Raw genomic sequence first — 59025 nt, 5'->3', positions numbered from 1 at the left:
CTGCAAAAAGGAAACTTACTCCTTCCATTGAAGTTTTGCACTGAAAGTGTCACAGTTTGACCTACCTGTTTTATACTGTTTCCTACAAAGAGTCATCCTGCATTGGTCCAGCTTATGCCCAAACATCATCTGGATTTAAATGCTTTATTCTTTAACATAAGTTTTTTGTGTCTCTTCTTAAATTTAAAGCATCCCCTAATACCCAATTCAAATTCGTTATTCAGTATGAATGTTATATACAAACCAAACAATTGTATTGTGATATGTAAACAAAAATTTAGACATACAAGTATCATGGTTAACTTTTACTCTTTTTTTTTTTTAACAGAGAATACTTCCCTAATGAAATACACGGTGGCTTCAAAATTGGCTATAAGTCAGTATTTGCATCTAATGTTTTACCAATTCACTTTCACTAAAATGTTTGTCATTCAAAACCTTTCTTCTTCCCAGTTAACCACTGACTCCAGCAGTGCTCACGTTAAAGCTAAAATTTTGGTGCTATAAATGCAGCTGTTTATGGAAATTTAGTCTGTGCATACTTTGAAGTGTACCTAACATTTTAACTGATACTCCTTTAAAAAAAAAAAAGTTATATACCAGCTAACATTATGTTGGTATTGGTTAATGTAAATTGGTTTGTGATTATTACAAAAAAACAATTCAGACCAAGATTCATCCCTCAGAAATAGTTTAAAATATTAAGGTTTAAAACATGCCTTTTTGGCAGGTTGGTAGTTGTGGTTTAGGGACCTGAGATTCCTAACAGCTTGGTTTTCTTGATGCCTTTTTTTTTTTTTTTTAAACAAGGGACAGTAGATTGTGGGGTAGGAGGACAATGGAATTTACACAAATACTTCTATCTCCCTGAACAATAGAGTGGTGATATCTGGAGATATTTGGCTTTGGTGCAAGAAGAATTTTCTAGGTTATGAAATATTTGAAAACTATGACTGTGCAAGAGATCTCTTGTTCTTAAGGTGCTGGAGAGAAAAAGGAAAAAAATGTGTATTTGCATTTCTGTTGTCTTTATGTCACTACTTTTTGTGAACAAAGCACATTTATTAAAAAAGAACCTGAAAACCTTTTTAAAAATTGTGGGGTTTTGTGGTGGAGATGTTCTTTTTTTTATTCTTGTGCAGTTGGTTTGTGCTGAAAATCCAGTGAAATCAATGCATAGTTATTTTCCCTTACTGTCAAAAAAAGTTGGATTTGGTTTATTTTACAAACAGCTGAATTGTAGCAAAGATATGAAATTTGGTACTTGAATTCCAGCTTCTACATATCAGCTGGGGTCTTTGCTTTAAAATGGAAGGGGTTTTGGAGTTCCTCCAGTTGGTCCTGTATTGTGTTTCTTTGATTGCCCACTTAGGATGCAGCCACTTTCTAATGCAGTTTCTCTCTTCTCTCTCTAGATGTTCTTAATTATTTCTCCTATATCTCCCTGAAATAGCTTTGCAGCACCCATTGTATGTCGGCCCTCTGAGGTCATTGCTGTATTTTTTTACATAGTGATTTTGATTACTGGAGGTGTTGAGAAAGAATGACAATGCGAAAAGCAACCTAAAGAACTGAAAATGCAAGGCATCTACTTGGATCCAGATTCTAAGACAACTAGATTTCAGCAGAACTGAAGTGTGACCCTAGCACTGCAGAGCCTAGTTGATATATTCTGGTCTCTTACTGTTGTTCTTGCTGTGGAGACCAGAAAACACGATTTCACAGCTGTTCTCAGTATTGCTTCCCGCTTCAGGGAGACTTGCTGACTTGCTATCAGTCTAAGTCATCTTAATTGTATTCCTGTGAATCAGCAGCAGGTTTATTGCTCTTCCTCCTTTCCTCAGTTTTCCTCAATTCATTGAACAGGAGGAAGATTTTTTTTTTACAATTTTCACAAATTTGCACGGAAACTTATTTCTGGGGTGTTATTTTTACTTTGTAAGTAAAAATATTCTCCAAGAAGTCCAAAAAATAGTTGCTTAAAGAGCAACTAAAATCACAGTTGGACAGATATAGAACCAAGTGTTGTCCATGTTGCTGGTAAAGCGTCTGAAGCAGGTGCCATTTACTAAGCAACTGTGCTTTCTATTGTGCATGTTAAAGGAAAGCCTCAATTTTTTTTTTTTTAATCCATGTAATTTTTAGGCCTGTTGGCCAGTTTTATTTAAAATTTGAAGAGGGGTCAGGATTTTGGAGATGGCTGAGGTTCTTGTGAGTTAGTTGTCTGAAGAATTGAGAGAGGAAGGACTGTCAAAATGTAGATGTTTGAGTATCCAGCTACCCCCCCATCAGTACTAGTGCTTCTTGACTAGGGGGAGGAAGGGGCTGGTTGTGATGAAGGGACTACAGGAGCAAAGGACATAAATCTGCAGCAGCCTAGCCCTCCTGCAGTTCAAAGAGTCCCCCATGCAGCAGCTGTCTAAACTTAATGCAAAGTCGAACTACCCTCGTTTTGCCTGTCTAAGTGATGGAGCTGTTGAGATCCAGAAACCCTGCTCTTGCCCGCCTGCCTGCAAAGGCCACTTCAGAACATGCATTTCCAACACAAAGTGTTGTCAAACACCGACGGCCAAGAAGTGTGCCTTCTGTATAATGCCAGAGTGGTGAAAGCTGCTCTGGGGAAAGCACAGATCCATCCAGGACCAGAATCCTCCCCCCTGAAGGCTCCTGCTAGCAAACGATGGGAAAGGAGAGAGAGGATTCAGTCGGGCATGCAATCCTGATGCAAACACAGCTTTCCCTCTTCTGTACGCTAAGCACCAGCTGACACTTATAGGTTTGGGGGGTTTGTTGTTTTGTTTGGGTTTGTTGGTTGTTTTTTTTTTTCATTCTTCCAGCCTATTAACCTTAGGTTTATTTTACACTTGCCCATCACCTGGATGCTATTGCCTTCCCTGGGAGCGAGGTAGTGGTGGGGCTGGAGGGTGCCGATAGGGAGAAGACTGTTACAGCCCCACTCTGCCCCATCGAAGCAGGCACCGTCCCACCGTGCGCCTCGTCGCCCGGGGCAGGCGCGGGCCCCGCGTAGCTGCCGCAGCGAGTTGAGCTCCGGCGGCGCCCAGGCGTCCGCGGCCGCGTTTGAGCCTCGGCGCGGCCCGTAGGCGGGACGCCTCGCACTCGGCCTCAACATGGCGGCGGCGCTGCGCGGGGGGCGGGAAGTTTCCGGGACGCCTGTTGAGGTGAGCGCGGGCCGGGGCCGGGCCGCCTCTCGCGCGTGGGGGGCATGGCGGGGACCCGCGGCCCCGTGGGGCTTGGGCCGGGCTGGCCCCGGCGCCGTGTGCGTGGAGCAGGGCCCCGTCACCGCGGCGAGGCGGGGGCGCGGGGAGCCGGGCGGCCCGGCGGACAGCCCCGGGGGGACGCGGCCTCCCCGGGCGGGCCTGGGCCGTGGCGGGCCGCAGGCCTCCTGCACAGAGCCGCTTCCCGCGGCGGCAGCCTGTGGGAAGCGGCGTTGCCCCGGCAGCCCCGCGGCTGGCAGCGCCCGCTCCGCGGAGCCAAATGCCGTCATTAAACTTCCCTGGTCGGGCCAGCCCAGAGCTGGTGCTTCGGCCGGGTGCCCTCCGGTTGGCTGACGGCAGTAATCCGTAATAAGGGCTCCGTGCTAACATCTGAAAGCTAACGGAGTCGTTCATCTGAGGTTTAAGCCTACTGTATTGATGCATTAGCTAAGTACTTTGTGTTTTTTAAAAAAAAGTCTTACAGAGTTGCTTTTTTTTAAAAAAAAAAAAAAAATCGCTAAACCGGTAGAATAAAGCTGAAAGAAATCAGGTTCTGTAGTTTAGATAGGCCTCACTTGGACTTTAAATCAGCTACAGTTAAACTACTGACCCATTTGAGTTTTGGTTCTTTTCTACTTTCTGATACAAATTACGGTAAAAACTACTCTGGGAATGCTGTTCCTTTACATAGAGGAAAGCTCTTGGAGAGATTATTGTCCAAATCTATAGCTAAACTTGAGGGTTTGCTTAAAATTGTGTTTGCAAAAGTTCTCAAATATTTATGGGCGTACATGCACTTTGTGTTGGATCTAAATGTGATTTGCTCAGATATGTAACTCGGATGTTGCAACCTGAAACTTTAAGGCCATTGGTTTAAAAAACAAACTAATACAACACCCGCCCCCAACTTTGAACATTCTTTGTCTAAACAGTCAGAGTTCTTAACAGAAATGAGTAACAAATAGCTGTGTTTTGAAGAATAAATCAGATATTGAAATTTCTCATTAAAATTATCTGAATTGCTGTGTTACGTTTGTTTGGTAATATCTGTGTGAGGGGATACACTAATCATGGAAGTGCTGCCTTTTCCCCTTTTCACCAAAAAGCTGACCATTTGCTTTGGTTAGAGAAAGACTAACTATTAATAGTGTGGTTGCATAGTACACCTTTTTGCTAATTGGCTAGAAGATAGGCAGGAGAAGGTTGTATTCACAGTCCAAGATGTTATTTTGCAAATATTTGGTGCCGGAGCAGCCTTTGTGTCATTCCACTGGGAAGAAGCATGTTCCCCTGCCCCAGCACCTGGTGTGGCATGCTGGGCCGCAGCAGAGGAGCTGCTCTTTCCTGCTTCCAACAGTGCAATAGCGGCAAAACTCTGCTCTGCACGAGCTGAACCAGTCAGAGTAGTTTTCTGTCAGAGTGGCTGCTTGCCTGCCAAGGAAGTTTGCTAGGGTAACGAGCCCACCAGAAAATAATTTTGCAGCCGTAGCAAAATTTTAAGCCCAGCATTAGGCGGGAGCTTCCGCCTTTTGCGTATGAGCTAGCCTGCTGACTTCCGTGAGGCTGTTGTCCAAATGACTGTTCATAGTGTTATTAGCCCCTTGACTTGGAGGCATTCCAGAAATGCTCAGGAATGCTCAGGAATCAAAGGAACAGGACTCACAGCAGTTGCGCTTCAGGGTAGTAGTCACGCACCAGTGCTGTGGGTTGGAAGGAATTGTTCCTCTGTGTTCCTGGTTTGAATGAGAGATAACTGGGGGCAGGGGGAGGGCTTGTGTAGGAATTAAGATAAATGGCTCATGTTATCCATAAAGTGAATGTTGATTGTAGCAGAAAAAAACAATTAGACTGCGGACAGTGCTGTGATACCAGATACGCTGCAACCTGGAACACGATAGCTAACTTAGGGCTGTGTTATCTATGTAAAGTAGAAACAAATGAAAGGTAGAGAACAGTCAGTGTGTTACCAAATGAGGGGAGAAATATTACGAGATCTTAAGCATCCAGGCAACTCAGAATTAAGTTTATATATATAAAACATTGAAAATGAGTACTATGAAAATGCACAGTTGAAATCCAAAGAACTTTAACTTGCAACGGCATCATATAATAACTATTTGCTTTAAGTATATGGTATATATTCTGTTTCAATTAAACAGATCTTTAGTGTGTAGTTCTTCCAAGTAATATCTGCAGTGTTGTTAGGTGTTGAACAGAATTTGAAAATATAAAGTAATTTAAACAATAGAATTTCTTAAGCCTGGTCTGTCTCCACACCAGTTACTCAAGCTGCTTTTACACTGGGTGTCTGCCTTCAGATCAGCCAAAGCTGATCAGTCAATTCCCTTTTTCTTTTGTTGTTTACTGGTTAAAAAAAAATGAGAATTTAAAAATCAAGAGACAATAAAGTCTTAGGTTTTGAGTTTCAGTCAAGGTGTTCTTTCATACTTCCCCCAACACTATAAATAAAATCAGTAAGCTATAACCTAGCTCTGAGTGTTCTTGACACTTTGGTTCCTCTGTCATACTAGTAACTCTTCAGAATTCTCTAAGATGACAATGAAATGTAACTCTTCAGAAGTCTCTAAGATGAAATTACTTTAAAAATGTTAGGGGCTGTATATGAGTCTTCTTACATGTTGATGACTCAGCCCATAACCTGTATAATCATGCTCTTAGATAAAATTTTTATTAATAGCTTTAAAAGCAAAAGTTGTACATAAATATAAATATTAATGAGGTTGTCAGTAAGTTTTATCTAAGGGAATTTGAATGACTGGTTGTTCTGGGGCTCTTTGTAATTTGTGACACTTCTTAAGAAAATCAAGAGACAAAACATATTGACGCTGATTTTCTTGGTTTTATACTTTCTTGTGATACACCTGTTGTTTTCAGTCTTATTTTCTCTGAAGGTGTAAGGCTCTGTTTTATTTGTTCAGTGACTCCTGGTTCAAAGTTTCTGGGCACAAAAGGATCAAAAATCAGAAGTACATGTGTTTTTCTTTACATGTAGTTGCACAGAAAGCTTGTTCTCTCAGTAATTCTTATTAATTTGTCACAATAGATCTTGTGTACAGAGCAGGGTTGTGACTTCAAAGCATAAAAATTTTTTTCCTTTAACTAGAGAGCTCTGAACTGTGCCTCTGACAACTTTGTGATAAGTAGAAAAGCATACAGATGCAGTGAAATTGAGATTTTACTGGAAATAGAATTTCCTCAATAAATTTTTTTCCTATTTATAGCATTTAGTAGTATTGTTTCTGTGTAAACTCTGTAAGATTAAACACCAATAGGATTACAGTGGTCCTCGTGTTTCAAGAGTGAGTTCAGACTAGGAAGAAGCTTACCCCATAAAATAGTAATGATGTCTAGTGAAACCTGCCTAGCCAAGTTTTCTTACAAACTTCCCCTAAAAATACTGCTGTCTGATCGTATACTATTTTTGTTGTTGTTGTTGTTGTTAAATGGATCTGAATAGGAGGCACTTATGTAATAAATATATTTATCCCAATCAATTTGTTTGGATTTGGGGGGGGTGGGGGAAGAAAGTGGTTTGGAGGGGTGAAAGGGAAGGCTTTGATTTTACAGTAAGAAAAGTCTCTGAAAATGTTGCCAGATCAGTTGATAAATCTGTGTGTCCACTCCCCTTTTGTGAAACGAAGATGACGATAATATTGTTTTTCATTATCTACTGTGGGTTAAGATCATTAACTGGTAATTTTCTAAATCTTGTAGCTATTTAACTACTAAAAAGCAGTCTTACAAAGCATACTGAAAAGGTTTAGTAGAAAGTGAGACCTTACCAAATGTAGTGGTGAAGTAAAACAATGTTTTAAATCAATATTAAACTATTTTAGAAGGTAATGGCTATCATAGGAGTATTGTGGATACCCACAGATATCTAATATAGATACCTAATGGATGGATTTTGTGGAAAAACTGCACAAGCCAGGTTTGGTTCACCTTTTCCTCTCATCCAAGTTATGAAGTAAGATTTATGCTGAACCCATTTTATATTGCTTTTAATAACGACCCCAATTTGAATGACTTTTAACAGCATACTTAGATCTTTATTATGTGCTTTTTAATTTAGATCCTTGGTGAGAAAGGATGTGTCATGCTTATGGTATATATGATTAAAAGGAATTATTTGCCACTAAAATTTTTTTAATTCTTCTTCCAGGACTTCAGTGATTCTGGACCACTGTTACTGAAATGATATTACAGAAGACTACTATTTTATTGTGTTGGTTGGATGAAACCCTAATATTTACTTTCAGTCAAGTGGGTAAAACCCCCTAACAGCAGTTTACATGTGTAGGTCACTGCGTTACTGTGTTAGTCATTGTCTCTATGCAGCAATGACAAGACTCGAAGAAGCAAACAGAGAAGTGAACATGCACTCATCAGTCAGATACCTTGGCTATCTTGCCAGAATCAACCTACTGGTTGCCATTTGCATGGGCCTTTATGTCAGATGGGAAAAAACTGCAGATGCACTGATTTTGGTAATATTTATTCTGGGACTCTTTGTTCTTGGAATTGCCAGCATACTGTACTACTATTTTTCAATGGAAACAGCAAGTTTGAGTCTCTCCAATCTTTGGTTTGGTTTTCTGCTTGGCCTTCTCTGTTTTCTTAATAATTCTGCCTTCAAAACGGATGTGAAAGAAGAAGCTACTAAATATTTGCTCCTCTCTGCCATTGTTTTAAGGATATTATGTGCTTTGGTTGAGAGGATTTGTGGTTGTATCCATCATCGACCAACTCTGCTGACAACAGTTGAGTTTTTGGAGCTAGTTGGATTTGCAATTGCCAGCACAACTATGCTGGTAGAAAAATCTATGAGTATTATTCTGTTGGTCATGGCTTTGGCCATGTTGATTATTGACTTACGTATGAAGTCTTTTTTGGCAATTCCAAATTTGGCAATTTTTGGAGCCATTGCATCCTTACTCTTTTTTCCATCGCTGCAAATCCCCACAAACCCATTTGCCTTGGCATGTTTCTTCAGCTGCCTGATTTCAGATCCCCTTCTCGATGTTTACTTCAGTGGACTTTCAGTTACTGAACGATGGAAGCCCTACTTGTACCGTGGTAAAATCTGCAGGCGGCTTTCTGTCATCTCAGTTGGAGTCATTGAACTAATCTTTTTCATTCTTGCAGCCTTTAAACTACGTGATTTGGATCTCTGGTATTTTGTGATACCTGGTTTTTCTATTTTTGGAATTTTTTGGATGATCTGTCATGTGATTTTTTTTATAACTCTTTGGGGTTTTCACACAAAACTAAATGACTGTCACAAGGTATACTATACCCACCGTGCAGAAAACAACAACCTTGACAGAGTTATGGCATCTAAAGGAATGCGTCACTTCTGTTTAATTTCGGAACAGCTAGTATTTTTCAGCCTTGTCGCGACTGCTGTTTTGGGAGCTGTTTCTTGGCAGGTAAATAATAATCTCTTTATCTTGATCTCCCTCTTGAGAATGGTCCTGAGAGTTGCTGGCTTCTTAAAATTCCTGTGACTTTTGATGGTGTGCTGTGGCTCAGCAATTCAGAGTTGGAACCCTTGGTTTCACCAACATGCACTTCGAATTTAACACTTCGTGCTGCCTTGACTGTGGCCTGTTAAAGCAACTGGAACTTACCAGCTTCCTTATGTTGGCAGAATGGAAGAGTTAACGCTTCCAGGGCAAAAGAAGTGTGCAATTTTAAGTTGACCTATTTATGAAATTATATTGCTTTTGAATTTATTGTGCCATAAAAGTTGTTTTCAGAGTCAGTCACGGTGTTGAACCGTAGTAATGTACGCCATATTGAGGGCTTTTCTTATGGACTTTTAATTGAATCAAGGCAAATTCATGTTTTAAGAATGTATTTTTCAATAATTTTGTTTTGCGTTTAACCATTAATGTGGACTTAAAGATCAGCTGATAAACTGGTAAATTGTTGGTATAGCATGTGCTCTAAGTGTCTTATTTTCAAATCTGGTTGTGCACCACAAGATATGTCCTCTGAAAGACTAGTTCTTAAAATCAGACAGCATTCTTTGACTTTTTCTTTCCATTTCTAAATTAAGGACATTGTTTTTTCTTTAGCAGAAGGTATACATTTCTCTCAAAATGTTTGTTCAGTGTCCAAGTTAAAGTACGTTGTGCGTTGTCACAGTTACAGCAGGGTGTTTGGTGACTGTTTTCTTTTCTAAGTTGGTCTAAAACAAGACAACAATCATTTTTGTACCCATGCATCTGTTAAATGTATTACATATATAATAATATATAAAAATTATATATTATTTATGGCAGATCCACTTTACAGAAATGTCTCTATAGTGTTTCCTAAACCATTTACTGTCCACTCCTGCACATTTTCTTAGATTAAACAACTTCGTGGATGAAAGTTGCGAAAGGACTGTCATTTTGTGAGGTTTTGTGTGTTGTTCTTTTTGTTTGGTTTGGTTTTGGCTTTGTGGAGGGGGGTTTGTTTGGGTTTTTGGTTTTTGGGTGGGTTGGGGGTTTTTTTATGAAGAGCATTAGAGGTTAACAGACAAGCCTGGGAGGAAGGCTGGGTAGTTTTGCTCTTTCTTTAGAAAAGTATCAGCACGTATAGCTATAGTGTGGGGACTTGCAGAAAGGACAAAAGAAAGAAATAGAACGAAAAAGAAGTAGAGAAGAAAAATCCCCAGAATGTATTTACATAAAGTGAAGGTGCTAATGCACCAAAATAAATGGAAAAGTGGTTAGGGAGACAGAAGCAATAAAGATGGAATATCAGCATGCTGATATTGCTAACTTCCATACATTTTCTTCTGAAAATTGGGTGATTTTATCAAAATCCTAGTCTTTAATTTTATCCAAATCCTAGTCTTTTAATTTTTATACGCCAGATGACTGTTTTTCAGTAAAAGCAACTTTTTATCATCTTTATCAGATAGTTTTATTAATTTCTCTGTCCTTGCCCTCCTCCTTTAACATCGTGAGACACATTACTTAATAATGACATAGTTTTAAAATTACATGGATGGAATCACTCCACCTAGTTACACCTAACAAAGCAGTCAGAACAAATCAAGTGTGTAAGTTGTCCAGACAGTCGCTGGAAAGAGGCAGTTTCTTTTGGTGGTGCCCAGAGCCTGTCTGTAGGGAGTTTACCAGCAGACCTGGACAGGATCTGCTGCTGTAGCCCTCCAGGGCAACAGCTCCCTCTCCCCATGCCGTCTCTTTAAAGTACACAGGCATCCCTTAGCACTGCTTCAGTACTGCAAGCTGTGTGCGTAAGCAGGGAGGATTGGATTCGGATTCATACCCATCTTGTTACTTTTTTCTCTTCACATTGGTGGATAATTCATTGTAATTTTTTTCTGTCTCTGTCCTCTGCTGCAAAATACCTGCAACTGTTACATGTCTGGTAATTTTCAGTCCTCTAATCTGAAGAAGCGCTCTGAAGTGACCTGTGCAGGACCATTCACAAGAAGCAAACTGGCAATGTAGCTAAAATCTTAGTGTTTGTTATTGGCTAATTTCAGTTTTTAGCGTCCTGTGTGTAAATAAGATAAGCTGTTGCTTATCTCCTCTGTCTGATAGGTTGCGTATTTGCCTATCAGTGGGAGAAGGAGTAATTGTAGTGACAAAAGTGAAAGGCTTCAGACCAAATACTTTCACTTGTCAGGAAATCTGGGCGGTTTTTATTAGAATAATTAATTTTGAGTAGATCATTACATTTATGTTTCTTTTACTATTTTTATATTTCTTTCATCATGTATTTATAGTAATGAATTAGCCTAAGATTATGAATGGCAGTTGTCTCCAACCAAAAGCATTTCTACTTCAAAAAACATCATGATGTTCTCCTTGCTGTGTCTGTTTCATCTGTTGTCAGAAAATGAAATACTTTATCAGACCTGGCCGGAACATAATTTAGTAAATGGACGTATCATTTATTACAGTAATTGCAGGAAGCTGGCATCTTCTCTGTATTTTTCTGGATAGTGTCAGATTTCAAAATAATTAGTAGAAAGCAAGCAATGATGCATAAGCACACAATTTACCCTCTTGCAGGGAATTTGGTTTTTTTTCTAGAGGTTTAAGGAAATATGGTTTTTCTTCTTTGCAGGGGGAATTCAAGGCCTTAAAACTCTGCTTTAGAATCCTTTGCTGGATTTTGCTGTTTCAGGAGATCTAACTAACAAGCTCAAGAGAAATGCAGCAAACAAGCTTCTCCAGCGAATACGTACTTTTCTTATGGTGATTTATGTTTATTGTAACAGTTAAAGAGACAAATCAGACTTAGACATGATCACTGTCAGCCTCTCCTCTTTAAAAAGTATTAGTTATTGCTAAATACTTAGTGGTTTCGGATTTCAGGGTTTTGTTTGGTTCGGTTTTGCTGCAGAAAAAAGCTAGTGACATCAGTATGTGGTAGAAAGAGATCTTAGGGCTGTGTTAGATGCCTTTCCATGAAAGCATCATCTTAATGTTATTAGTGGTCAAAAAAGCAAATTAAATATTGAGAATTAGTAGGAAAGGACTGGAGGTATCATCATAGCACTGTATAAATCTGTAATTAAATATTCCATATTTTGAATAACTGCAATTCTTGCTTGCCATCCCATAGATAAGAAAACGAGCAAAGGTTTAGAGAAGGGTAACAATATTCATTATAGACATGAAATAGTTTACATGGAGGGAATGAATAAACAGGGATGCTTCATTCAGGAAAAGAGAAAACTAAGTGAGAATATGATGAACATATAAAATATGTGTGATGTAGGAGAAGGTAAACAGTAAGAGACAATAAAGGATCAGTTTCAGTGCAGAAGTTGAGGGAACCAAGTTGGCAAGAAGCAGGTTAGAGCCAGACAGGTGGGAATAGTTCCTCATACTGTGCTGAGTTAGCTCTAGGGCTGTGTATCACACCATGCTGCCTGTGCCAGGAGGTTGCAGAGGCTCAGGAGGAAGCTGGACAAGTTGATGGAAAGAAATTCACTGAAGTTGGCTTACTGTATGGAAACCACATCTTGCTCAGGAAGTCCTTGAGTCACCAGTGGTTGGAGTGCTCAGGAAACATGTCCTTACAGTGTTTCCTAGGCATCCATTTGGCCTCTTTGGAGACCAGACATTCTTCTAGATGGACCTTTGGTGCAGCCCAATATAGCCACTCTTACATTCTTGTATTATTGACATTTTTTTTACTTAAATTTTCAACATTTTTTCCTTAACATTATCTTAGGAATGCCTAGTGTTCCTCAGTCACCAGTTCCTGAAAATGTGTTTGCTCTTTTTAAATCGTTTAAAACATTTTATGTATGTGTAAGATTAACAGATTTCAGACTTTGAAACTTCGGTTTGGGATTTATGTAGTCATTTTAGTAAGTGCTAATTATATTTGAAATCTGTTGTCACCTGGAAGGTGAAGCATTTTTTATTTATACCTTTTCCTCACTCTGAAGATGTACTGATAGCTTGTTTAATGATACTGCATTTGATAAGAGGGGTGGCTTGAAATCACTTAATGGTCTGCCACTTGACCTCCTACGTAATGAATAGAATTGGCTAAAAACCTGAGCCTTAGAAAGGTACTTCCTAATAGTCAGCTATAAATAATTAGCCATAGCATATAAAAAAAATCTAGCGCAGCTGTGTGTGTTAGGTTACAGTCAGAAACAGGGTGATGGAGGGCAGGGGTTCTGTTTCATGAAAAACTTTGTTACAGGCACATTATATATGCCCTTTTAATGTTTTTAATAACTGTAATATCTGTGCATCGTATAACTCTCAAGTGTATGAAAGGTCAAGACCTAAAGGGACAGTTGTCTGCTAATTGGTGGCTAGAAGTACCCTATTTGATTAAAATTTCCGGAAAAATATCAAATCTCCTTTTATGGAAAGGCTTTTAAAGTTAGGTCAGTTAACTTGCTTTTGCACATACAGTGGTTTTCTGACTCATGCAGAACTGCTGAGGCTGGAAGTCCTGTTAGCCAAGGACCTTTCTTTAAGAGGAGCTTAGCTCTTGTAATAAGCCAAGGATTGAATCTCTCTGTTCCTGGTGCTTTGGTATGTGCTTGGAAAGAACTGTGACTCCTGAAAGCAGAATCTCTGACAGATCGAGCTTTAAAATGTGAAGAGCAGAATTGTCAGGTCACTCTGAAGCTGGAGGATGAGCTCAGGAAGCACAGGAAGTGTAAAAGTAATTTGTTAAAGCTCGTTGCATTCAGGAATGGAGTACCAGCTTCTCAGTGGTGCATATTTCAGTTGGGGCATGATCTGCTTTTGAGAATAATCCCTCATTTAGCTGGAGAGGAAAGACACCTTGCCTTGTTGGTAGAAATACGTTGATATTTTCCTTGCAAAATCTGCTGGAAGTGTTCAGCACCTGCCTTTACATTTGTGTGAGTAATTTCAGTCAGATCAATAGACACTTTAACTTCAATTTACTCATTTCAGCAATTATTCATGTGCTTGTCCATATTAGGCGCTTGGATGGGACAAGATCCAGCAGAAGTCATGCAGATGACTCAGGCATTACTTTCAGAAGCCAGTAAAATGATGAAAAATTTACAGATGAAGGTCTTGGAATTTGCGAGCAAAGATCTTGGAAAGGTTTGGAGGACTTTTTCTCAGAAACTTAAAATCAGGTTTTGTCAAGTGCTCTATGCCAAAGGAACTACAGGTTTTCTGAATTACTGGCCAAAGAGAATTATTATCCCTGGAAGACTTGTATTTAATACTACCAAGAGAAAAATTAACTATTATCAGAGGCAAGTAAAGTAATAGAATGAAGTACTTTCAGTACTTTTTTTTTTTTTTTAGTGAATTTTATGGGTTAGTAAAATATTAGTATTCATTGAGTACTTGTACTTAAATGGACAGTACTATTGAACTCAAATTATTTATGGAAGAAGAGTTGTATGTATTGTACATATGTGCATTTTCTTGTTTTGGGGACAGTTAGTGATTTTGTAGTCTTTATTGTGATGTGATTGCTTGGTGTTTCTTGAAAGCTCAATTTACAATATCTTATTAAAGTTGAAGATGGTGACTTTTTGACTTCTCTAAAAACAGGATTATTTTCTGAATAGTAAGACGTTTTCTGAGTAACATCTATATTTACTTGCACATAGTTTTGTTAACATCACAGATAAGGTAACTTTTGAATGCGAATCATATCTAGTCTTTCTCCTTCATCTCCCCCTGCTTTTCTTACTGACTTTTATGTTTAATCGAGTCCTCTTCAGGCTTTCCTTGACCAGTTTAATGGGTTTTTTCTTTTTTCCCCCCAGATCCCGTGCTGCATCCACTGACCTTTCTCCATGTTTTATCAGAAAGCCATGCCACTCGTGTTTTTTTAATTCCTGGTCATCTTTAGTCCCCACCTTTCTTTTCCTCACTGTCAGTTTTTCCCCTTCTTGCTGGATTCAACTTGCATATCTGTGTCACTATTTCTTCACAGCCTTGTTCAGTTTCTTTTGCAATACTGTTATTCCCTCTTTCCCCACTATTTCATCATCTCTTAAACTGGATCCTAAATCCCCTTGCTCACTGCTTATCATTTCTTCTCAAACTCACTTGCTATCCTGTTTATTTTTGCTGCCCATCTTCCTCTCTGGGGTAGGTGCTCAGCCCTCCTTGGCTCTCTACCTGTTCAGTCCTGTCCCAAGGGCAGTGTCAGGTTGCCTGCTGACATCCACAGAGGCAGCACACCTTGGCTGCTGTTGCCATCGTTTCCAGAGGCCCTAGGTCACAAAGGGGATCTCTGGTGACAGGAGAAAGAAAGTATTCATTGTTAGTCTAAAGTATCTGGTTTATGTGTTAAGCTTGCTGTCAAAGTCTCATTAATATGAGAATTCCCATTTTTACGTTAAAAAAAATCCATTTAGTATGCTTTTAAATTGACAACCGCTCCTGGATCTGCTGGGACAAATGCATGTAGACTAAAGCACAGACTTTCCTGTGGTTAGAACAGGAGTCAGGGATGGGAAACATAATAAATTAAATCCATCTTCCAGTGAACATGACAGCTATTTTCTGCAAACTGTTTTCTAGATTTTCCCAGTGCTGTTTTAGTAGTCAGAAGTAATGCCTTATTTATTGTTCTCCAGAGACTATTCTTTCATTCAATAACTTTTTATAAGACTCTTTCCTCTGGTAGTTGATCTACATTGTAACTTTACAAATTTTGTCTTTAAGCTTCTTTTTACCTGTAATATACATATCTTGTTTTTATTTGGAATAAGTTATCCAACAAATACTTGTAGATAGATTAGTTATCACATTATTCTTTTTCTCCTGAGCCTTCTCCATCGTGGAGTGTATATTTATTTGTTTTTGCAGAATCACTACAGAGGAGCTAAGTAGAACTGTGTAATTTTTTTATATATTTACGTGTGTGTATATATATATATATATAAAAAAATAGGTAAATATTATTCAGCTTGGATAATGGAAAGCAGGGCAGATTTTTTTGCTTGGAAATACGCAGAGACATCTTTGTAAACCTCCTCAGTTGCTGGTCTGTTGCATTTAATCCTGGGCAGCCTGCTATAGGTGGCCACGTTTGAACAGCAGGTTGGACCAGTTGATTTCCAGAGGCCCCTTCCAACCTCAACCATTGAGGGATTCTGTGATCATCTTAGTTGACATATGTTTAGTAATTTATTTCTATTTTAATCAGAAGGGCTCTTCTGTAGGGCTTGGTAACTGGCTTCCAATTTAAACTAACATTTCTTTTTTTATTCTTCCTAGTTATTTTTGTCTGTCACATATCAGTAATGCTCCATTGTTAAATACAGTTCCAGAACTGTTCCACTTCCAACAGTGGTTTACTCTTTGGGACTGGAGTTGTCCTATTCATGAATATAAAAATCTAAATCTTGACTGTAAAATAACTAAATTCTTCTGGTGTTTTAACAGTTACATTTAACAATAGGCATTGCTTGAAAAGCTAAAGAAAGTGGAAAGACTGCTAATGAATCACACCCATCTTTTATTGTCTGTCATTTCAGTCATCAGAGGCAAGAATGATTTTTTTTAACCTTTTCTATGTTATTTGAAATGAGAACACTCTGTGTATTTCCTAAATATTCCTTTAGAATAAGACAAACAAAGGCAAAAAACACCAGAGATAAAATGGCTTCTCATGTTTTCAGTGGGATCGCCAAGACAGTCACTGTCTTCTGTTTGCTTTTTGAGCAGTCTGTCTGGAATCTATGGGCACTTAGAGTACAGGGATGTACTTCAAGCTGAGATTGCCAGTGCAGCTGAAAACAGAGTGAAAATGGTTTGAACAGATGAAAGAACGAAATCCCTTTCTGGCTCTGCCTATGCATCCATGGCCATCTGCTACATTAAGGACCAGTCATCAGATCTTTCGGATTTAGTAAAGTACTGACAGTCTCCACCTGGCATCTTAGCTGTTATCTTAAAAGAGGGACCATCTTAGCTGTTATCTTAAAAGAGGGACCTATCTTCAGATTTACTGTAATTACCAACTTAATTAGATACTATTTCTTGCTATTTCAATTACTTATAGTATAGATATTTTAAAATGCCTCCAGTCATTTTTTGCAGAGCTGAATTAAAACTTTTAATCAGTCTTACTAAAGAGCTGCTCTAAACATCATTAATCATTCTTGTATTTGTTAGTGATATATTTCTTCTAAATCGAAACTGCTGAAGAAGTGCTGACAGCAAGTGCCAGCGTCTTTACATTAGATAGATTACTATACATATAAAATATCCATACTAACAATACTTTCCTACTTCATAGCATAAGATGGCCTAATAAATGAAGATGAAACTTCAGATGGAGCTGAGTTGATTCATAACACTGTAGAATTTCCTATTCCTCGTCAATACTTGATACAAACTCAAGACAGGATACAGAAAAGGTAGATCACTGAGATGATCCTTACAGTTTCTATATAGGATCCTTATCTCGCAAGTACTTGTGAATTTTCTTGCCGATATCTTCATATTAGTAAAAGTACTTTCAACAATTAAATGTAAATATTTTTTTAGAAGTCAGACTCAATCAGAAGTTTGGTGAACACTGTTAATCTTTGTGATGATTTCAAGTTGCGTTATTGTAGAACACTGTAGACTTAATAACTTGCATGTGTTTTAGGGGATTAGGGAAATGCAAAGAGTGTTTAGAACAACACAGCATGTTGTAAGAAAACATTACAATAAAATTCATATAAAGTAATAATATAAGACTAGTCTTTAGGTTATTATGATAGCTGTAGTTTTTATGGGCAGATGTGGTTTTTATTTTGTAATATGTTCACTCTGATCAAAACACTAATGGAATATAAGAGCAGTTTGCTCACACATGATCCACGAAAAGTAATGTTTATGTATGCCATTTTCACATATCATGGAAAAACTGAATTTGTTGTAAAAGTGCGTTGTAGTACTTACCAATCTGTGCGTTGAATCTTTCCAAGCTTAGAATCCTCTGACTAACTAATCATGAATAGGAAGCTTTTCCAGACAAGTCCTTCAATTTCTGCAGGATACAAGTCATCCTCTTTTTTTGTAACTTAAAGCAAATTGTCCTTCTGTTATCTACAGTTGCAAAAGTAAGTCTCCAAAATCTTGAAACTAATGTAGATAGAGAGCTCCACTATTTCATCAAAGTCTTATATTTTACAAGGTTTCTGTAGAACAAAAACTAACCAAATCTCTGTAAGTTTTTATTGCTGCTGCTGCTCTGAGTCCTTTTCATATTCAGAGTGGGAAACTGAGTTTTGGGAAACTGAACAACAGAAATGAGCAATTTCTCCCGATACATTTGAAACAAAAATTATATTGGCTTAGTTACAGGATTTTTTTCTCCTTATTGACAACAAAACAAGTTGAGGTTGCACCATAATTGTTACAGTGTTCTAAGATTTCCTGTCTTCTGGTGATTTCAGGTAATTGTATGGATTTTGAGGAAATTATTCTGAAAATCTTTATTCTCCCACACAAAGCTCAGTATGTGAATGCTTCTCTGCACTTGTCTTAAATACATTCCATCTTCTAACTCACTCATTGATCCTGACCCTCTGAGCCTGGGACAGGGAAAGGATTGTATCTGAAAGGATGCAAGTTATCTCCTGAGGTGGCTAAGAAAATTATCTACATAAAAGTGGTTGTGAATCTCCTATGATTTATGTGTGCTTCATAGGCACACATTGCTCCTTGTAGATTCAAATTATTAGCACCAAGTCATCAAATTACATTATAGTATGTAAAATCAGATTGCAGTATTAACACTAGCATTATCACCTGCTGATGAACTGGCTATATCCAAATGTTAGCAAGTCAGTGAGCATATTACTTGCACTTTTGTGATAAAGGTGTGCAGGGCTGTCGATAAAGGGAAGCTCTCCCTAGTTGTTCTGTAACATGATTTGATGTCAACTCAATGTCATGTCTTCATCTTCTTGAGAGCTAGAAGCTAAATAAGTAAACTTTTCATTTGTCATTAATTTTATAAAGCATAGTAGGAGCTGGGTATAGTTTTATAGTGGTTTCAGATGTTGGAATTTGAGAATAATGTTATCAGTTACCAGTTAATATCAAAATCTGGTGTTTATTCTTGGTTAGAGGTATTACTGTCACCATTTCAAGGACACATAGGTGAGATTCTTCCATCAGAAGTGTAATGGGGCGCTTTTAAAAACTGGGACAGGTAGCAAACAGCATTCTTCCTTAGGGCAGAAAGCACATTAGATGGATAAAGCTGTTCTTTCAGACTAAGTCGTGTAATATTTATGTGTTTGAAACTAAATGTAATTAATGCCATGTGCCAACAGGAACTGAGTTGGCTTAGGTGTCTTTTTTTTCAGTATAATTTACTTTGCAAATGATTAATAGTTGTATCTATGTGTGAAGCTGAACTACCAGATCACATCAGATCACTGAGTATTAAACAGTAAGGCAATATCTAGATTTGTAAAAAACATGAATGTTGTAGATTTATGTAAAGAGGGCGAATAAAACATAGATGTGGTCAGAGGCCACAGGACTCTTCTCAGGATGGAAATCTGTAGCTGTTATTTCCTTTGCTGCATAACAAACATTAATATTTAATAACTGCACCATGGATATTAAAGTTCTCAGTTATTATATATTATAATACTGTTTCTACCTTTCCTAAAGCATTTAATGCCTCATTAAACCCATTCACATCGTATTAATTAAAGTGAATCTCTAGCTGTTCTGCCTCTCACTGACAGCTGGCATTTCAGAAGTCCGTTTTTATTTTACTCGTATGAGTGGTTGAGACTTAACTTTTGAAACTTCTTTTTTTTTTTTACAGAAATCATCAATGTGTCAGTGTGTGTAATCTTTTCCAAAACTACTTTTTACCTACAAAACAGGAAGGCTCAGGGTAGGGTATTGGCTCTGTGAATGCTACAAAGTTCTGTAGTGAATATCTTTTCTCCTCTGATATTTATGCAGCTGATAAAAAATTGTCTTTTTAATTGCAGTGTTAATAAATGTTCTCAAAATCCATCTTTTGTGTGATACATTCCACAAAGGGTATTCTGAAAACTCTTGGTGCTAAAAAGCAAGAATAGTTAAATCTGTATTTTTAATGATGCAATATAGTATGGTATCATCTGATGCTAGATACATAATATTCTGTGTTGTGCTTTACTGATTAAGGGCTGACCCTGCAGATATTTACAGATATTTTACACACATAAATAATTCTGTGGCATTTGATTTTCCTGCTTAAATGGGTAAAGCTAAGCTGTGATCTAAGTCCTGTGCTGTTAATGTTTTCAAATACATTCCTTTCAGAAGAGTGATCCCTGCTTACCAGCCACCTTCTCCCCAGGTCTTTCATTTGCCTTTAGAGTACTTCACCATGTAATATGTGGAAAAATAATAACTATATAATATGTACAATAACTTGCATGTTTCAGGACCTAATTACATGTGATCACAGGGGATTATTCATAAACTATAACCAACAGACAGGAAGGATTTTTCATGCAATATCTAAATCTCTCAATTTTCTTTTTAGCCAACCAATGGGATCTTCATGAGTGCATTTCTCATCGTTTTACCTCTGGAGTCCATGGCTCATGGGCTGTTCCATGAGCTGGGAAACTGCTTGGGAGGAACGTGTGTTGGGTATGCTGTTGTGATTCCCACCAACTTTTGCAGGTATTGTTACCATGTATTTTAAGTTCACAGTAGCGTAAATGTACTGTTAGCTCATAGAGGCAATCCAGTGCTGTTGCTCATAATTTTCAATAATTAAATACTAATTTAAATAATAGGCAGATTTTGTATTTTTCCTTTTTCTCACCTTCCAAAAAGAATAAGTAACTCCATCTCCACCTTTTTATATGTATTTAATTTGCTTTTCGAAAGCCAGTGAATGCACACAAGTCTGTGGGACCGGATGGGTTACACCCAAGGGTGCTGAAAGAGTTGGCAGATCTGCTCGCCAAGCTGCTGTCCATGATTTACCTGAAGTCATGGCTAACTGGGGAGGTCCCATTGGACTGGAGGGTGGCAAATGTGACACCCATCTACAAGAGAGGCAGAAAGGAGGATCGGGGAAACTATAGACCTGTCAGTCTGACCTCGGTGACAGGGAAGGTCATGGAGCAGGTCATCTCGGGTGCCACTACAGGTCATATAATGGACAACCAGGGGATCAGGCCTAGTCAGCATGGGTTTATGAAAGGCAGGTCCTGCCTGACAAACCTGATCTCCTTGTACGACAAGGCAACCTGCTTATTGGATGAGGGAAAGGTTGTGGATGTTGTCTACCTCGACTTTAGTAAGGCCTTTGACACCGTTTCCCACAGCATTCTCCTGGTGAAACTGACTGCTTGCGGCTTGGATGGGCACACGCTTCACTGGGTAAAAAACTGTCTGGACGGCCGGGCCCAGAGAGTTGTGGTGAACGGAGTTAAATCCAGCTGGCAGCCGGTCACGAGTGGCGTCCCCCAGGGCTCAGTTTTGGGGCCACTCCTGTTTAACATCCTTATTGATGATCTGGACGAGGGGATCGAGTGCACCCTCAGTCAGTTTGCAGATGACACCCAGTTGGGTGGGAGTGTTGATCTGCTCGAGGGTAGGGAGGCTCTGCAGAGAGACCTGGACAGGCTGGAGCCATGGGCTGAGGCCAACTGGGGGAGTTTCCGTAAGACCAAATGCCGGGGGCTGCCCTTGGGCCACAACAACCCCCAGCAGCGCTACAGGCTTGGGGAGGAGTGGCTGGAGAGCTGCCAGTCAGAGAGGGACCTGGGGGGGTTGATTGACAGCCGCCTGAACAGGAGCCAGCAGTGTGCCCAGGGGGCCAAGAAGGCCAATGGCATCCTGGCTTGTGTCAGCAGTAGCGTGGCCAGCAGGGACAGGGAAGGGATCTTACCCCTGGACTCGGCACTGGTGAGGCCGCCCCTCAATTCCTGTGTTCAGTTTTGGGCCCCTCACGACAAAAAGGACATTGAATGACTCGAGCGTGTCCACAGAAGGGCAGCGAAGCTGGTGCAGGTGTCCTGATCCAGTGTCAGGGAAGGTTTCAATACGATCCCAAGAGCAAGAATAAGACACAAACGACGTCAAATGCCATAATCCCAAAGCAGGTTATTATCATTAAAAAGGTGAAAGGGGGTAGCGATAGGACAGAATGGAAGGAAAAGGTAGAAATAAAGCAAGGATGTGGGATAGGGCTGCAAGAACAGTCACCACCATGGATCCAGCGGCGTCCCGTTGGTCCTCAGTCTTCAGGTCTTCAGTGGTGGATGCACACAGATCTAGCTTCGATGATGGATCTACAAAAAGCGAGATTTTCTGCTGCCTTTTTAAGTTCATCATACCTGCTGATCAGCATATCTGCTCGCCTTTTGTTTTTTTTTTTTCTCTGGTCCAACAGGTTTTGTTGCATCCAGCTTCAAGGGCAGGAACGTTTGGCTCTTGTCAGTTCATTAGCAATGCAGGCATGGGGTCTGGCCTACACAATAGAGCCACAGATGGCTACAGGATGGGGCCAGCTCAGCACACCTCTGCCCCTTTGAGGCCTACCTAAAGAGTCCGCAGGGAAGTGGGGGAGTGCATCCTTCAATACACTCCCGCTTCTCTGGGCAGCATCCCCCAGACCAATTCACAGGCCGCAGCAGCTTCTCTTGGAGGTTTGCACAGACACAAGCAAGCTTTGAGACAGCCATAGGACATTTCAGTCCCTCACAGCAGAGTCTGGAGCACAGGTCGTACAAGGAGCGGCTGAGGGAACTTGGGGTGTTTAGTCTGGAGAAGAGGAGGCTGAGGGGAGACCTCATCACCCTCTACAGCTCCCTGAAAGGAGGGTGCAGAGAGCTGGGGATGAGTCTCTTTCAGCAAGTAATAAGCGATAGGCAAGAAGTAATGGCCTCAAGTTGCACCAGGGAAGGTTTAAACTGGATATTAGGAAGCATTTCTTTACAGAACAGGTTGTTGGGCATTGGAGTGGGCTGCCCAGGGAGGTGGTGGAGTCCCCATCCCTGGAGGTGTTTAAGAGTCGGGTTGACATAGCACTGAGGATGTGGTGTAGTTGGGAACTGTCAGTGGTAGGTAAATGGTTGGACTGGATGATCTTCAAGATCTTTTCCCACCTAGACGATTCTGTGATTTACTCACTGGTCATACATATAGGCAGATTCCACAGTCTATCTCATGCAAGTGAGAAGGCATTTGAGTGCAGATATTTTACATGAGGAGATTTAATAAACCAAATAGGTCAGTTCAAAACAATTTTGAATTCTATTAAATGAGATTCTGTCTACATTTAGAGGACATTGAAATTAGATTTGCGAGTGGACTAAATGTCAGTTACTGGTATTGTGAATTTACAGCTGATTTTTGTTCCAATATAAGTGTCACCAGATGCGAAATGCTTGGGGGTGGAGGGATTTTACTATTACTATTTGCCCATTTGTGTGTTTTTCTTACAAGCTTTAAATTTTCAAATACTATTTTAGCCATATAATTAAAAGTGTATACTTTTTTTTGGTAAAAAATAAGCAAAAACTATGTAAGTTATCTATTGCAGTTACAAGAGAGACACAGTAGTAATTTGAAATGAGAGGCTTTAAAAAACTGGCCAGCTTGAGTATGTGTAAAGGATTCAGTGGATAGGGAAAAAAATTAACAGGCAAAGAAACAGAAGGTAGCATGCTGATCTTAGATTGCTGTATCTTAAACAGTGTAAAATACAGTAAAAACAAAGTTTTTGAGTTTCTGATCTACTGTCTTCAGCTGTGCACTCTTAAAAAACTCCTACATAGTCAATTACTGTTAGGCATTAAAAAAAACTTTTCAAAATTTACATTACAATATAAACACACTATTTTTATTTCCATGGCAACAATTCTTTCATTGTATTATATTGCTCTGGCTCTGGCAGTTCCCCCTAATTTTTGAGTGAATGGGATACTCTTGAGCAACTATTTAGGACCTGACAGAACTAAACTTCCTTATTAACAAAGCTTACTGTTTCACTAATGGGCCCAGTCTTTGCTTGTGGAGACAAACAGTAATGATGCTGTGTTCAGTATAATTGTAGCAGTGGAACGTTAGCCTTTATGAAGGCACTAGACCAGTGAGGTGCAAAATTCAATTAGCTAGACCAATGAAGAAACCGGGTAGCTTTACACACTGACTAGCGAATGAAATACATGAAGAATGCATACATACATGCATATATATAAAAAACAGAAGTCACGTTTTGTATTAGTAGATTAAGATCATCTCCATATTTTCACCCACAAAACCTCGTCATGTCTGTAGCTGAGCATAAGGCAGCCAGTTTGGTATAGCTGTCCATCATACTCCTTACGATTATTACATTGGCTGAAGAGTGACGAATGTATTTCTTTTTCTCAAAATACACCCTGAAGAGTGCTCCCATAATTGGGTGTGTTGCAAGACCGTATCTCTTACTGTCATGATTAATGAATAGCTATGTTGACTTGAAAAAAAAGTGTGTATGTATTTTAATATATATTTTATATATATTTTCTATATTATATATGGAAAGAGAGTATATATAGAAATACAATACAATGAATATGCATCTATAACAAAAGAGTCCAAGGGACTCTTCTGTTATATATGCATATTCATGTGTGTACACACACACACACACACATATATATATATATATACACATATATACATGCACAAACATCTATAAATACATGGTTCATTCCCGGTCTAGTTTGTAATTTTCCTTGAACTTTTTTAAGCTGTTAATACTGTTATCTGAAACGCATTTCTTATGCTGAAAGATCAGCATCTGAACAGCACACACAAGTAAGAAGTAGTGTATTTGTGCGAGTACCATATTAAATAAAGGCTAGTTTGGAACAGAGAGAAACTAATTCAGAATATCTGAGCAAAATGTGTACCTGGCTTTCTCTTTAATCTAGAATTGAAAACTAATTTACATGATGTTCTGTGTAGATTAGCACTCATTCTCCCTGCCCCTCTTTTCAGTTGTGTGTGAAAAAGTGCCTGTCAGAAGACAGTACTTTCTGTGGGACTTAATGAAATTGTTGAAGCCTACCTAGCGTGTTCACATCACAGCTCCTCTCTCTCTCCCTCTTTCTCTCAGCTGCAGGAATAGCATGGGGTTGAGTAAGGATTATGCTTTGAAGTGAAGAAGTGTGACAGAAGAGTGGGGGAGATAGTGGTCCCTCACTCAAATACAGTATTTTGAATTGTTTATAAACCGTAAAGTTCACGTTAATTTGAATTTAGAACAGCACTAAAATCACCAATTGCTAGAGGCCACTAAGCAGGAAATAAGTATAAATCATAATCACAGCTATTTTTCTTCTCTTTAGTCCTGATGGCCAACCAACTCTTCTTCCACCTGAGCATGTACAAGAGTTAAATCTGAGATCTACCGGCATGCTTAATGCCATCCAAAGATTTTTTGCTTATCACATGATTGAAACATATGGTTGTGACTACTCTACAAGTGGACTGACCTTTGATACCCTTCACTCCAAGATCAAGTCTTTTCTTGAACTTCGGACAGCAGATGGACCCAGACATGATACCTACATTTTATATTACAGTGGTCACTCACATGGCACTGGTGAATGGGCACTGGCAGGTAACTAGTTTTCTTATTAATGGTTTTGGTATTGATAAACTTTCCCAATCAATTAATTTGTTCTTTAAAGAATCATACTGGATCACAAAACTTTGATGTTTTGGTCACATTTATTATCTGATAGTTCAGAATGGCAACCACCACTCTTTGAAGAACAGGTTCATACAAGCTCCTGGCAGGGAAGGAAGGAAGGGTAATATACAAGCATGGCTTTTAAGAGATTCAGGGGCTACAAGGAATTATCAAAATAGGCAAGGTTGCAGGATGACTACCTCTGCTAGTGGAGAGAATGAAGAAATGCTGAAGCCCTTTTTGTATGCAGATATAAAGAAGCAGCTCTTTCCTTACCTTGCTGTGTATGAGGGTCAGGTATGTTTCTTCATGAACATCTATGTCAATCTAGTATTTAGTCCCTTTGATAAAAATCCTTTTGCAACTAACTAATCTCACACTTGTTCTCAAAATTGCCTAAATATTGTTGACTCCAAATATATGCTTACAAGTCTAAACATGATTTCATATTCCCCTTACAATTCAACAAATTTTCTTCAAAAATCACTTTTTTCCCCAGAAAAGTAAAGTGGAAATGACACCCTCCTGCTCTAAAGACAGATTTCCCTTGTCTTTGGAGGAATATTTGTTCACTGTAATGAACAAGCATAATTTCTTCTCATTCCATGGACATGGCAGAGTGAATTATACAGTGTTCTATGTCACTGTGTCAGTTAGGCTGCCACGAAGGGCTGCATTCATGTCCTGAAGATGTGCTCTGTTTTTTTTTTTTTATAAGATAGAATCAATAAAATAAGTAGGAGGCAGGTGTACAATCCATACTAGAAAAGCAGGTCTTCAAACATATAGCAAACCTTGTATCATGAAAACAGCTATGGTTTGCTGACAGCCTGGAGTTTGGGAGTCACGCAGTGCAGCCTCAAGACTACAAACCCCTATGTAAAGGGCCTGTTTAATGCCTTGCCATATGGTTAGCATAAACTTCACCATTTTCGCTTTTCTTGGCCTGTTTTTGATCTCTTTATAATGAGTGGTCCTATCTCAACTGTATTTTTTGATAAACCTACCAAAGTTTTCAAATCATTGGTAGATTTAGCCTTGCTCTTCTGCTGGAACTGGGCTTCTGAGGTTGCTGTGTGCAAAAAGTGAATCTTTTAGTAAATGCATTGAAAATTTACAACTTTTTTTCTTCCTGGGACAGAATTAATTCTCTTGGATAGCACTCTACCTGCAGGCTCCTGGCTGTCACAGTTTCTCTCCAGGGGCATGTGCCTTCAACAGTGTACACAGATACTAGCTTTGTGTCTGGTCCTGCTGAGGTGTTCAGGCACTGGTCACTTTTTGTCTGGAGGCCGTATGCCTGCTTTGGTGCAACTCCATGCCCAAACTGTTAGACCTGCTGAAGAGCAACATGTGTTTTTTTCTCAGAGGCTTCATCTGTGTCAGCTGTACTCTGACCTTAGCACGAGTGATGTACTGCAGTGTATGTCAGGGTAGATGAATGACTTCTCTGACAATAGGGTGGTTTGTCCATAGGAGCAGTTGCCTCTCTGTGCAGTTGTTGAGTCTGTGCACACATTGTCTGAAGCAGGCTAGCAGCAGAACTCTGCCTCCCACCCATGGCTCTGTCTGGCAGCATTGACACAGTTAGCTTTCTAGCACCTACAGACCCAAATGTTGCTCCAAAATTGGGCAGCTTCCGGCCCAGTCCTGGCTTACATCTGGCCAGCCTGGATATAGTGTGACAGGGGAGCTCAGGTCTCTGTATGCCTGTTCAGGTAGTTGTAGCCTAAATTAAACTCCGCCTTCACTTTTAGGATAAGGGCCAATGTAACCATTAAAATAAAACTAAAGTTTCTGTGCTGAAAGATACATCTTTTAAATGCAGTGGTGTTCAGCGTTCTCACAAAGCTCATTTTCAGTTCTCTGTCCAAGCACACCTTCAGCTTCTACTTGAAGATACATATAGTCACATAAAGGAGAGGAACAGGCACCTCTGTCACATGTCTTGCATCCTTTTTCATTATTAATTTTAGATAAATCATGGAGTGTAATGTCATACTCCTTCCAGATAGCACTGCTCCTGAATGTAGCTTGAAGTATAAACTGAAAAGATGAAGGCTGTTTGATTGTGTAATTGTACTGCATGTAATGGACAGTGGCGTTTCATGACAGATGGAACATTTGGTCATCAGCTTCTGTAATGTGTACTGTCCTCTGACCTCTGGAGAGGATGAAGAGAGATGGCAACAATGAAATACAACATTTGTATGTAATAGAAAAAGTAGTGTCTCACTGCCGGCTTATGCCATGATATGGCACAGCAGCAGCAGTGCAATCTTTGCTTTGTAATGACATCTTTTAAAGGAGGCTTACTGGATTTATTAGTTCATTAACGATGTTCCTCTGTTGTTGGAAGCTGAGATGCAACACAGTAGTGTATAAAAGAAACTGCTAACTAGTCATGCATAAAATATGAGCAGTCAAATGACCTGGGAGGTCATATTCTCTGAGTGAAGGCAAAAGCAAGAGCTGGGCTAATGAAGCTTTGTCTCTGCTGCTGAAACTGTAAGCATAACTGCCTGTGAAACCTGCCAGAGAGCCAGATGTGGCCAGACACATCAATTTCTTACGCAACTTGGTGCCTAAATCTTGCTCTGGCTGATAAGCCCATGCGTTTGAGGTCAGTAGGGTTAGAAGCTGGAGCATGTGTTTGTGAGCGTGTGTATGAAGGATGAGATGGTTTTCTTCAGGTGTTTCTGTCCAGTAGTGTTTTGAAATCACCTGCACCCCTGCATAGTTACACTAAAATAAAGGGGTTTTATAAGCCTTTAAAACATAAACAAAGAAATTTTTACTGCTAATTGACTCAAAAGGCTTACCTAGAACACAGGAACTGCTTCTGTATAAGTCTCCGCTTTAAATAACTACAGCAATTTGGGGATCATGTACCAAGACAAGTCATTACTTGTCTTGCATATTAAGATTTTTCTTGGTAATAAGTTTTCCAGGTTTGCATTTTTTTTGAGGAAGTTGTAGCCCTGAATTTTGCTTTTATTTTAACTGCAAAAGCATGCTTAAAGCTGTAACTCTGAGCTATTAATTTGAAGCACACTTTAGTCAGCCCTTAGAGGTAGAAATGTAAATGCTGAAATATGTAGTTATTTTGTTTGAGATTCATCTATGCAGTTAAATTCCTACTAACAAGATTTTAAACACTGCTAAATGTACTTATATTCCACAATGAAAAATCAGTATGGAATTAAAATGCAGTTATTTTAAATGACATTTTTCTACCTTTCTTCTAAAAGTTGTCTTTTTTAAAGTTGACATTTTCAGACTAGAATGTTTTTGTGGTAAATCTGTATAATAGCTCCAACCTGCCAACACCTAGACGTATCAGTTCTTCACATTAATAATCACTGTAGAGCCAATGGAAATTTATTCACCAGTTTGCAAGATGTTTTCCATAGGCACTTGAGTAAGTAGTCTGCTTTACAAAGCTACGTAGATCCTGCAGTATCTGTTACACTTTAGCAGGATTCCCCACGATAGGTAACTTGGTTTAATTTAGAATCTGCTCTTTGAAAACATTGTTGGAGCAAGACCTGAGATGGAACATGAGAAGTTGGACACTGTAGTTGTTTTCTGTGCTGATAGGAAGTAAATATTGTGAAAAAATTCCTATGAGATTTTTGTTTCATTGAGTTGTAAATCCATACCAATTTTAATTTTCTTGAAGCTCTGAAGATGACTATCTATAGAATGAATATCCCCATTTCTGTTCATGTGAATTTTTACAGCCAAAGCGATGGTTGTGCCTGTAGGTGGCTTTCTTGTTGTGCTTTGAAACTGTTAGCATGTGTTGTGTTCAAAAGTCCCCTCTTTCCCTTAAAAGAGGAGTTCTTTTTAATACTAATAAAAACATTTTAAGAAGAGACCTTTTTTTTTTCCTTAAAGTTATTAAGATTTAATACAAAATAAACTCTATTTCAGGCTTTTTTTCCTTGTTTAGCTATTTCCAGATTTCTTCAGTAGGCTGTATTTTCTTTCACTCTGTGAGAGAAGTCCTTTTTTTTTTTTAAAATCAGTGGTCTCATCTGCTACAGCAAGTCAGGTGGAATCAGTTCATACATCTGTGGAGACCTGCAACATCTACAAACAGGGAGGATCAGTTGAAAACTTCTGTTATATACGTCCAGGTTGTTAAAATAAGGGATTCTTGCAACCCGCAGTCAAAATTCTACAGAGGTTTCTGTTTCTTCATCTAATACTAAATCTTTTTTTCCATGTGGCAGGGGGTGATGCTTTACGACTTGACACGCTTTTGGAGTGGTGGAGAGAAAAGAACGGCACTTTTTGTTCTCGACTCATCATTGTTTTAGACTGTGAGAACTCTCAGCCTTGGGTTAAAGAAGTAAGAAAAGTAAATGACCAGTATGTTGCCGTGCAAGGAGCAGAAATGGCCAGAGTTGTAGACATCGAGGAAGCAGACCCTCCACAGCTTGGTGACTTCACCAGGCAGTGGGTTGAGTACAACTGTAACCCCGACAGCAACATCAGCTGGTCCGAAAAGGGCCGTACAGTGAAAGCGGCCTATGGTGTGTCAAAACGCTGGAGCGACTACACTTTGCATTTGCCAACGGGAAGTGATGTTGCCAAACACTGGATGATATACTTCCCACGCATCACCTATCCATTAGTACATTTGGCAAACTGGTTTTGTGGTCTCAATCTGTTCTGGGTCTGTAAAGTGTGCTTTAGGTGCTTGAAAAGACTGAAAATGAGTTGGTTTCTTCCCACAGTGCTGGACACAGGACAGGGTTTCAAACTCGTCAAATCCTAATTAGCAACCAAAGAGAACATGAAGTGAGAGCTCTGGGAACTTTCTCACTCTACCATACTTACAAATTTTTATATGACTATTTTTCTCTGAAAAAGTCTGCTACACTCACTTTATTGAGTTCTTTGTGCAGCTACAGTATATGCAACAGTTAGAAATCACAATCTTAAACAGAGGAGGGTAGGACTATGATGTTTGAGTTTTGTTACTGGTCTGTATATACATAGGTAAGAGACTTATTTAATATGACTGTGCATTTTGGAGACAATTCGCATGTTCACATGCATTACTTAAAGCAGCCTTTGCTCAGAGTCACTAGTTTGATGGACAACAGCTCCTGTGAACGTTATAGCATGTTTATTTGCCATTTATATCTACTATAAGGTTCAAATACAGGAGAGTAACCAAGCTAATATTCAAATCAGTTCATATGTCCTTGAAATTATATGGTGAGGTCAAGGGTATTATAAAACAGCACTGAGCCAAAAAAATAGAAGAATGAATAGCCATTGTAGGTAAGTAGCTACCAAGATTATTTGCTTTTACATCTTCAGCCCCTGCCTCAGTTCTCTACTGCCATCAGTGGAAATTTGCCACAGAAAACATGGAAATCAGACAACCCTCTGATGTTCTGATGCTGCTTGGGAAAATGTTTTCTGAAGTGCAGTTTTAAAAACTTTTCAGTGTTACTTTCAAAATTCAGCATCTTGCTGGTGATCTGTCTTTTTTTTTTTTTTTTTTGTAAATATTCCCAGTAGTTAATTCATATATGGAATAAGAAGTGCACTGATAGTTTTTCTGTCACCTGTTAGGGTGATTCTGTCTTTTCTAGCCTCTTGTTTGTATTTTGAAAAGCTACCCTGAAGAAAAAAAAAAAAAAGCAAAACCCAAGGAATTTAACAAAAAAATAATCCATAGATAAAAAATGGAACTATAAGTGTTGCCTTGCTTCCATATTTATCTGAAGTCTTTGCTGTGCCTAAAACCTTGATTCTGTAAAATGCTGAGTACAGGACTGGACCAAGGAGTTCATTATCTATTAAAACCACAAGCAAAGTTTTTCAGAAAAAATGGATTATTCCCTTAGGACAGGAGTGAATCCTGAGTACTCCTCAACTGTTTTCCCAGACACGAGATCCTAATCTTAATCTTTCCATTTACAGAGACTCTAGAAATCCTGTTCTGGCCTTTCCTCTTTAGTCAGAGAAGTTGCATAGCTTTCTGATCTCATTTTCTCAAATACAGAAAATAAGGAGTGTAACAACTAAATGGCTAAGACAGTACAATTTGTAGTGGGTTTTTGCATATGTGTGTGCAATCCAGTAGACCTAGAGTTTACATTTTCCTGTTTCCATTAGTATTTTAATCAAAATGTTAGGCATTAGCTGATATTTGTTTAAAATATAACTTACTATTTTTTTAAAAATAGATACATGAAAATACTCTAGGAGCTCTTTAAGTCATTGCCATCAAGGGTTTTTCTAATTCCATGTGAACTGAATTAGAGAATCTGCTAGCACTGATATCTGTTACTAACTCCTGAAAATAAAATGTGTGATTAATTTGAGATCTGCAAGAGCCAGAGTAATTTACACCCACTAACTTCAAAATGGTGATTTTTGTAGGATTTACAAGTGACAGCCACTAAGTTTCTTCTTTAGTGTGTATTACACAACTTTGTTTAGTGAGACACCACCCCCCACCCTGCTTTGCTTTTCTCCATCCCATTACATAAAGTGAAAAGGGGATAAAGAAATGAGAGACGAGATATCCTAACAAGACTCAGTTCCATTGGGTCTTCTCTAAGTAAATGCTGTGATTGCAGCTCTGTCACGGATTTGAGAGGTGGCTTTTCTCAGTAAGAACAGAGGCGCCATCTATCTTCAGGTATCCAGCTTAAGTCCCTAACATGGGAGCCTGAGGTAGGAGTCAACTCATTTAAATTCAGATGTCTGAAAGCTAGACTTCTGAATCCATGCTAGTGACCTGAAGTGCTCCACTACTCATTAACAGATAAAAATAAATATTTCCAGAGGAAGACTCATTTGATGTCTATTTTAAGATTAATTTTCCTGTGATTGTGCCTATTTGATTTGTTTTGGGTTTGTTTTCATATGCCAAAGGTGGAGCAAACAAATACCTTATGTCAGTTCAATAACCTTAGAGCACTTCTAAGTCATCCTCAGGAACCTGGGCTGAGTACCTAAGCTCCTTGTACAAGCATGTAAGTTGGATACTTGAAGTTAGGCTGAACGAGCATCTGTCAAGTTGCAGAAAAGTAGCACTGCCTCCTCTGCAGAAGTAATTTTCAGCTATTTCTGGTCATCAACCCTTGAGAGAAGAAAGATTGCATAAAGGCAGTCATTTGGTTTGTAAAATCATCATTAATTTGACTTCTATTTCAGTAAAAGTTCATCTGGTCATATCATAAAGTGTTTCAACTTGAGCGCTACTTTTTAAGGAAGTCCCCATAAAGCAACACTGTAATACCTGATAGTCCCCCTGTGAACATTTGAAAGTCAAGAAGTTAGTCCTTTCTGGTTTGGAAAAGCTTTGAAATTCAATCAACCATAATACTTACTGTTAATTATAATGGGTAAATCTCACTCTGTACCTGCCACTGTTACACTTTTACGGACATCATCTGTTTGTTTCTTTTTGTAGAAAAAAGGGAGGAACAAAAGTGTGCGACTCCTGACCTGTCCTGAGACTGTGAGCAGTATCCGCTCTGCAGTGCAGTGATGGACCTAGCTTTGGGAGGAATGAACACAACAATTGGTGCTGATCTTTGGCCTCTGTTCATTAAATGGTTTCCAGCTTACTTACCAAACTGTTAGATTTTCTCTAGGATAGACTGGGTGATCTTCAGCAGTTTGCTGAAAGTTAGATAAAGAGTTAACTAAAAGTATAGCAAAAGAAGTATTTGCAAAACTAATGTGTTTGTAGAGTTGTTTCAGTTTCCTCAATGAAAGAACTCTGTAGTTTTCTGAATTTGAAAGTTTTAAGCTGAGGTATTCCTACTTTTGATTTTGTTATTTTTTTAAACAGCAAAGGCATGGTGAAAATGCTGTTTTAAACTAAAAGAAATGTTTACAGCCATTGAAAGGATGAGGCCTTTCTGAACAAAGAGACTTGTCTTGTGTGTTTCAAAATACAGTATAACCAGGGCTGTGGGATGAGGAGCCTCAGGAATTCAACAGTGTTAATTCTCCACTTCTACACTGACTAGTATCAAGGTGTTCTACCATGACCCACGTTCCCAGGTGGAGTTTTTCCCCAACTCCTGGTGCTCACACGCCCCTGCAGGTCTCTGCCTGGCCCTGGGTGTGCCTGAGGGACAGTGCACCAGGAGCTCCTAATCCCAGTGAGCAGTTATCCCTCTGCTGTTCCCTGCATGAAATACAGGGCCAACACCTGACAGAGGAATTTAAATCTAATTCCAAAGAATGTTACATATGCTATCAGTTATGTACAAGTTATTTTTCTTTAGTGGTAACATGCTTAGAAATTGTCTGGATGGAGAAAATGTAGATTTTTTTTTTTAGAGGATTGTCTCTACTGTATATTCAGACATTTTGTTATAAAGATTATTACAAATTTGTACACAGTAGTAATGTTATATTGACTTTGTTTCGTTTACCTCCTGTATAGTATCAGCCTTGCTGAAACATGCAAATGCACTAAGTCCAACAAATTTAAGTCTTTAAAAGGAATTTGAATTGCAAATTCACAGTAGTATTTTTCTCTGAACAAGTATTGGGGAAAAAAGCCATTCTTCTTTTTTTGCACTACCAGAGTTACATATTTGCTGTTCCTTATGCTTTGTATGCCTTGTGATTGTTGTTGTCCAGCCTTCAGTTCAAATTTTTCCCTGAAATAATTTTTTCACCTTTATTAAGTTTTCCCTTTATTTTGCAAAGGCATAATTAATGCTATGCTAGCTGTAAAGCACCTCTATTGCCAGCAGCAGACAATGTAACTGGGTTAATTTTCTTGTTTATAAATACCTTTCTGTGGGAAGATTTTTACTGGACGTACCAATTTTAGATCTGTAAATAGGGGGGGTTTTGTGTGTATTTGTGATATTACTTAAATATATTTTGCTGGTTTGGGTGCTCATTTCCATTTCATGTTTTTGTTTATGCCTTGATTACTTCCCAAATTTCTGTGCTCCCTCTTGAATTACATGGGGGGTTTCTGTACAGCTTGTTTTAGAGTTGTTTTTTTTTTACCTAGAAATTGCAAGCGAGTTTACTGAAACTACCCTAAGGATTATTTGTAGTTTAACAATTTAATAGAAATGAGAAATACTAGTTTACATTATTAATACCTTTCATCTTGTCATTTTTTGTCACTTAGTCAACAAACTAGTAAAAACACGGTTTATACTTTGAGACATTATTTTATAGAGACTTAATTGAAGACTTCATTTACATGAGTATTTGTATTTAGTCAAACTTGTCATCTCCAGTAAGGTCAAGTTAATGGAGGGTTCCTGTCTGAGTGAGATCAAGCCTTGGAGATGTAGTAGAAGGAAACTTACACTGCAGATCTGCACATCTGCTCCTCTCAAAAACTGCTGAGGAGGTTCCTGCACTCCCTCCTCATGAAACAGTCCCAGCATTACTCCTAACAAGCCAGGGCTTGTTAGGTGAAGACTTTGGTGGGAAATGGAGAAGAAGCAGAGATTTTAGTGTGACAAGGTGTGTTGGGCATGTCAGTGGTAAGCCAGTGCCCAGAGCTGCAGTGAAGGGCACTGCACCATTGCAGTGCTTTTAACACATTAACAAGTTGAATACAATGAAGATATAGTGGCACTTTTTTTTATGGGGTTTTTTTACCAGAAGGAATTTAGTTTTGATTCATCCTTCTAATTCATGATTGAATCCATTATTTCTTCAACTTACTCATCAGTGTTCCTTTTTCATTAAATTTCTGTAGATCCTTTTTGTTCAATCTCAAATTCAGAGGTAACCCTAGAGAGCAATGCAGCTCACCCTCAGTGCTGCCTGTGCACCTGTTCTAAGTCTGTTCAAATGGAGTCAGGCAACCCAAAGTTTTTCTGCATCCATGGCACTGGGTTTGGGCTTTTTGGAGGGGTTTATGGTCAATTTTGGGTGACCTAGGAAAGAAAAATCAGTGTAAATAGCCATATGAATGTTCAAATAACATTTCTTCTTAGGTGCTGTTATATATATTATTGTTGGAAAGCAAGTCTAGCAGAAAAATTCAAGCACATTGATTTGGAGAAAGAAGTGCGTAAGGACTTTGATGAGTGTTCTCTGCTGCACCAGCACTGCACTTGGCTGGTCTCCATCGGCTCTTGAATATGTCGCCCACTACCACTGTGGAGTAAAACACAAATATGCTGTTATCACTGTATTATGCTGGAGACCAGAAAGCCTGATCCAATAAAGACCCTCGGTATTGCAGAGCTCACCTTGAGAGATTCACAATGAGTAGGGCTTCCTCACACAATCCGATGCACGCCTTAGGCATTTGTGAAGGATTTGTCACCCTGAAAAGCAGCAGTCAGGCTCTTTGGGATGCTGAGTAGGAAGCTGTTCCCAACAGGTGCCTGCAGCATCCAGCTCCTTACAGCCAGTGATACAGAACTTTAAAATTTCACTCCTCATCAGCACTGAATTATTTTCTCTATATAGTAATTATATAGCCACTTCCAAGTGTCGTGAAACATTTTTGGCTCTTACCTCAGATACCACTCTGCACAGAGCTAGGGAACTGCCTGTGCTGACTCATGCTTGTGCTGAAGCTGGTGGAGAAATGCAGCCAGCTCTGTTGATTACAGACAGTTCTATAGTTAATGGCTGCTAAAATAAATTGCTGTGAACCTGATTTTGCCATTCCACAGATGCAAAGCCAGGATACTGTAAGACAGTCTGTTTCAGGACTATAAAAGAGATGACGGCTTCCTTTGCAAATCAAAGAGAACAGCCTGATTCAGAGATTGGCAATAGCCAGAAGAGAAGTAGAAACTTTCAGCAAAAAAAAGTGTTTGCTTTATAAATTGTGTATAAAGTCCCTAGATACCATGGTACTAAGTACATTATAAATGCATAAGAGGTCCATTAAGGGAGATGGGAAGGGGGAAAAAAACCTGGCAAATTAGGTTTATATAGCTGAAAGCCCTAAAGATTTCTTATGCCTTGTGAAAGAGTATAAAGATTTTTATCCTTAGAGAGAGGTTACTTCTTTTCCCAAGAAGGAAAGGGCAGAAGAAAAGAAGAAACTAAAAAAAAGAAGCCAAGAGGAAAAGTAATACTGTCAGATGAGTGAGATTCAGCACTGTGGCCAGGAGAATGGGATTCACAGGCCTAAAATCTAGAAGCTTCAGAACTTATCAGTTTTGTTTCTTACAGAGGTGGCCTGTGTGTACTATCATCCTACCTTCCAAACGAGGGCAACAGCATCCAGACTGCCTACTGAACACATCCCACACCAGCTCCCAGGCCCTGTCAGGGAAAGCTGTTGGCCTGGCCAGAAGTATGCTGTGGCTCATCCTAACAAACCAACAGGATAGACGGGCAAGTTTCCACTCTGAGCTCATGTCCTGGCACAATTTAATTTACTGTTATAAATATGGCTTCTAAAAAACAATTATTATTATAATTTTAATACAGTGACTGAAACCAGAGAATGCTGTACATCTACAGCTGGTTGAGATGGGGGGCTTTTATAGTTCAAAGTCAGTAGTGGATGTTATATACCCTCAGGCATGTTCCAACAGCAATGTTTGTGCATGAAAGATCTGCTGTGGCACTGAAGAAGGTTCACTGTCTTGTGCTGTCGCTGGTGAGGAAGATGGCTCAGAACCCTGGAGCCAGGTGTCTGCCTCTGTTTCGTTTCTATTGTCAGGTGAGTGTCACGTCCTGCTCAGACGAGGGGGACAAGTGACTCAGATTCGCAAATCCCCAATGGAGCAGACAACAAGTCTCCAAGTCCAAACATTTATTAACTACCCACAATATACTAATTGAACACGTGACAATTGGCTAAGTATATAGCAAGTTGTGGCGAGCAATACAATATGCCTTGCATTTCTTAATGGAAAAAGGAAAAGAGGAAGATAGAGGGAATGGGGAAATACAGATCACTGGTCTGGGTTCCTGCGCTGATCCTGCCGGCCAGGGTTCCAGGAGGCGACCATCTTTTTCACTGGCATCCGTCTTCTTAGCTTCACTGCACTCTCCAGGGCCCCCCCTTTCTTCCCCCCCTTAATTTATACACATTTTCCCTGGGTCTGTCCCCTAGGTCGACCCACAGACCTACGTATCCCATGCATGGGGAGGGGTAAGGTGTTCCATGGGATGATGTAATTAGCATGATCATGTTAGCCCTCGTTAGCATATTGAGGGGTGTTAACTTTAATATGCATTTCGTGGATAATGAAGCAAAGGTCATTCACCGGACACATGGCCCTTGAAATTTCACCAGGTGCCCCAGAGCAGAGCTGTCCTGTCTCCACAGGGCTCCCTCCTCCAGCTGCATCTTGTGTTATTCAGACAGCCTTATCAGCTTCGACCTCCACAGAATGCACTCTGTGACTCAGAGTTTTGTCTTGTGAGTGTTTGAGGTATTTCTTCAATCAGCCTCAACTTTTGCTTTCCCAGGCTGTTTTTCTTAGTTTCTCACAGGCCTGGTTTCTCATCTCTCACAGTGAGTCTCCAGATGCTTCTCTGGATGAGGAAATATGGTACCTTCCCAGCTGAATTTGAAGCAGGTTTCTAATATCTAAAATCACTCAGTGAAATAAATTGTTTAAAGATCGAGCATGTTCTGATAAGAGATTTGGTGAATGCAGACAGAATACAGTGGTGGCATACACGGACAAGGTACATGAACCACAGAAGGATGGAAAGTGCAGCTGGAAAGGGAGAAAGAAGCCCTGTAAAGGAACCACATCCTGCTTGTCCTGTACTCAGATGTACCACAGGACTGCTTGATTTAGGGCAGAAAGTAAAATATTTTGTAATTCCTGCTTGTTTGGCATAGGCGTATAAAGATAACTACCAGGAAGGATTCAGATGACTGACCTACAGCCTACCTCATCTACAAATACAGAAAGTGCTAACAGCCCAGCAGTCAGGAGGTTGCCCCTATCTGAAGCCAGAACAGACTGGTTCCACCCACAAGTGGAAGTAAACTTCTGGACCAGCCTGCTCTTGATTCACAAAAATGTGTACATTAACACCAGAAGTAGCTGATGGAGACTTGTAATAGATGTACCGACTCTAGAGGCCTCTCCAGTTCTGGATAAGCAGTTTGTCCTGCCGAGGATGCTGGACTTAAGCTTAGCAAGTGTGGGGCTCCTGGGAATCTACTCCAAAGCTCCTAATGCATACTATAAAATTATTATTTGGGGGGGGGCGGGGTGTGTGGAATTTATAAGGGGGGAAAAAAACTCAAAACCCAATCACCTGAAAAGGCAGTATTTTCTGGAATTCATTGCTGTGCATCAGCTGCCCTGTGGCTCTTCTGAGGAAACAACAAAAGGAATTGATGGCAGCTGGGAAATTGCTACTCACAATTGCACAGTGAACTATCGCCACTGAAAATTTAGCAATTCTCACTTGCATATATCCTGGAGAGGTTTGTTGGTCGTTGCATGATGCTAGATATCAAGTTGCAGCTGCAGTACTGTTACCATAGTTCATTTTCTAATTCTTTCCCCAGCTCTTCACTAAATAACCGTAATAGTTAAGCTATGAGTCCTGCCAGAGGGTGTTGCAGATGCTTATATAGATTAAAGAGCTCTAGGACAGACTCTTAGGAGACAGCTGCACCACAGGCTCTGAGACACAAAGCTAGTTACCCAACTTCAGGACTCCTCTCAGCCGCAAACTTTTTGACCCATTCTTGCAGCTCATCCCATTTTTGGCCACTCTAAGAAACATGGTGCCAGACTGGATGGGGATCCAGACCCAATGTGGCTGCTCTCATTTTACCTTCTCCTCCCCAAAAAAAGCCCTCAAGCCTCCTGTCTACTCAGTAAGCAAAGCATGGAACAGCCCCCAAGACCAGCACACTGCCAGATGGTGTCTACTGTGTGTCGCCTCATGGCTGACAGAGCGTGACAGTGCAGGTATCTATATTTAAGGATCCCAGGATCCTTATGATCAGTCAGTAAAATCCCCTGGAACCATAAACACTGAAAGTATGTTCATCTCTAGGTCCATATTAGATTGTAGGACAGTCACGGTGTGACCCCAAATGCACACAGTTGTGTCAGTCTGCTGATTCAACCTGTAGAACTGAAGAAAATACCCCAAAATATCACTTTGAGGAGAGAATTTATTCCCTTTTTGCTGTCTCTTGTCTTCTAGTTACAGCTATTGCTCTTTATATTTCCAGCGATCATAGGATGGTTTCAGTTGTGTTCGTTACAGTTTCGATGTCTTCAGAATTTATGAGGCACTCAGCTTTAGACCACAAAAAAGAAGTAAGTCAAAACCGGTCACAAAGCTGTCAGTTCCCAGCTCATTCCAGCTCATCCATCTTTCATTTTTCAGTTATTTATTTGGTTGTCTTTCCCACAGCAAAAATCCCAGTTTGAGTGCTGTAGCTCAGATACAGCTCCTATTCAAGCCATCAGATTTATCCCAAACCCCACTCAGATGAAGCCACGATGAGGACGGTACCATGAGAGGGCAAGGGAATAACGACCAAGCTTGCAGGGAGTGAAAGCATCCCAGCGCTCATGTGGGAGCATCCTGTATCTGTACAGCTCCAGACACCCATGTCAGTGCTTCTGTCAGTCCATATAGCCTACGGTCTGATAAACATTGGTTTGTTTACTGAAAAGTCAAAGGGAGATGTAACAGTCTTCAAAACTGATTTTGTGGGATAAAAAGTAGGACCCGGCTAGTGATTTTTTACTAAACATCATCCTGCCTTCTAATCAAATCCAACCCAGCTTTTAGCCCTCTGTTAGGGTTTCCTCAGCATACAGAAATGGCTCCTTCCCTCACCTGAGTTATTTGCAGCCTCACATGCATTGCACAGCAAGCCTGCGTGTTTGGGTGTGCACAACCCTAGAGAAGAGCTGCCCTCCTGAGAAACCCTGCTGGGCATTGCCCTTCCTCCAGGAGAAAGGGGGGGCAGCTTCAGAGTCTTCACCTACTATCGGCGCATGGTGTGAAGGTGTGGTGCTGCCCCAAATCCAGGATTTCAAGCCTTCATATATAGAAGGTAAGGCATGGAAGGAGGCCTCCAAGGCCACCAGCAAGACAGGATGTGATTGATGAATTGTCAGTAACATCAACTGAAAGCCCAGCCACAGATGGGTAAGCAGCTTGGGACCGAGAACTGTGAAGTCCATTCTGGAGTTAAATGTTCAAGTTAATTTCTGGAGTCTTGTTTCACCATTAAAATGGTATTTTAAAACCGTACAGAGGGAGAGAGAAGAAGAAGGCGGCAAGAAGCCTGATTGAAACTACCCACAGTAAGGCTGTTGGTTGGCACTAAGGTCACATTCAGAGCAGTTTGCAGTGAATGGGCACAAGATTCAGATCACACGTGATTTCAGTGCTTACACCTCATCTTCCCAGAGCCCCATCTGAACTCTGTGCCAGTTCCTGCATTTGTCAATGAAATGCCAGTATTCCCTCAGTTCTGCTCCTGCATCCAGCTGGAAGTCTGCAGGGGGCTGTGTAGCAAACCACCCAGCTCAGAGTTACGAGCACCTTCAAGACCATACAGTGTTACCCTCTTCATCTCTGTATTGGGTTTGGGTGGCGAGGTTTGGGTAGCTGGGAGGCTACAGGGGTGGCTTCTGTGAGAAGCTGCTAGAAGCTTCCCCTGTGTCCAACACAGTCAATGCCAGCCGGCTCCAAGACAGACCCACTGCTGGCCAAGGCCGAGTGATGGTAGTAGTGCTTCTGAGATAATTAAGAAAAGGGGGGGGGGGGGGGGGGGGGAGTGGGATGTGGGAGAGCACTTGCAGCCAGAGAGAGGAGAATATATGAGAGAATCAACCGTGCAGACACGCAGATCAGTGAGGAAGGAGGGGGGGTTGTTGCTCCAGGCTCTGGAGCAGAGATTCCCCTGCAGCCCGCGGTGCAGCCCGTGGTGAGGCAGCTGTGCCCTGCAGCCCGGGGAGGCCCATGGTGGGGCAGATCTCCACCTGCAGCCCATGGAGGACCCCACGCCAGGGCAGGTGGATGCCCCAAGGAGGCTGTGACCCCGTGGGAAGCCCACGCTGGAGCAGGCTCCTGGCAGGACCTGTGGCCCCGTGGAGAGAGGAGCCCACGCTGGAGCAGGTTTGCTGGCAGGACTTGTGACCCCGTGGGGGACCCTCGCTGGGGCAGTCTGTGCCTGAAGGACTGCACCCCCTGGGAGGGAACCATGCTGGAGCGGTTCGTGAAGAACCGCAGCCCATGGGAAGGACTCACATTGGAGAAATTCACGGAGGACTGTCCCCTGTGTAAGGGACCCCACACTGCAGCAGGGGAAGAGTGTGAGGAGTCCTCCCCCAGAGGAGGAAGGAGCAGCAGAGACATTGGGTGATGAACTGACCACAACCCCCATTCCCTGTCCCCCTGTGCTTCTTGTGGGGAGGAGGTAGAGAAATCGGGAGTGAAGTTAAGCCCCAGAAGGGAGGGGTGGGGGGAAGGTGTTTTAAGATACAGTTTTATTTCCTAGTACCCTTCTCTGATTTGACTAGTAATAAATTAATTTCCCCAAGTCAAGTCTGTTTTGCCAGTCATGGTAATTGCTGAGTGATGTCCCTGTCCTTACCTTGATCCACAAGCTTTTTTTTTATATTTTCTCCCCGTCTCCAGCTGAGGAGTGGAGTGATAGAGCGCCTGGTGTCCAGTCAATGTCAACCCATCACAATCTTGCCCTTGTGAGTACAATTAGACAAGACCTCCAAACATGTGCTCTAAACAAGAGCTGGTAAGAGGGGGAAGAGACTTTCCCATTTAACTAGATGACTGGTTCCAGTATTCACTGAGCACATTGAAAACCTGCCTCTATTGCCAACACTGCAGCTACTTTAAATGGTATTTAAAGATATTTGGGATTAGGCTTCCCCACTCAAGAGAGTGTGATACTCTTGAGTACAGCGCATCACTTTCTTTGAGCTAACCCACCACACCACGTGAAGTGAAACGCTTTTGCAATGAGGACTGAAAAAGATGCTCCACCAGAGACTACTGTAACATCGGGTGGGAGGTGCTGTTCTCACTGAGCAGCCACGGGAAGTGAACTGTGACCACCCACATCATGGGGGAATAGCTGTAAATACCAAGTTTGGAGTAAATAAGAAAATTCCTGTCTCCTTGCCAAACAGCTGTTGATATATTAGGGTAAGGGGGTGTAAGGTTCCAGGAGCAGCTTGTCCTTGTGTACAACAAATCCCATCCTGTACAGCCTCGTGGTGTTCGCAGGAAAACCAGCAGTGAATATTTACTCACCACCCTTCGTCTCAGGAAACCATGCATGAACGCAAGCACAGGAAGCTGCATTTTAAATGTCAAAATGTGCTTTAAAGGGTTCACGTCAGCTATGCTTTTCCAAGATAGAAAAATACCAACAGCTTCAAGAATAATAAAATGTAAGAAGAACTTACATATGTTTTTCTTTCTTCCCTTCATAAATCACACTCGCCTGAAGTCAAGTACCAATATATTAAAATGGCATTTTGCACATCAGAAAGAGCTTATAATTTTATTTTGAATTGGTATTTGCATATTCAGTTAGTCAAATCCATTTCCTCTCATGATTAACCATGCTATATAATTGATATTCTTCTTCCCTGTTGTGTGACACAGCATGTGACTCAAAGCTTGCCTTCATAAGGTTATTCATGAATGCTAACGTACAACACATGCAGAAAAGTATAATGCATTCCTGTACACTCAGGGTAGAGGAAAATAGCTGTAGTGCTCCATAAACTTAGCTTTCTTCAGAGGACTGGATAGCGTCTTTGATCTGAGAGAGAAATATTTGCAAGGAAATACCAGGGAAGCTCCTGCCACTCAGAATCTTGTGAGTTTGAGGCATGTTGAGGGAAATGAGCTGATCATACTGAGATGATACCCCTTTCTTATAAGAAGGACAGTAACCCCCCCAAAGACTGTCTTTGGTGTTTTTTCTTGGTTTTTGTTTTGTTTTGTTTTGTTCTGTTTTTTAAGTATTTGTCCTGGTTTCAGCTGGAATAGAGTTAATTTCTTCCTACTAGCTGGTACAGAGCTGTGTTTTGGGTTTAGGGTGGAATAACATCAATAACACTCTGATTAGTTGTTGCTGAGCAGCACTTACACTAAGTCAAGGACTTTCCAGTTTCTCATACTGCCCTGCCAGTGAGGAGGCTGGGGGTGCCCTATTAAACTGTCTTTATCTCGATCCATGAGTTTTACCTTTTTTCCAGTTCTCTCCCTGATCCCACTGGGGCGGGGGAGTGAGTGAACAGCTGTGTGGTGTTTAGCTGCCTGCTGGGTTAAACCACAACAGTACTGAATTCACTTTAGGAAACAAGCAAGTGAGTTGCTCCAAAAGCATATAACCATCCCCATGGGGTTTTTGCCCCATGCAGAGGATGGGCAGCCAGAACAGAGCCCTGTGCTTCATCAAATATTTAGAGAGGCATCACGTGCCCAGCCACCATCTCCCTGTATTTAAAACTTTCTTCCACCTAACCTAGACTTTTCAAACTTGTCCTAATTGAAAAGTAAGCCCCTAGCAAGTATAAAATTTTAATATTTAGCCACCTGAGACATCCAGTAAAGAAGAAAAGTTTTTAAAGGAATTGAACCTGAGAAAAATACAACCACTGAAGCAACCACTGGAGCAACTGAAAACCCTAGCAAACAAGGCTCCAGGTGTTGAAACCAGGCTTAGAAGCAGCACACTGCTGCAGTGTTGGGACAGTGTGCAACGTGTTCTTCACATGCATATATGTACAGCCCCTGAATGTCAGCTGTACGTGTTTCTCCCCTTCTTAACAAATCTTAATTTCTCATTCAGATCAATGTTTCTAATTCTAAAATGATTCATAATACAAGGCAATGTCATTATATTACAAGACAGCTTAATTTTCAAGTTCATTCCATGCCAAGAGCAAGGCAGCAGAGTCCCTAACTCTAAATAAAATCTATTTTATGCCAAATATCCTTGCCAAAGCCCTCTAATAAGCTGGCACTGAATGGCTTCATGAGACCATCCTACTGTCAGCAGTACCTTCCAGGCATTACTGGTAGCTTTGTGACGACTCATGTTTTTCCCCATGTGGTTGTTGGTTTCTTCTAACCTTCTCCAAGTAGTATGCATGAGAATTTCCTTTCTCAATCACCACACACATTAAAAAGTAGATCATTTCAGTATATTGTACATCAGCGCTGTCATGTCTGGAAGTATTAAATGTTACTATTCTTTATATACTGAAGCCGTTCTGTTGCTGACAGAGAAAGCGGTCAGTGTTGGAGTCTGAATCACAAATGTTAACAGTAGACCCCTAATTCATACACAGACAGGAGAAAAACTTCAAGTGGTATTCAGTTGCTTCCAGTGCTTACATGAATTATCCTGAAGACTTTGCTCAGCCCAAATACTCTTTGCCTGTGGAAAAGCTTAAGATTTCATTTACTGGCCTAGTGGGAGCTGAGGATACGAGAATATTTCAAGGCCTCTCTTGACAAATAAGCATGTTCCTCTCAGGAGGAATCAAAAAATTAGATCAAAGCACTGCCTTTTCTCTATTAATTTAATCATCATGAGGCAAATTATAAGCTAGTTTCTTACAAACTCCCATTAGAGGAAGCTTTCCCTAAGAAGTAACTGAATAAACTTCAGAAGAAATCCCAGTGTCTCTCCCCATTGCACAGCACACACAACACATCCCTGAAGAAGCAAAACATACTGCCTGAGTGCTTTAACATTACAGGTAGAGTATTTGTTACTCAGGAGTAGTTACATTAATTGATATGCTTAGTACTATATTGCCATCCACAGGCACTGATAGTTGAGTACAGCAAAACATTAAAAAAAAATTTTAAAAAAATAAAAAAAGAGAAGTAACCAAGAAAAGAACACTTTCCTTCTTACCTGAGAGCTTACTTACATGAAGGTCTAGTTAGTACTAAGCTGTGATTTTCAAGAGCTGCAAACACATCTCCATGACCTCTCTCCCCCTGAGGTAGCTAGTCACCTCCAGGTCACTGCCAGTGCATGTGTCAGACACAGTAATCCACTCCACAGTCCTGCTAACACCTACACAGTCTTGTAGAGATGAACTTGACAGTCTGTGCTTTACAGCCTCCACTCTGCTCTCACAAGAAGCATCTCTGCCAACAGCTCCAGCAAATCATAGATGAGGAGCCATGGACCCATGTCCAGTAACAAGTTTTCCTGGGTGCCCTTGATGCAGCATAAAAAGGTTTCAGGGCTCAGGAAGGGAGGAATTGTTTCCTCAAATATGGGAGATGTGTTGCCTCACACCTGCTCCGACTGAAGACTTCATTGTGAGACAGATCATGTCTCTACAGATAAAATAAACAACCAGCAAAGCTGTAGAAGCAGCACACCAATACCAGATTCCGCATCTCTGCAAAAAACAGCCACCAGCACCACCCAGAAACCTGCTGCCTCTGCTCATCAGTTAGGCCTGAGGAGGTTACTTGCTGGCTGGTGATGGGATTGTGCTCTGTAAAGAAAGTACAACTGATGCAGGTAGGATGTGATATATTTTCAACAGGGTGGAAGTGATTAAAGAACCTTATCTACTCTGCCTTGCTGTTACATTATGTGTCTGTCTTTGTTAGTTGAGTCACTTACTCCAAAGTGTGGTTTAGCACAGCAATATGTTTGTCAGCATTAATGCACCATGCTGTGAAGCATCTACTTCTTCCACAGCTACTGTAATTGGTAGAATTGATGGTTTTCCCTCTAGAGACGCATCTTATCCTCTGCTTCTCTGATCAACAAAGTCTTTTCCTGAACTAATGTGTAATTAGCTGCAAAGGAAGGATGAAGTATGAATTTGGAAAACTGAAAGGCAAGTTGCAAGGCTGAAGATTTCCGTTTAACAGCCTTTTAGTGTTAAGATTATACACCTCAAGATGCAGAGGTAGAAATTATGAGCAACTAGAAAGCTATTCTCTCCAGAAGAACATTACGTAGACTCTGATAAAGGCTGTCAGAGCAGCACTCCTGCAATGACAGGAAGGTACTATTTTTTATTATTATTAATTTAAAATAAATTCCAGTGAAGCTGTGGCTATGCTGTCTCTGTGCTTTGTTTAATTTTGAATGGCTAGCCTATGCATGGCTGGTGAGAATTTTAAGACCTATTTGGTGAATCTACCATGAAACATTGCTTGTCTTTCTTTAGTGAAATATAAGAAAAATGAAGCAAGATGTCTGTTCTCTTACAGCTCAGAAGGAAGTTTATACTCCTGTGATTTATTAATCTTGCAGCTGTGATGGTTTTTTTATGCTTTGTTTAATATTGCATGCACATTGCTATTAAATGTCATGAATATTGCTATGAAACTTAATGAATATTGTAAAATATGGGGTCTGAACAATTAATGAAATGCAACATACAATTTCATGAAAACTGGGTGTGTGTTGTCTTGGAGTCTGCCCAACTTACAACATATTCCACTGAGATCTTAATTATTTTCTTTATACACTGGCATCTCTATTTCATGAAAACATCAGGGAGTCTTTTTAAAATACTTCAGATATTTCATGAAAATTGCTGAATATAAGAGCAGAACTTCTTTGGCTGAAAGTTATGATTTTATAGAACTTTTTTTCAATTATACAGATGTAAAATACTTCTTCATTAAAAAAATAAAAAAATAAAAAAAAAAAGATTCATTTTGCTGTAATAAATTACGCCAAAGAGGAAAGCTTATAAACTTAAAAAGACCAAGTCATTAAATTTTGATGCTTACAGAAACTATTGCATGAATTTTTTAAGTCCAAGAGATCACAAGTTTCCAACTTTACCATTAGCTGCCCACTTTGTTTCAGGTGTCTTGAAGACCAAGATCTTGTGTGGGAGAGAGCCTTCCGCTGGATGTCCTGTTTCATATGGTCATCAAAACAAACCTTCTGTTCTTAATGACCTATGCTATGATATGCAGAATATAAGTTGCAATAGGAAGGGGAAAAAAAAAAAAAAAAAAGGTGCCATTTGTTTCCGTCTGTTTTCCAGTGAAGCCACTTGTCTGCTCTTTATCTGCAGGAGTGATACTTACTCATCCCTGTTTATCCAATTCTTGATGCTTATGGTGAGGTTTTTTTCAGTTATAACATGGCTAAGCTCATCTTTCCAACCTTGAGAGATCCTGAAAACCATCCTGAAAACACTTGCTCTCAGCCTTCTTAAACTATTAGATGTTGTTCAACATCCTCCTCATTTGATTCTTCTCTCCTTTGTATTCAGAATTGCAAGGAAGGAGGAAATTGTCCTTGACAACACCAATGGCTCATGCTCCATCACTGTGGAAGGCAGGTAGATTAACATGAACTTTGTACTTGGATGACTTAAAAGATCCCACACCCTCCAGTTAGGAGATGTTTGCATCTTCCCTAGACTAGAGACAAAAAATTGTTTCCCCATCTTGTTTTCCTCAAGTATGACACCATGTAGTTAAGAGTCCCCTGTATACTCCTGTGATGTGTGGCCAGTGAGGATAGGTAGGCAATTTTTTTGCTGTGGACCACTGATCAAGAAGAGGTGACTGTCAGCATCAGTGGTTCCCATGACTGCAGGTGGAAAGGGAAGAAGAGCTTTCAGAGGACAACACTCTCAGGCAAATACTTGAGAAAGCCATGGAAAAAATGTCATGCTTTGAATGCCTGCAGGAAGTAAGCTAACAATCGTACAGTGCTTTCCACTGGCAGACTGCATCTAGTATTAAAAAGCACAGATGTACTTGTTTAAGAAGGTAAATGGAAACTCAGCAAGACACAGGCAGATTGATTCCCTTACAAAATGCTGCTGGCATATAGGGGTGTAGTTTGATGTAATGGAGCAGATGAGAAGGGAGTGCTGCCTGGCAGCGTTACAGCTGTACCTTCAGTGTATCCTGCTGATAGATACAAAGTTCATTCACCGGTTATAATAACCCCTGTAGGATTTCCTTGCAGAATTGCCTTGTTAGGCAATTAAATGCTCTATCACCATGACATCATTCTATGAGTCATCTACCATAAGTGTCATCTCAACAATCTAATGATAAAACTGAATCAAACTGCTTTAAATGATGCCTCACTTCTAGACTGCTCCAGAAACTTACTTCACTGTAAGGTTTTATTACCCTAAATATAGCATGTGGCACACTAAAAACACCACCAATGTAGACAGGTTGGTTGCTGATGCCAGAATCCTTTTGGACCTCTCACTTGTCAGCCCTGTGAACCAGAAGCTGTCCTCAGCAATATGGGCCTGGCTTTGTCAACAGCCAAGAGAGGCTCGCTGCAGGCTGCTCTCTGACAAAATGCCATCCAGCTTGTCAAAACATGAATGCAATAAAAATACTGCTGGAGGTCTGAGTTTTGCCCAGTTTCCTATGGAGATGACACATAATAACCCTGTGTGCATGTGTATGTTCCCAGTAATTTTTGAACATAGTAATCAATATAAATCTCATTTCATGTCAGGCTAGAGGTGTTAAAAATGTTAGGTTCCTACAAGTTTCATGAAAGTATGCAGAGGAGATGGAGAGGAACCTCTCATACGTGTACCTCTTGAATGAAAGGCTGAACCCACTTTCAGATGCTAGTTGCTGCATAGAGGATTGCATATATTGTGAATGTCCTTATTGCCATAGTGTAAATCACAGCTAGTGTCATTAATCACCGGAGACTCCAGCTAGGAGACAGATAAGGCATTTCCTTTGGTTTTTGCTACTCATAAAACCTGCTGCTTATTCTTTGGGTCTTCTACAATTTGCTTTTATCTCACTGTGTTAATAAAACAGGTCAGCCCAGATGCCTTCTGGTTTGGGTACCCCTTCAGGGGATACTTCTCAAGCCCATCCTGTACCTTTCCTTCTTCCCCTAAACCACAGAGATCTGCCCCTTGCTGGCAGATACAGTGCTGGATTACTATAGCCATATTTTGATGATGATGATGCCAGGGATGTGTAGGTAAAAATGCCCACTATTTTTTCCACAGTTGGATAAGGCCTGAAGGTAAAAGGACTACTTGGTCCTGGTGTGAAACAATGGAACAACTGCCATACATTAAAAGCTATCTTTGTCTGTACTGCATCAATAAGCAATGAACTTAAAACACCTTCAAATCAGGCTGAGGAACGAACTCTCTCTTGGCAGTCAGTATACTCTGATTATTTTGCATTGTTAGTTGTTAGCTGCGGCTGCTTTCATGAGCAGTGGCTAAACTTAATGCAAAACAAATACCCCTGTGAAGACACATCTTTCGTTTGGACTCGTCGTCTCATCCAAACTGCTGCAGTGTCACAGCTGTTTTTAAATACTCCTTCTGTGTAGCATTTTCTTGAACTGTTTTGTAGAGTAATCTTCAAGACACGTTTGTGGGGCAGTTAATGGTATCCAGTGGTAATGGTATCCAGTGAAACAACTCATCCAAACAAAACGGGTACCCTCAGATGGGGAATTTCCTCAGAGTGGGTAATGCAGTATCATAGTCCAAGCTCAGGAGAGCCCGGAACAGCCCCTGTAACTCAGCGGCAGACGCTGCCCTGCACCCCCACAGCGGGCTTGGCTTTTGTGCCAAGCACCTGCAAAGGAAGCAGGAAGCTGGAGCCTGCCACATTATTCTTTACCGACAAAGCAATAAGTGGCAAAAGTTGAAGGTTGCTAATGCTCTTCTGAGTTTGCTCAAGATGGAGTCAGGGACAAGAAGACTGAGGTGATTAGAGGGTAAGTGGCTCTCCTAGCCTCTAAGAGGCCTAATGTCAGGTCTTGCAAAAGGACCCCAAGTTCACAGGCTCATGAGACATGAGTTCCTCCCAGATTCTGGTACACAGTAAGAGGCAACTGACCTCTATCCCCTATAAACACAGTTCCTCTCCTTCTCCAGTTTTACCACCACAGTCATGTGCCCCAGTGTTGCCCCAACACTTCGCCTTTTCCCATAATTTGCCTTTCTTTTCATTGCAGCCCCAAGTTATTTCCTCCCCAGCTTTTCATCCTGTAGTCTCTGTCTCTGATAAACATTCACACATCATTTCTTTTCTGAACTAGCTGAACTGTAACCCATGTAAAGCAGACAGATAATTTCATAAGGTATTTCCTTTCAGTAAAAAGGAGAGAAACAGTTTCCTCCAACAGTCATTTCTAAATTCAACACTGATTCCTGACAATGTCAAGCTTAAATTTTACATAGACTGGATGGTGTTGCAGTTCAGTGGCCGCAGTATGTTCCCACAAGAGTCATGCTCACATGGCAGCTTCACAAGGCCACATCTTACTGGTGCAGGAAATCCCCTCCAGTCTTCCTAAAGAGAGAATTAACCTCTCCGCGTAGGTCCCTAAGAGGTGCACAAGGTGCTTTGCTCTGGCTAGGATAAGCGTTGAGTAACTAAGAACGTTTGAAATATAAATAGATTAATGATTTGCAGGTCACATCTTCCCAAAAGGTGTGACCTTCACTTGCTAGCACTAAAAAAGCCCTGTTTTATGAAATGGAAAATGAATTTCAAGACTCCTGCCTGAATTTTAGTCACAAGCACTATTCCACATCAGCACAGGACATGCCAGATTTCAAGGTAATCTTGAGTACATGTGTGTAATTTAGACTTTAAAAAGAGCCAATCTTTACATTTGAAGGGTATATCAATTTCACTCTAGCAAAGTCAGCACTGTAATATGATCCCCAGCTGAAGCTGAATTCACGAGTGCAGAGAGATTTCCTAGGAATTCCTGCTGTGGAGACCTGAACCTCTTAGAAAATCCTACACTTGCTTCAGGTGTGCCTCTGCTCTTCATGCAACAGCTGCTAAAATGTCAAAGATTTACAAAGATTACCCATGAGCTGCAGTGATTCAGTTGCTGCGACACACACATCAGATGCAATAAAAATGGAAGAAGCAGAGCAGAAAACAGGAGCATGACAATTCGTCTGCGTTACAATGAAAAGCTGGATTACACTGACCAAAGGGATACATGCATTTCAAAGAGGTCTTGTAAAGCTGGCACAGTGCATTGTGAGCAATTCTGTTCGACTCATCATAGTCTGCAGTTTCTTTTTGCTTAAAGGTACAACAGATCACTACAGTGAAGTAAATAACATCACAGATTTTTCTAATGTATACACCACTATCTGTTAAAGCTGATAAGGTAAACTGCACCGCTATTAAGTCTTCAATACCTTGGATTAAGATGATTTTTTAGTAATTTCACTGAGTCAAAGCTGCTCCTGAACTCATTAGTCACAAGGGGTCTCTTAATTTCTCCCTGATGTGTTGGACTAAGTGGCAATTTGCTGTCCTCTTTTATCTATACTTTTTGCTATCCTAACATCATCTTTCCCCCCCTTGACTCCCCCCGCCCCCCCCTATTTAAATAACTTTCTTGTAATGACTCAGTTGTATGCACATGAGAGTCAGGTAAGTCTCCTGTTAAACCAATACAGAACATCTAATGTGAAACGTGGATTTTGCATTGAAGAGGGAAGAAATACTGTCATCAGTGTTCCTTTAAATGCCTTTTCTAAGTCACAAATGTCATCAGTATTTTCTTTAAAAAAAAAAAAAAAAAAGGGTCTGCAGAATCTCTGAAAACTAGGCCACATGTTTTAGTGACGAAATTTAAAAATGCAAATACCATCAGTTTAACTTAAATTACTCATGAAATTTTACCTTTTTGTACTGGACAAGCCTAGCACAGACCTACTGTCTTATGACCACCTTCTCTAACTGCATTTTTTTTTTGTTTGTTTTTAAACAGGCTGACTCAGGATTCTGTCCAAAACAGCTGCAATTTAGTTAAAAATTTCCCAGTTTTATCTCTGAGATTCCCTCTGGAAGAAGCTTCCCTTCTGCAGAAGCTGAGTAGGAGGTTATGTGTGCACCAGCAAGACATATCCTGTTAGAACACTTAAGCACTAACCAACACATGCAAAAAGGGAGCCAGGCTTACTTCATACAGTGATACCAAAGGCCTCTTATAGAGTTAAGCCTTTCGCTTCCTATGATCTCACCAAATCAGGCTATGATGCACAAAAAGGAAAGCAAAGACTTCATGATTACCACCTTGTTTTATTGATTGAAATGAAAATTAGTCCGTTTGTTTAGTTTTTTCCATCCAGTACTGAATAGTTTCATCTAAAGTAAAATTCAGATACGCTGTTTCTGTATGTTAAGAGCTATGAAATCTGTGTGTTATGAACTCTCTGGTATGTTTATAAACCTAAGATCGTCCATTTTGCTTTCTGTAGGTTTTTTTAAAATCAGAACTGGTATGCTTCAGGACAGGAATCTTGCACTCATGAAACAATCAACTGAAAAAGTTGTGCAGGGAGTTAGGTTAGGAAATTGCTTCTCCTTATGTTGTCCATAGAAATATAAAAGAGGACAAAGAGTTTAAGGAGTGAAAACAAGTGTCAGCTGGGTTTTAAACTTGCAGATGAGAGGCTTAGAGGACATGCTTTCTCAGGTAGAAGAACCATCTTGATTGTCAAAAGAGCACAGGTCTAGATCGAATACCCCCAAAACACTCAAGAGGAAAGCAGGTGCATAAATTCTACTATTTCACATGGCTCTGGATGTCCTTTGTGACTTATGTAAGAATACAGAAAAACTGCTTTAAAATCTTCTTGTAAAGCCCATCTTTCTTATTTCTCTTGCCTGAAAGACTTCCAAATTTTTGCAGCAGGCTCCACTATACAGTGTAGCTATTTCCCAGGTACCTCACTACCCAAGTGTAAACACTGTAAAACCTGAGTGAATGTGGGGAGACTCTGAAATGAAGGACAGCAATCCTGCAGAACCACAAGAACTTCCTGCATTTGCTGTCTATGTCTGGTTAACATATGTGTGCATTGCCTGGGGAGCCAAGGCTTGTAACTACAAGGGTCTGGATTAAGCTTTGGGGGACAAGACAGCCGACTTCAGGCTCAACAAGGTTGCTGACACATAAATTCCCTCTCAGACCTAGGGCAAGTCAGGGTTTCATACTATAGATTCTGCTATATAGTGCCTAAAACTAAGTGCTGCAAGATCACTTATATTCTCTTTATTTTCACCTTATATTCTTAGGAAGCTTCAGATCCCAGTTGTTTTACTAATATTGTCTGAAACATACTTCATATACCAAGATGTATTTGATTCTGGCAGAGTAACACTTTATCTTGTCCCCAGTCTTACCATTCAGGAAACTGATCCTTTTTAGAATCAAGGACTGTAGTCCACAAGTTGTAAAAACCCGCCCCAAACAGTAGAGACCAGATGTCTGTATTACTGTTGGTTTTGGGAATACCCCGGTGCAAATGGGCTTTCTATACATTCAGGGAGCACAGTGAAAATCCTCAGTGTACAAATTTTGCCCCAGTGAGGGGATTGTATTACAGGTTAAATAGAGAATGCTGCAGGAGGGCATAGCTAAAATGGTTTTAAATGGATCTTAGAAGCTGACAAGATGTAGACGTCTTGTAGCTAAGACACCACACCTCTGAAGGTGTCTGCTTGGCAGGCCTGAACAGGTAGAATGCCATATTATCTGTACCAGAAGCCAGTGATCCAGTGGCAGTAAAGCTGCCAGCAGAGGGGACAGTGCAAAGCCATGCAATCAGACATCAGGACCAAGACCTGCAGAGTTAGTGTGATGCCTCTGTCTGAAGCAATTAGGTTTGCTGAGAAGGTTCAGTAATGTAGTGTTATGCAATTGCACAAAGCTGTGCAGCTGGTCAAATGCTGCTTCCTACTTCTAATGCTATTTATATATTCCCAAACTGAAAGCTGGCATGCAGACACTAGCTGGCCCGAGAGTTGCATGTGCTTTGTTTTCATAAAGAATGAGCCTAGCTTCACCTCAAGAGCTTTGGAAGCTTTCTACGCTCGTAGATCCATTAAATTTAAGATCTGAAACAGACTCTACAATCCTGGGTTTTCTGGTCACTACAGCTATCAAGAGAATCAGGTCAAATATTCAGTAGTTTTTGTTTAGATAACCATAGTTTAAAAAATTCCCTCAAACTTTGGCATTAATATGTTATGCTATTAAAAGATAAAAGAACTTCAACGTAAATTAAAAAAGCTTTTTGAGAATGTTTTTAAAATACACTATTATGATCCTACAAGTTAGATTAAAACCTGAAACTTAAAAATAATGCTAAGATAAAGTCCTTTTACTGTAAAGTTTTACTGCTGCTTTAAAAGGAAGCTAAATACCTGACGGATTGATAAATGGATAGAGGTGATACAACTGGTCTGCTATTTTTTTTGAAGTATTCACAAAAACACGAATAAGAGAACTATGCCAAAATTCAATTTAACCTTTGTTTCTTTTCTCTCTCTCTCTTTTTTTTTTTCTTTCTTTTTTTTTTTTTTTTTTTTACTATAGCCTTGCCACATAAGCAAAACCGGCTTCTAATATGTGCATAAAAGATAGCAGGAGCTTTTTAATGCAGAGGTGAGAGCCATGTAAGTGTAGCTGCAGAAGCGATCCCACCTGGAGCAAAAGCAGTGAGAGAGGTCTCCAGACCAAGAGCAGGGAGGGCACAGAAAGAGGTCACTGGTCCTCAAGACCTGCAAAGAGCAACTGTCCCTGCAGAATCCCAAGCAGGTACTGAGGTAGTCACAGTAGTTATCTGAATTATTTACACTGAGAAAATTAAAATTAAATATTCTGGTGCTACAATAACGGCTCTTTTTAGCAAGCTTGAATAACCACTAAGCATGTGAAAGGTTGACAAGGAAAATACGAAGATGCTTATTTTATTGATATGGCCTTGGTATTCTTTACATTATTTATCCTCTAAAGGAACAGAGAATCACCTCCATATTTTGCTTCATTATGGTCATAATTATGCCAGTTAAAACAAGATACGTGCAACTAGACTTGGATAAAAATAAGTGACTGAGATGGTTTTCTTGTTTAGTGTCGTAGATGGACACGCTGTCACAGGGACTGTTAAATGCAGAAATAATCTTCTGTTTTTCTGGTTACAGTCTTTCATTATCTACTGAAAAGGGAAATTTGCAAAGATTCTATAATTTAAAAAAAATAAATAGCAGTAATTCTAAATACTCTTAACACACAGAGAACTCATTTAAATGAGTAAATATAATGTTTTAATGCTTTAAATATGATGAGTATAATGCTTTTAAGACTGTTCCTCCTCAGCTTCCCCAAGTTCAATAAGAACAAATAGCATTCTGTGCCTCCTTTATGAATGCCCCACAATCACAATGTACAATCTGAGAATACTGTAAAGCACCAGCACCTCCCAGAGGATGCTAACTGCTAGGAGCTATGTAGGACCCCAAATAGTATTTTCACCCCGCTAGTAGCCTTATTTTAGGGGTGCAAATGTTGATACAGGTGTGAGTTAAGATGTGAAGGATCTTGCAAATAGTACCCAGGAAATCCGCCAGTGAAGCCCTGACACAAGTTTCAGTCACACTGCCTTCAGTCACAGCCAGTGAATAACGTTCTGGTGAAACAAAGCCCTTCCTCCCCCAGGAACAAGACCTAAGAGTGCAGAAAGATGGGGCATTCAGCTCAGTTTGGAATCAGGAATGTGAAAGCAGTTTCACTTTCTAAACGGAAAATGTTTTAAAACAAATTTCAAATAGAAAAGAACTTCAGAAATATAGATTTTATATTTAATGGGAATACAAACTTGTTGAAATCTCAGGATTCTCAGAAATTCTGAATTTTGATTAGGTTGATTAATTATTGTAGTATTTGCTCTGCAGACTAAGGCTGCAGTACTGGACTATAATATGTTAGAGCAGTGCTCTCCATTCAAGGAACAGACATACAGAGTGCCAAGACAGACCTTCATCACACAGTAACATACTGGTATCTTTGCTCTAAAAGCTATCATCCATTCTCATGAAATCTGATTCACTCTCTATTGAGATTAAAAGAGAAAGAATTTTCTGGCTTCAGTAGCAGCTAGATGTGGTCTCTGTTGTCTACAGAACCATTGTTGCCACAGAGAAAGTAAAAGAAGCAGCAATGAAATTATTAGGCTTTTTCTTTTTATAAGTAAGCATGTAATAGAAGGTTTTCGTCCTACAAGAATCAAGGGGAGGAACAGATTCCAACTCCCTGAATAAAAGTGTTTCCTGAATAAACACAGGGAATGCAATTGGTAAAAAAATTATATGCAGAGAATAAAAAAAAGCAGTTAACCCAGAATCAGAGAATATTTTAAAAATAGAATTATTTTAATATGCTCCTTAATCAAATATATTGTATTAGATCACAAAGAAAAATTATAATTTAGGCATCAATACTTTAAATGTAAAACTAGGACAAATAATGCAAAAGAATACATTCCTCCATTCTACTATATGATAAAAGAATGCAAGAAGTATAAGACAATATTATTTTGAAAATCCATTACACAAAGCCTCTTGTCAAATATTTCAAAGTGTCTTAAGACAAACAGAATCTTTATTTGATACTTCAATGAAAAAAATTACTGTATTTAGAGAAACATACTATGATGATAAATTTTCACTGATGTGGTTTTGGCTTCCTCAGAAATGAATAAATACTGTCACTGATGCTCTGATGATTAGACAAGCCTTGACACCGAGAGCTGTGACATAGTTTAAGTTAATCTTTATAAGGACAACTTGTGCACATGCCACCAAAATGAATACCAACCAGAGACATAAATATAATACACTTCTTGAAGACACATGCTGCCATTTCTTAGACTCTTTCTATCTCCAATATGCAGTGGTGCTTCTCCACTACAAGTCTGCTGCTGACTGCTCTGGAAAGTGCAACTGTCTGAACTTTTACATGGATGAAAAACTGTCCTAAACAGCTACACCAGACAGCCAGACCTCTGCTAAACTCAGGAAAAGCAAGGCACAAGGTTCCACTAAAGACATCAGTCCTTCTTCAATTATTTGTTAACTAACTATATCTTCAGTCAGGAAGCCTGGTCCCTCAGTGCAGGGACACATGTTTGAAATTCTGATTCTGCATGGCACTGAGAGACTTCAGAGGAACTTCTGACACTCCACATCACTTCAGTACTCTTGGTAACTACAGGCCACAAAATTCAGATCGTTGCTTTTGCAGAAATCTCAATATGTCACAAATTAAATCCTCAAATTTGGAAGGAATTAAGCTCATAAAACTGCATTTCAAACTGATATGTGACTAAGCATGAATAATCTCAGTCCAGAACTAAAATTGATACATATTACTGCAGGAAACTTGTTTTACTTTCCTAGTAATGACTAGACTGAAGAGTAAAGTGTAATCATTTATAATCCTTCAATTCCACAATATTAAAAAATCCTCACCAGATAATCCATGCCAATAATTCAGGAATAGGTTCTCTAAAAAAGCTGCATGATCATCTTACTTTAGCTGCCTGCTGGCACTGTACCACATGTATCAACATATTCTCTTCTTTGTGTAACCAAATGGATCTTAATAAAAAAAGGTAGACTTGATGAGATTAATGGAGTATTACCTAACCCTGAGCCTCAGGAAGCATATTCAATGGTGAGATAACAAAGACTTCCTGTTAGAGGATGATACTTCCTAAAAGTCTATTAACCTTTAAACAAATTTGTTGAAGAATAGCTTGGAAAGCCACTAAAACCCAATCAATTTAAAGGAGTGCAAGAAAGTGCTTCTTTAACATTAAAGAAAAAATTTTTTCATAATTCAAACAAAACATGTGAACATTCCTATTCCTACAGTCATTGATGTAAATAGAAATAATACAACAAGACTGAAATACGAAGTGCACATATGATGAAAGGGTGGGAGTTTACAACAGATTTCTCAAGCTTAAGTTAGGTAAAGGAATCAAAATGTCTAATATTTTCACTTGACCTCTGTCCTGGTTCAGCTAGGATAGAGGTAAGTTTCCCCAGAGTGGGGAGGGATCTCCAGCTGGGTTATTCCATACCATGCTGACATCAGGTCCGGGCGCCCAAGCACCAGAACAGTTTCTGGGGTTGCTTTTGTCCCTGACGGTACCTGTAACGGGACTGCTCTGTCCTTGTCGTATTTCTCTGTATATCTTTTGTCCTGTTTACTGTTATTACTGCTTATTGTTATTGTTATTGCTATTGTTGTTGTTCAGTTTATTGTTTGTTACACTGTTGTATTAAATCTTTCCTTATCTCAACCCCAGGGTTTGTATCTCACTCCCTGCCCTGTCCGGTCCGAGGGTGGGGGAGGGACAACAGCAGCGTGGTCTCTGGTCCTGGCAGGGCCTAAACCACCACAACCTCTAATCCATTTGTAACAGGCCACAAAGCCAAAGTGAGCTCCGAAGGGTTCTGTCATCTCCAGGTTGTCTTAAAGATCCCTGATCATGTCACTGATTAGATACTCAGTGTTTTCCTAGTTCAAACTGAGCTTGGTCAGAGAAAAATGAGAAAGTTAACTGACAATGAAAGTAAAGATTAAAGTATATCTTTGGTAAGATACAAAAATATTAAATTGGTGAGGAAGAATCTGTTTTGCAACAATGTCATTTTTTCCACAAAGTTATATTAATTATAATTATCTTTTCCTCCTTTAACTATGTATTAATCAAATCTTGCATCAGCATCATTCGTTTTGCCTCGGATCAATGTCAGAGAAGTCTTCATTGCTCTATAGAATGTTTCAACTAATAAAATAATTAAAAGATATTACTTATAACCCTTAATTTTCTTACATCCTCAATCTACC

At 39.9% G+C, this 59025-nt stretch overlaps 1 protein-coding gene across 3 annotated transcripts; it reads left to right on the top strand.

Moving 5' to 3' along the window:
* The first annotated feature begins 3109 nt into the window (after positions 1–3109).
* TMEM168 (transmembrane protein 168) lies at positions 3110–33783 on the top strand. 3 transcript variants are annotated; one of them, XM_074903112.1, is made up of 5 exons: positions 3110–3179; positions 7399–8665; positions 20238–20380; positions 25051–25325; positions 29636–33783. In XM_074903112.1, the coding sequence occupies exons 2-5, from the start codon at positions 7529–7531 to the stop codon at positions 30181–30183; spliced, it is 2103 nt and encodes a 700-aa protein (XP_074759213.1). In that variant the 5' UTR covers positions 3110–3179; positions 7399–7528; the 3' UTR covers positions 30184–33783. The 3 variants fall into 3 exon arrangements, 2 of the variants coding, with proteins under 2 accessions (XP_074759213.1, XP_074759214.1); XM_074903113.1 differs by lacking the exon at positions 3110–3179 and adding an exon at positions 3549–3634; XR_012633428.1 differs by lacking the exon at positions 3110–3179 and having other exon boundaries at positions 7512–8665; positions 29636–30407; positions 32845–33783.
* Positions 33784–59025: the final 25242 nt, after the last annotated feature.

Source organism: Athene noctua, chromosome 3 (genome assembly GCF_965140245.1).
Source record: "Athene noctua chromosome 3, bAthNoc1.hap1.1, whole genome shotgun sequence".
Classification (NCBI taxonomy): domain Eukaryota; kingdom Metazoa; phylum Chordata; class Aves; order Strigiformes; family Strigidae; genus Athene; species Athene noctua.
This window is presented reverse-complemented; position numbering and strand designations above follow the sequence as displayed.

Bases quoted from the DNA above. Each gene is read 5' to 3' on its own strand.
- TMEM168 (XM_074903112.1), top strand. From the start codon at position 7,529: ATGTGTAGGTCACTGCGTTACTGTGTTAGTCATTGTCTCTATGCAGCA. The intron at 8,666-20,237 runs GTAAATAATAAT...TTTTCTTTTTAG, and splicing joins TGGGAGCTGTTTCTTGGCAG to CCAACCAATGGGATCTTCAT. The intron at 25,326-29,635 runs GTAACTAGTTTT...TCCATGTGGCAG, and splicing joins TGGTGAATGGGCACTGGCAG to GGGGTGATGCTTTACGACTT.